The following is a 72,089-nucleotide window of genomic DNA, read 5'->3' as shown; positions in this document are numbered from 1 at the left end:
CTCAGGGAGTGGCCACATGTTCTCCTGTAAACAATGCCAACCTACTTCGTCGGTTCAATTCTTTGGCTACATCATGGATGAAGTCTTCCTCCACCGTGGCGGTCAAAACAGACTCCAAATCCTTCTAAATCACAGCTCATTCCTTCATCGATTCTGCTTCCCCCATCGGACACGATCTCAACCGTTAGATTTGGGGCCTCCAGATCTGACGCCATATGCACGTTTCACGCGGTTGACTTGCTCGACCTTTAGTGTGTGAGCAACGATAGTTTTCTCTCTCCTCCGCTTGCCACACGTCAATCTTTGAGTGGAATCGCTCCGCTTTCGTCAAAAACCACTTACCGTTTGAGGAGCCCCCAATCAATACTGCTAGTTTCTCGGAGCACGGGTACTGCCTTGTCCTTTAGCCTTTTCGCCTTTTGGCCTATGGTTCTCTGGCTCCCCACATGACCGAGTGCTTGGGCTACTCCATTTCGTCCCTTTTCGCCCAGCGATGCGTGATAATCGCGCATCAAAATCCACCTTCATTTCCTGATCCGGGGCTCCCAGGGGCTAATTCGGCCTCCTGCGCAGTCTCCATGGGCCTTAGTCAGCGCACTTTGACCGAGGTCCTCGTCATTCCACGCTGGCTGCCATTGCCACTGGTTTAGGGGTGTTTTTTGATCGTTGTTTTGGATACCTCCATACGTGCATCTCACAATGAATCCTTCTACACATAAACCTTCTCCCAAAACCATATTTACCCCTATTTTATCCTCATACTCCTCCTCCATAGTCCAATATGTGTCATTATCCTCCCCCCAAACCACCCCACCCCACCCTACCCCCCTCGCCCACAACCTCGGCGCGCCCCCCCCCCCCCCCCCCCCCCCCCCCCCCCCCCCCCCCCCAACACCACTATTTTTGAGAGTAATAGTGTTGGTAACTTTCCATTGCCACATTAATGTAAGGGGAATAACCTTCTTACTTTCACCTTGCATGTATTCCTAGATGGTCTTAATGACACCTAGATTTCCCTTTGGAACAAACCTCAGTGATCCTAGACCCAAATCAATAATGGAAAAATCTTCTTGGTTTCCCATTACATAGTGACATTAGAACCTAAATGAGTAAGGGAGTAATCCTCTTTCTTTCCCATTGTACAACATCTCATGCACTTTTATTTTAATATATTCACCAATAACATTGTAAATATTGATTTAGTTTTTCTTCTAATTATAAACATTTTTTTGTAATTTATTAAAAACCCTAATTTTTAGATATGCATTACTATGATACAAGATAATTTTTTCATAATTTAACATATCGTATATATATGTATGTATATATATATATATATATATATATATATATATATATATATATATATATATATATATATATATATATATATATATATATATATATATATATATATATATATATATAGATATTGAAACTAAATATAAAGGATAATATTTCAAAACTTTTATGGGGTGATAGGTGTAACGGGGATCCTTTTTGGTGCTAGAGGAACACCTATATTTAAGTATGCATGGAGCTTGAGTTTGGCATCCAATGAATAGGTGAAAGCATATTCCCTTCTCCAAGTAGTCACTTTAGCTTGCACTTCATGTGTTCAAAAGCATTTGGTAATTGGAGATTCCAAATTAACAATTCAACATCTCCAAGAGTGCTTCTCATCTAAAGAATATTAGGTTTGTTATCTTTTGCATATGACCTAATTGGGTCTAAGTAAATTCCCCAAACTGGAATTCTACTATGCTCTTCACTAAAATAACTACAAGTAGACACCAGTGCAAGTGAATCTATAAAATGGTTTGAAGGTGACATTATAATTAATGCACAACTATACAATCAAGAAATCATATGATATGCTCAACATTAAATCACCCTCCATCACATCTCGTGCAGATGGCTAGATTCAAGGCCAAGAGTGCATATTATGTGACACATGTTAGTATTCAATTTAAGGTGAGATCACATTACACTAAGGATATTGGTGGGATTCTACACAATGTGAAACACCATTTCATGTTATAGGGAAATTATGTAGCAATGAAGGAACTAAATCTAGTCACCATGAGGTTGGAACATCATGAAAATTAGCCATCTTGAAGAAATCAAATATAATCTAGGACTCATTCATTATTTTGGTGTGTCTTACCAAGTTGGAGATTGTATTTGTGATGGTAGAGGGCCTTCTATAGTAACTAGGCATCCATCTTATCTCTATAATGATACCTTTCTCTCAATTTAGCATTCAAGAAACTATCCAGAACCATGTTGAAAAAATTGAAGAATTGCAAAAATTGTTAACATGCCTATAATTGTGAATAGACTCAATGGTGGTTCAGATGACAATGAATCTAGATATATGGATCCAATAATCTCTCTTTTTTATTTTTTATTTTTATTTATTTTTTTATTTTTTTTTAGATCCAATGATCTTTTCTTTCTTCAGAAAATAGAAGTTGATATTGAATCTCTTTGTAGTCAATTGGAATCTACTTTGCTAAATGGTTTGTCTCCCTCTTACTCTCTTTCTGTGTTGAGTGGATATATAGTTGGGTACTCTGATCATTTTTCAATTGTGTTACCAAATCTAGATATGCAAAGCTCAAATGGAGGACCTAACATCTTCTCCTAAAGCTAGTCAAGACAACCCTTTAGTTTAATTAGGATGTTCTTTAAAGTATGCAATATTTTGAGCTTTCTTTATTAGTTGTATATGGATATGTGTTTTTAAGAAAATATTTCCCTCTTTTTAGTTAATTTACAATGAAAATAGTTATGCATCCTCAATTAATATGGAAAAATCTTATAGTTTCTTTTCCCAATATAATTTTGATGTGAGTTCTAACCATATATTTTGATACCTGCCAAATGCAAGTATAGTGTAATTAGTTTGGGTCAAAATGATTTGACTCTTAATTAATTTTCATTTTTTTAGAAACTATTTCAAATTTTATTAAAGTTTTGGTAAATTTAAATAGTAATATTATTTTTTTAGAAATTGAAAATTATTTTTTTGAATTTTTAAAATTTGAATTTCTAATTTTTAATCGGTGGATGACTAATTTTATGCGGTTTAAAATAATTTTTCAGAATTAAAAATTATTTTAAAAATAAAAAATAATAAAAAAAACATCTAATCGCCAAATGCCCTAAAAAATAAATTATCAAAAAATTCAAATTGGAATTTAATATTTTCTTTAAAAAAAAGTCGTTGTCATTATGTTTTGGGCTTTTACTAACCATGGAAACTGGCTGATTTAAAAACAAAAAGCAACAACGCTCCGTTTACATTGATTTTTCCCTTGTTAATTTTCATTATTGAGTGAACTTGGTTCAATAATTTTACTTGATAAAACTTACCTGCATTATATATTTTCATTGTTCAATTTTAAATCATGATGCAATATAAAAAATAAAATTTAAGTCAATGCTAGAATAAACAAGATTTTCTCTTTTGTCTTCACAATTTTAATTATAACTTCAAAATAAAAAATAAAAAAATAATTTTTAGGAATGTTTTGCAGTCACACTTAAGCATTTGTGTAGCTTAATTTTTTATTTTAATATACTAGACATTGTAATTTTTTACATTAGCTATTTTATTACATATGAATTCTTTGTCATACAATTAAGATGACACGAGGATACTTCATATCAATTTGATTTTTTCGACATAAAAATTCTACAATATAGTATTTAAATTTGATGTTGAATAAGGATGGCTATAAATTTAAAGTTAAATAAATAGTTTGTTAAAATAATTAGTTTTCTAAAAAAGATATTTATTTTATTTATATCATATATGTACATTATTTAATATAAAGATATTATACATTGTAATGTGTTCTCCTTATTTGGCCCCATAAGCTAAAGATGAAATAAAATGTGCACAAGCATATTTCAATAAACTCTTAAATTTTGTAGCAAGTAATAATGTTGGGGCTAATGTTTCGTCCAAAATTATTTATGCACCTATCTCTATTTTGCTACAAGGTTATCTAGTTCATGAAATGTGTTTCATTACTAGATTTATGAATTTGTTAAAACATTCAAGAATTGTTATTGATTACTTTTTGCATAAGAGGCAGGTATAAAGCAACAACGCTGCATATTACACTCGTTACCTAAAGAAATTTTCCAACTTTTATATATTTATACATAGATATAGATATATTCCATATTATATATAAAATTAATAAAATTAATATTATACATGTTGCACGTGGTATTATGTATTTTGCTTTGACTGTGTATTAGTTTGTTTTTTACCAAAAATTTCCACTGCTTACCCATATTTATATTTTAACATTGAGGATTCATTTTTTTGTTACTTTTAACTATTATTTAAATTTATTTATTTGTAGGGTGATTGATTGAGGTCTTATTATGGATTGTCTAGTAACTTTCATTTCTATTAGTTACTATTTTTTTTGTTTTTAGTTCATATTTATTTATTTTTTCCTTTTTCTATTATTTTCATTGAATCATGAATCATAATTTTTTCTCCATATTTTCAACTTAAAATGACTTATTATTATATTGAAAACGTATTTTTAATAAATTTAATTATAAAAAATATTACATATTAATAAAATATAAAACACATAAATATATATAATTATAATTATAAACATATATATTAAAGTCTATATGTTAATATAAACAATATTAGTTAATAATATTTCTTAATTTTTGGTGTAGTTGTGTTATTTTTGTAATGAAATTTTTGTTTTTGTTATTTTTTAGTTTAATTAAACTATATTTAGACTAAACAACAAATACCAGCTATTATCTAACCTTTATTTAATAAAAAATCTACCTAATAACTATAAATTTAAAATATATATTATATCTTTATATTGATAACCATAAATGAGCATAAATATATTTCAATGTATTAACCATTAAAAAAAAGGATGGCTAAATTTTGACAAGCAAACTTCAAAATTTTTGTTATCTAGGTATTTTATTAACTACCATATTCTCTTAGGATGTGACACATGGGCAAAGTTGGCTCCTCATAGTTGTCATGGGGATTCACATGACGTTACTTGACCAACCTTATGAAGTGTATATGTTCAACAAGGAAAAAATGACTGCAACGTCATTAGTAGCAAGAGTTAGTTAGCAAACTCTACATATTTTCAAACTGTGAACACGAGAAAAGTGGTCAAAGGCAGTTAAGCGTTGTTCACTTAAACCTTAAAGTTGGCAGATGGACCAACTCTAAATGTTGGAAAAATGACTTTAATGGACCAACCTTATAAATTCTAAATGTTGAATAGACACGAACACGAGCGAAGTGGTCAAAGGCACACATTGCAAGTTTTGTTCTCCTAAACTTTGATGTTGCAAGGAAAGTGATTCAACGTTAGGTAAATTGGAACATCTTAATTTTCCCCAACTATAGCATCCAACCTTTGACAAAACAACTATCAACGAGTCTATTAGACTCAACGATATGCAATTACTTTTTACTATCACTATATATTTTATTACAGAGACTTGGGGAATATATCTTAATTTTCCCAACTATAGCATCCAACATTTGACAAAACAATTATCAACGAGCCTATTAGATTCAATGATATGCAATTACTTTTTACTATCACTATATCTTTTATTTGGGGAATATATTTTTTATGATTAAAAAATGTAGACAAAGACTAGGGAGTATATTTTATAGGATTAAAAAATGTTGACAAGTTGGACCATGGTTGTGTGTTGAAGATCCAAACGGTAGTGGTAACCCATTAATCTTATTCTATTGATACACTCGAATCACAGTCAAGTGCGCTTTATGTGAAAAAATGTGGCAACATCTTTTTTATTAGAGCAAAATTATAAAGTGAATTGAATTGTATTGAATCAATACTAGAGGTAGGCATGGATGTCTTCTCAAATCTCTAAAACTAGAGGTATGTATAGATGCCTTTTTCAAATCTAGGTTATAATTAATTAAATTTGAAATAATTATTTCAATAGACTATACATAATTTTGAATTTAGGAGAAATTAGATTAAGGGTTAAAGTGAGGGTGTTGGTACCAAGTTAGCTTAGAGATATATTCATTTAAAAATTTACAAGATTCGAAGTCAATATAACAATATTTATAAGCACAAAGCCATTACAACATGCATTATAGCTCATCATGTCACTTGCAAAGATTTAAATCTGAATATAGAAGATACTAATTATTCCACCCAAGATAACTCCAATTAACTAACAATTTAGAAGTATTATATTACAATATTTATTAAATTAAATTTTATTACTAAAATTATTTAATAATTTATTCATAAAAAAAAAACTTAAAATCTGAGAATGCTAAAAAAAATTTTAACTAAAAAATCAAAATAATTTATTTTATAAAAATTATAATTATATATATATAGATATTAATTAAAAATAGCTCGTTTTTTTTTTCCTAAATAATTTATATGATAACTCAATTAGAGTACTATTTTTTTTTATTCGAAATAAACATGGTATTGGTATTCCAAAAACTTGCTATCATATAAATTAATTAAAAAAATACATTACTTGATTTTTATATTAAAATATTTGGGTCACTTAGTATCAAATTTATTTATTAAATTAAATTTTATTATTAAAATTATTTAGTAATTTATTCATAAAAAATTTATAGTGCCAAAAAAAATTATTATTAACTTTTTTTGAAAATTAAAAGTCAAAATATCAAAATAATTTATTTTATAAAAATTATGTAATATCTTTTATATATAATATTTTAATTAAAAATCGTTGGCTTTTTTTTTCTAAATAATTTATATGATAATTCAATTAAAGTACTATTTTTTTATATTTCACAGTGGAAAATTTAGAAGGGTGAGTATTATCAACAAGAAGATTTATTTAGTTAATTGTCGTTACTTTATAAAATTAAATTATTAATAGTTTACAATGGAATTTTTGACAGAGGGCGGAGTTCCAAGGAAGTGCTCGAACCATGAATGTGGATCCCCCTTGCTCTTCTTAGTGATGTCATGGGGTAGCACCCCTCCCCGCCCCACAATTCATGAGAAGCATGGATCTTGTCAATTAAAGCATCTGCCATTAGATTGAGCGGGCGAAACTTCGTGCTGGAACTGGGAGTGCGGACCCCCCTGCTTGTTGATGTCATGAGAAAGGTGGCGGGTGGAATCATTGTGAGATGTTATAGGCCCACTTTTTAACCCTTGTTCCAAAGTTTAATTTTGGTCATTATATATGAATAGTTAGTAAAAAGTAACGTGCCCTATGTAACCACAAGTTTTATCTATTATTTCGGTAGTTGTATGGGACAAGTGTTTATCATGCACTTTTTAGCACCCACATTACGAAGGCATATTCGCTTACTTCTTGAGGAGGCTCATTATGAAATATTGTTTCCAAAGAGCTCTCTTCGGTTGTTGTTCTTCTCCAAGTTGTGTGATCATCATTTTGCTAGTTGCAATGCATTAATTATTTCCTTTCTGTGATGCAGGAAAGTGTTCCCTCTGCGGATAGAGGCAACCCCTCTAGCCCTAGAGTGGGTCTAGTCACAACAAGGACAAAACAAAAATTAATTCCCTTAAACAGTCATCGTTGGAGGCCTACCTCAAACTGGTGGTTGATGAGGTTCCGTTGCACTGCTCCAGCTTCTACTTCCTTCTTCTTAATGAGCAATCAACCTGAAACACCACAAAGAAACAACAGAGCACGTAACCGAGAGACAACAATGATCTATTTACTCATAAAGTCAAGAAGTCATGAGCTATCAAGTAAATTACATACAAGACATAGGAAATCATCATTGATTGTATTAATAATGAAACAAGAGTAAGCTTACAACCGAGTCTTGATGTCGCAAGCCTTCTCAGAGGGTCCAACTAGTGTGTTTCTTCAAGCATTCACTCTCAAAGATGGGTCTCCCAAATAGCAATATATCTCTCTCTCTCTCATTCACAAGCTATACACAAGATTAAGGGCATTCCACGCCTTCTTGCAAACTATAAAGCAATCCCACACTTGTCACACTCACACCAACTATCTATCAAACTCAAAACTCAAAACTATCTATCCAACATAGGTAAAACTCGGAGTCTTTTTCATGTTTAGAGAGTTTGAAAAAGACACGGAAAAGAAAGCTCCAGGGGAGTCCTTTTTCGTAGATTTGTGTCTCTCGAGCCTGAAAAAGTATAAAACAATACCCGAGAAAACTGCTTGACCATTATGATCAAGGATTAATTTTCATGATTAGTGACCTCGATCCGGAAAAGTAGAAAAGTGATCGAAACCACGTCGTTTCGTAGCCCATAATGAACCCGAAACGACAAAAACCTGGCAATCTTTTTGTGTTTACATGGTTGGGAAAGAGCTTAAAGCATACTGCCTCTTATTTCGTTTAATGAGTCAAAAGGAATAACTTGGCTATCTTTTCATCTTTTAAGTGAGAAAAGAGCATTAAAGAAGACTTTATGGACCAAGTGCGCACAAAGTAGGACATAAAATCACCACTTGTAGTTCTGCACAAAACACATCAAACATAAAATCCATTCGACATAAATGATTAAAATATGTGGAAATATAGTTAAAAACCCAAAAACCCTAATTAACAATGCAAGAAAATGAAAAAACCCACATTTTAAAGTCCAATTTTTTAATTTTTCAAAAAAAAATACTATAAAAAAGGGGGGTAATTCATTTGTTTTTACCATTTGCATTGTTCATTTTACCTTTGAGTGTTTGGAGCACCAACCTAAGCAAACTTCGCAAGCTGATTCCGGCCTCATCCGTCCATGGTTCATTCTGAAACCTTCACCAAGTAAGTACATTGCGCCTCGCGTTGCATTTTAGTAGTTTTTTCATGTAATTTAGTGTTAGGTAGGTGGGATTAGTTGGATTTTCAAATCCGAGTCCGCTTCTCGGTTGTCGCGGAAAATCCGCTCGAGTCTGCGATGACCGAGCATGATTACATGGACCACCTTCAGGATCGTCATGAGAAACTGATGTATTCTGGCGATGATCATGAGAAAAATGAACTATTGACTCAGCGCCGTAGCCGCTGTTTTGAAAATAGCCACGACGGCGATGTGAAATTAAATTTTTGTGTAAATTATGAATTTGAATTTATAAAAGGAGCTCTAATTCATTTTTCTTATCATGCAGGGCAACATGGCCTTTATTTGGTAGGAACAAACTCACGATATCAATGATGAGGAAGCATTGAATGATGCTGGGTGCCGAAATGCTCTACGAGCTTGTGGGCTACTAAAGTTTTTCCTCACTCCGCACCTTTGAGCTCAACCTGATTTTCTAGAGTTGCTAATTCATGCTTGGAACCCAACAACTGGAAAATTCATTATCCATGGTAGAGACGTTGAGTTCGATGCTACGAACATATATTTCTTGACCAGATTGTCCCGTTGCGGCGAGGGGATGATTCTAGAGGGTCAACAGATTGTGTGCAAATCACTAGACATGCTAATAGCACGAGTGTGCCCATGAGCATGCAAATCAAAAAGCGGGAAGGTGGCAATTCCCACAGTGGAAGACTTAGTTTTTCGTGCAGTCCTATTCATGGTGACGAGGGCAGCGGGCTCCCAAGCCTAACACGAGGCAACAAAGACCCAACTCTAGTTGGCTCTTGACTGCCTCAATCTGACCATGTTCAACTGGGCGGAAACAGTGACAACTAACATGAAACAACATCTCACCAACTGTCATTGTGGGGAGGCGAAGTAGTTTGGCTACGAGTCTATCTTGATCCCACTCATGCTGGAGTGGGTGCCGATATTACAGTTGTAGTAGATGGACTTGGACAAGCCTAGACCGCGGGAGACCAGGATCACCCGGTGGGTGCATGTTATGCCACGAGGGGGTGGCGGACGATCAGTGTCAAGGGGGACACTATTTCGTGAGTGGTTGGATCGCCAGATGATCTTCGTCGAGGACTGGCCATATTCTAGTATGGACTTTCGTGGAGACCCCGACATGCAGCTGCCCACTGGCAAGCAGTGGGACGATGGTGGTAAAACACTTGATCACACTATTTTTTGTATTTTGTCTTTTATGATGTTTTTTAGATTTTTCCATGCATATGTCCTAATGACGTATTCTATGGTACTCGTAGACGTGGGACCAGAGAGGCCTATGGGGCTAGCTCCAGAGGCACGAAGGGATCCACATGGCATTAGAGAGCTGGCCTTGGCTCCCCCAGCTGGTAGTTCAGTGGAGACAGTGGCCCAAAATCTTGAGGGCTTGACGGAGGGGATCCTTTATTACAGAGGGATCAAGTTAGGTCCCCATAGAGTACTAGATACATACAGTAGGGGTGATACCCAGGGTACACCGACTTTTGAGGCGAGTCGCACGAGTGGTGGTGTGCTACAGGGAGCATAACCCACTGCAGTAGACGCCTAGGTTTTATTTCCTGCTGATATTTTGAGAGACATGTGTCTCGAATGTACGGAGAGCACAGACTCTATTTGGACATATACACTTATTTTTTGAGCGCCTTGGTGCGCCACATGATATATATATATATATATATATATATATATATATATATATATATATATATATATATATATATATATATATATATATATATACATATTCCTATGGTTTATTATTGTGTTTTGGATGCTTCTATATGTTGTTTTAATTACATGTTGTGCAAATGTCTGTCTAATACATGATTTTCTAATGCATCAGTTAATGTTTTTAATCTTCTTGGAATGTGTTGATATGTAATAAAATCAAAATCTCTTTCTAACAATTTAAAACGTAAATACAACATTAATATCTGATGATCTCTGACGGAATAATGCCCATTAAGCTAGTGGACAACAAGTTGAGAATCCAGATTCACAACCAATGTACGAATACCGAGGTTGATAGCCTTGGTCAGTAATTCAATAACAACACTATATTCAGCGACATCGTTTGTGGTGCAACCTAGACAAACACCTTGAAGGTCTACTAACTCACCGTGAGGATCGTAGATAACCCACGCCGCAGAAGAAAGATTCCGGGTACTGCAGCAGGCACCATCAGCAAAACCAACGTAGGGTGTATCAGACATCTGCACATGAAGAAAAAATACACAATAAGTGGCAATTACACCTACACACCAAGCCAGACATGAAAACATGCACACAACACACTTGTTGGAAACACACGTATGTACAAATAAAAAATGCATGGGGTTCATGCATAATATTTTTTCAGATAAAGCCCATTTCGGGGCTTATCGAGATGGTTTCCTTCATAATCAATCAGCTCATAGGCCCCTTTTTGCAAAACTCGTTTTACAATATACGACCCATGCCCCATAGGCTCGAATTTGCCTACCCCCAGCTTATCATTTGCTTGATCATAAAGCAGGACTAAATCTCCTTCAACGAAAGAACGGGGATGGACAGTATGATCGAAGTGAGTTTTCACTCTCTTCTTCTGTGCTTCAATAGCTAGAGAGGCTAGTCGACGAGTCTTGTCCAGTCGCTCTAGGTAGAGAAGACGTTCTTCTACCGGAGTAGTGTTGGGGAGTAATTCGATGGCTAATTTCAGAGAAGGGATCTCACATTCAATGGGAAGGGTAGCCTCCAGACTGTAAACCAATTGGAATGGAGTGAACCCGGTGGAATCCTTTACTGAAGTTCAGTAGGCCCATAAGGCAGAGAACAACATCAAGTGCCAGTTGGACTTGTGCATGTCGATGGTGCATTGAAGCATTGTAACTAGAACTTTGTTGACGGCTTCCACTTGGCCATTAGCCTGAGGATAGTACAGTGTCGAGCTATCATGCCGCAAGCCTAGCTGGGTTGTTAACTTAGTCATGATATGATTACGGAAATGTTTGCCGTGATCAGTGACGATAGCCTGAGGGACTTCGAACCGTGAGATGGCACAATTAAATAAAAATTGTGCCGCTGTGTGACCATCTTTAGATAGTGTAGGCATCTCCTCGGCCCATTTTGTGAAATAATCAATGGCAACGATGATATACCCGTGCCCCTCGGCCAAGCGAGGGTTATAGGTCATATAATCAATGCCCCATTTGGCAAAAGGGCCGACGGTAACAACAGGGTGCAATGGAGCGGGGGGCGCTTGCATTTTCCGTTGTTAGATTTGGCACTCATGACAAGAGCGGACGGCAATAATGTAATCCTTGAATATGGAGGGCCAAAAATAACCAGCACGGAGGATCTTCTGAGTAGTAGCATACTCGGACATATGACCACCACAGGCGCCAGAATGGCAATCATTTAGAACTCGTTCGGCTTCCTCAAATGTTAAGCATTAGCGGAGAACAAAGTCGGCGTCGAGATGGTACAGGATGTCCCCAATAATGCGATAAGGTTGAGAATGATGGCGAATCCATCACTGAGCATCCTTGGACAAATTGGGATGAAAGGAGGACATCTGGAGATAGACAATAATATCCACGTACCAAGGATTGAGGGTGTTGATCAAGAACAGAGTTTCATCTGGAATATGGTCCTCTAACCAAGAGGGCATAGTAATAGATGGCAGAGAGCAAAGAAACTCAGCAAAGATGAGGGACTTCTTAGACTTGGCAGTGGTGAACTCCAAGTCAAACTCTTGGAGGATGATAAGCCAATTCGAGTATTTGCCCCCCAGTAGCTGACGTGACAAGATGTACATCATCGGGTTGCAATTAGAAATCATCGTCATGGTACGCAATAAAATATAGTGGCGGAAACGCTGGACGGTGCAAACGGTGGCCAAAGCCAACTTCTCGACATAAGTGTATCGAGTTTCCGTATCTAGTAAATTGCGGCTAAGATAGTAAACGACATGCTCAGTGTCATCATCATCATCTTGAACTAGAACCATGCCAATAGTGGTATCGGCAGCGGCTAAATAAAGAGTGTAGTCACGGTGATAGTCAGGGGGACACAACAACGGAGCAGAAACAAGGAGGGCCTTGAGGTGCTTGAATGACTCTTGTGCAGTGGCATCCCAAAGAAAAGGGGTGTCCCACTTTAATAACCGCGTATAGCCTTTGGCCACTTCAGCATAATTCGGAATAAATCGTCGTAAAAAATTTGCTTTACCCTGCAAACTCTATAATTGTTGTAAAGAAGCAGGGGGAGGGAGATTCAGGATGGCTTCGACTTTAAGGGGATCAAGACGGATACCCTCTCGGGAGACGATGAACTCGAGAATTCTTCCTGACTCAATGCAGAAGACACATTTATGCGGTTTCAGCCAGATACGATAGTGTCGACAGCGGAGAAAAATTTCGCGAAGGTGGGTTGGATGGTCCTGGCGCTTTGCTGAATGAGCCGGAAGATCATCCAGTAAGGCTGCACAATGTGTTGAATATCATGAAACGCATAAGACATTATGCGTTGGAAGGTGGCACTGACATTTTTTAAACCAAAGGGGGGATTTTTATAAGCGAAAGTGCCCCATGGACAGATAAAGGCGGTCTTGTGTTGATCTGCAGGTGAAATATTAATCTGGTTATAACCAGAAAAGCCATCCATAAATGAATATATCTCACTTCTGGCACACTCATCAATGAGATGGTCAATGAAGGGTGTAGGGTAGTTATCTTTGGGACAGGCACGATTAATATCACGGTAATCAACACATACCCTAATGGTGCCCTATTTTTTAGTCATAGGAACAATATTAGAAACCCAATCTGTAATTGGAATGGGGTAAATGAAGCCAACCTTAAGAAGCTTTTCAACTTTTGCTTTAATAGCTGCAGCCTTTCGGGGTGCACGGGGCATAGACACTGTCGAACAGGTTTGGCACCTGGATATGTAGGGATCTCATGCACCACGATGCTAGGATCAATGTTGAGCATCTCTTCATAAGACCAAGCAAAAACATCACGAAATTCGTGAAAAAGATCAGTATAAAGCTAAATCGCTTCTGGAGTACAAGTTACTCCAACATGGATGTGCTCGACAATCCTTGGTTTAACAGAGATGTCGATTGGTTGAGTTTGCATAATGTTTCCCATATTCCCTTCAGAAGACACTTGATGAACTTGGATGGGTGTCTGGAGGGGTTGACATTGGAGACAAGGAGCAAACTACTCGAGACAAGTAAGCATTTCTCGATGGGCAGGGAGAAACGAGGAACGGTGGTGATGATTAGACCAAGGGGGTTCCTCGAAAGACATGGTCTCAATAATCGCTTCATCAGAAGGAAAAATTTCCTTTAAAGGGTCTGAAGAAGCACCATCTCCAAGCCAAGGGGATTGAACGTATGAGTCGAGAGCTCTGCTCGAAGGAGCAGATTCAGAAGATGGAGCCGATGCAGAAACAATTTCGACGTAATTGAGCTCGGTAGGACTCAACGACATCTCATCGCCCTAGGATTCTATCTGATCAGCAGGGGGAAGAACCCAAGGATCAGAGTGAATAGAAATCATATTAATGGGGGCGATGTTGGGAGGTGGGAGTGAAAAAACACCCATAAGGGCAGGATCTTTAAAGAGTCCAGCACCCACACTCTCACACGGGACGGAGGTATGCTCCATGAAAGGCACATTGCCATTGGAGGAGGAGGAGGCGAAGAAGGACAATTGGTCTACTATGATGATCTTCCCCTGATGAGGAAAACGAATAACACGAAATAGAGATGAAGCCATGGCTTGCATGGAATATGTCCAGCTTCATCCTAAACGGAGGTTGTAAGTTAGATTGGCGTCAACAACTTCGACCTCCACTTTCACCGTCTTCCCTTTGAGAGTAATAGGCAAGAGTTGGAGTATACCATAAGGACAAGACTCTCTCCCATCAAAGGCTTCCAAGGTCATAGGAGACTGGCTCATAGTCAGAGAACAATAGCCTTCCAACAAGCAATAGACATGATGCGAGTAGAAGCGCCTTCATCAATGACTGTATGATGAATCATTTTAGAATTGATGATGATTTGGATAAGGAAGGCAATTTGGTGAGGCAGTCTTGGTATATGACTGTCTAGGTCAAAAGTGATCAGGTCCGAGTAGACTGGGTCAATGCCACCGATAGCAAATAGCAAGGACTTCCTCGAGGGCTTCTAATGCATACATAGCTGACGGAGCCTGGGCTAAGTCCTCAACGATGCTGTAGTGCTGAGCAACACGAGCATTGGGGTTGTAAGAAGACTTCTGGAGCACACCCTTAGGAGGAGGCTGGATGACCGCTTAGGCTGCTCGATATGGAGGGGACTAGAATTGGATGGAGGAGCACTAGAGGAAACCTCAGTCTCATTCCAGGCAGGCGACAGATACTCTTTTGCCCAAGTACTAATGTGGACGGGGATCGTCCCAGCCATAAATACCTAAGAACCAAAGGGAGAAGAGGATTGAGATGCATCGGCCACCATTTGCATTTGCTGCGAGGGAAAAGGCTCTTTAAGCACGGTGGGAGTCCTAGGGGTGCCTTTCAACAGACAACTAACTTCAGATTGCCTAGGGCAGTCCTTAGTATAACAATCTTCATCATAAATAAGGCAAGGATACTTAGGCTTGCGTTTGGCACCTTCCTCGGGTGGAGGTTTATGGGAATCCTGCTTTGGTTGATCAGCCTTATTCTTTCCTTTTCCCTTCTTTTTCCCTTTTGAGGCTTTATCCGCCGTGGTGGACTGAATGACGTTAACCTCAGAAGTGTTACCAGAATTGGATACAGCCTGGGAAGTGTTTTCATTCAAAGAATTCAACTTTTTCTTCCTAGGGTTCATGGAAGATTTCTTAGAGGACGTATTAATAGAACCAATGATGCCATCAACAGATGGTGTTGGTAGGGCTTTGGAAGTTTCGGGCCTCGGAGCATCAGGCAAATAATCATATAGTGTACCGAACTGGGAGTAAACCAAGTCGAGATACTGAGCACGCACAATAGCTTGCTCTTCAGTTACACATGCCCCCATAGCAATGTCCCAGGCTATTGGACTGACAAATGAGGTTGTGAACCAGTCAGTCAGAAGCTGATCGGGAATCCAAAACTTAATCAAACGGCGATGTCATCCCCATTCATGGATATGATCAGAGATATGCGTGGTCGTGGTCTGTTTTAAGGATGTTAGGAGATGCGTGCCCGTTTCATATCGAATCGGCAACTGAAAAAGAGTTAAAAATGCCATAGCCAACGAGTTAAAATCCTGAAAAGATTCGCGAGCTAACTCAATATATCATTTAGCAGCAGAACCAGTGAGGGTCCGTTGAAAAAGGCGGAGCCAGATTGAATCATCAAGCTATGAGTTTGAAGAACACCATAGATGATAAGTCATGACATGGGCTTGGGGATCTTCTCTAGCTTTACCGTCAAACTTGGGAAAATCACCGGGAATTTTAGTTGGAACCGGTGGCCAATATAGATTATGAAGAATAGTATCAGTTTGGACACATCCGGTAACTCCAACGTTGCTAAAAACGGTAATTGAGGGTTAAAGGACATCTGAGGCTGTGGGTAGGAGGTAGCACCAGAGTTCCACCCAGCTGTTTATTGCCCCCATTGATTTTGTCCAGACGGATTTGGCTCGTAGGGATTTTGTCCATAGGGGTTATAGCTGTAACTGGACGGTTGACCCTGGATTTTCCCCCCAGCATTCCATTGATTACCAACTTGGCCTGCAGGAGCAACATACGGTTGCTGAAAATTCTTGTAAGGATTGACCTGCAGTTTTTGCTAATTTTGGTGTGGGGCAAATTGAGTTTGCCCTTGGGATTGCTGAAAACCAAAAGGCGGCTAGGCTCCAAACTGAGCCTGGGAGCTAGGCTACATTTGATAAGTAGGTTGGGATTGGGATCCAACCTGAATTTGAAGACCAGATTGGGTTTGGAGCCTATATTGGAGCTGAAAACCGGGTGGAGCTTGAGAAGCAATGATCATTTGAGTTCTTGGTTGAGCAAGCCTAGATGGATGTCCTTGAGAAGACATAGGTTGAGCCATCTGTCCAAAAGGTTGGCCCGATTGAGGTTGGGGTTGGCCCATTTTCCCAGAAGCTTGGACTTGCTAGGAATTGGGTTGACCTTGTGGGACTGAAGGCTATCCAGACTGACCAGATGGTTGAGTAGGCTAGGCAATTGGCTGGCCTTGTTGAATTTGAGACTGACCAACTTGTCCAGAAGGGTAGCCTTGCTGGGTACCAGGTTGGCCTTGTTGAATGTAAGGTTGTTTTGGGTTACTAGAAGGTTGCCCAAAGTACGTGAAAGAAGACCCACTGAAAGTCAAAGGTTGTCCCGGAATGGGTTGTCCTTGTGGGCCCACAGTTTTCCCTAAATAAGGTTGCCCATAGTACGGTTGTCCATAAGACTGATGTCCGTAAGATGGTTGGCCTTGATAGGGTGGTCCTTGAACATTTGAAAACTGCACTTGGCCACCATGGCAAGCTATGGTACCCCAAGCAACAGACAACGGAACCGAAACCTCAACAAAAGGTTGAGATGCTATGGGTCCAGGATGATAAATATGGGCTCCTCGAGAATCATAATAATTAAATGGATTCTGAGGATCCAGATTCTGAGGAATTTGAGGATATTGATCATATGCCCCCCCTGCTGGAATGGGACTAGAAGAAGGTGGGTGTTATGAAACCAGCTCAAGAAAAGATAGAAAAGATAGATCAACGCCTTAGAATTCAGCCTCTTCGAGGGGGAAACCTCCTTTACATTACATAAATGAACAATTCTTGGATGATTCAAATGACAAAACCTCCTTTCTATATATAGGAGTCTAAGGAATCAAAATATAACCCAGCCGACCTAACAATAATAATATAAAGCCACAAAAATAACAATAGAGGGATTCTATGGGGCACAGTAATAACAATATGGGGGTAATAGGGGCACAACAATATTAATAAGGGATGCAACTACAATAGTAATCGGGTAATTACTAGTATTATAGGGACCCAACATGCCCCTCTCCTTCAAAAAAAGTGTTGTCCTCAACACTTGAGTAGTTCTGAATGCTTTTGTATAAAATTCTCATCCTCCCATGTGGAATCTTCAACGGATAAGTTTTTCCACTTGATAAGATACTCTGAAATTGATCGATTTCATAGCTATCGAGTTCTTGTTTCTGTGACTGCTTCCGGTTCTAATATAATTTTTCCTTCCTCGTCAAGTTCTGGTAATATTGTTTGAACTTGGAGCTTGTCGCCTATAACCTTCTTTAAACATGAAACATGGAAAATTGGGTGCAATTGAGAATCTGCAGGAAGCTCCAATTTGTATGCCATAGTACCAATCTTTTGCAACACCTTGTACGGACCATAATACTTTGGTGATAATTTATTATCCTTCTTAGCTTGCTTGAGGGACATTTTCTTATATGGCTGTAGCCGTAGGAATACCCAATCACCTACATCAAAACTTCTTTTGCTGCGATTTTGATCTGCCTGTTGTTTCATTCTATTCTGTGCCAACACGAGGTTATCCTTTAAGAGTTGGAGGACTTGTTGTTGATGTTCGATGTGATGTTCCACTGCTTGAACCTTAGAATTTTCTCTTAAATATGATGTGATGGATGGTGGCTGATATCCATAAAGCGCCATAAATGGGGTCATTTTTGTTGTTGTATGGAAGGAAGTGTTATACCACCATTCAGCCAGAGGAAACCATTTGACCCATTGTGTTTGTTTATCAGATACAAAGCAACGAAGATATCCTTCCAAACATTTGTTTACTATCTCAGTTTGCCCATCAGATTGAGCATGATAAGATGAGCTATGAGCTAACTAAGTACCAAGACAAGAAAATAATTCTGTCCAAAAATTTCCAGTGAAAATGGGATCTCTGTCACTTACAATAATCTTTGGGTTTCCATGTAGCTTTTGAATTGTTTCCATAAATGCAGTAGAAACCGTACTAGCTTTAAATGGATGTGATAATGCACAAAAGTGTGCATACTTGGTAAGTCTGTCAACTACCACCATGATGACACTCTTTCCCTCAAACTTGGGTAAACCTGTGATAAAATCCATTGAAACCTCCTCCCAACATTGGCTTGGAATGGATAAAGGTTGTAATAGACCCGGTGTCTTAATTGTTTCAACTTTATTTTGTTGGCAAACCAAACATTTCACCACAAATTTTTGAATGTCCGATTTAAGGTCATCCCAAAAAAATTCATTCTTAACCCTATGGTAATTTTTTAAAAATCTTGAGTGCCCTCCTAAAGGAGAAGTGTGCAATTCCATAAGAATCTTTTGTTTTAGTTGGGAATTCTTACATAGGTATAAGCGATCTTTGTACCATAAAGAATCATTTTGCCAGCTAAATGTATCAGATGTACTGGAATCTTGTTGTAACTTTCGAATAAGTGCCCATACTTCTTCATCATTCTTCCATTCCTCCCTTGCTTCGTTTATCCAATCTGGTTGGATAATAGAAATGGTGCACAACAATGCTTCCACATCCTCATCCTTTCTTGAGAGTGCATCTGCCACCACATTTTGCTTCCATTTTTTGTAGATGATTTCAAAGTCATAACCCAACATCTTTGTGACCCACTTTTGTTGCTCTTCAGAGGATAATCTTTGTTCCAAAAAGTATTTAAGGCTAGCATGATCTGTTTTTACCTTGAAGTGTCTTCCCATTAGGTAGGGTCGCCATTTCTTAAGTGCATGGAGTATTGCCAACATTTCCTTCTCATAAATAGCTTTGTGTAAAAACTTTCCCTTGATTGGACGACTTTCAAAAGCAATGGGTCTTTCATATTTCATTAAAACAGCACCAATTCCATTTCCTGAAGCATCGCATTCCACAATAAAGGTTTTTGTGAATTCCGGTGTAGCTAAGACCGGTGCTTGGCACATTGCCTCTTTAAGATGTTCGAAGGCTTTTGTTGCTTCTGGAGTCCATGAAAATGCATCTTTCTTCAAGAATGTTGTTAGAGGTGCTGCTATTCTCCCATAATTCTTAACAAACTTGCGATAATACCCTGTCAACCCGAGAAATCCTCGCAGATGCTTTATGGATGTGGGGATTTTCCATTCCTTAATGGCTTTAATTTTGCTAGGGTCTACCTTAACTCCTTCATGAGATACAATATGACCCAGATATTCCACCTCTTGCACTCCAAAGAAACATTTGGATCTTTTTTCATATAATTGTTTCTCCTCCAATAGTTGTAGCACCCTGTCAACATGTTCAACATGATCCTTCCAAGACTTGCTGTAGATTAGTATATCATCAAAAAATACTAACACAAATTTTCTAAGGAATGGTTTGAAAATGGAATTCATCAAACCTCGAAATGTTGAAGGTGCATTGGTAAGGCCAAAAGGCATGACCAAAAATTCATAATGACCCTCATGAGTTCTAAATGCTGTTTTCGGAATGTCTTCAGTCTTCATTCTGATTTGATGATATCCTGAACGAAGATCCAACTTGGTGAAGTAAATTGATCCATGCAATTGATCCAGTAATTCATCAATGACGGGAATGGGAAACTTATCTTTAATAGTGAGCTTGTTGAGCTCCCTATAATCTGGAAACATGCACCATGATCCATCCTTCTTGTGCACTAATACTACTAGAGCAGAGAAAGAAATTTGACTCGGTTGAATTATACCAGCCTCTAGCATTTCTGCAACCATACATTCAATTTCACTCTTTTGGGCATAAGGATATCTGTACGGCCTGATGTTTGGAGGAACACTTCCTGGAATCAAATGAATAGCATGATCATGATCACGAATAGGTGGGAGACCTTTGGGAGTCTCAAATACCTTGGAATGATTGTCCAAGACTTTTTGGAGATATGGGGAAATAGATGATTGCAATGTGGAAACATCTAGCGAACATAATTGTGCAATTACACCCCTTTGTTCCTTTTTTAGAAGCTTTGTCATACCATTAGAGCTAATTATCTTTCTTGGTTTCCCTAAAATACACCTTAATTCAACTTCCTTTCCTTCCACGGAAAATTTCATGAAAAGTTCTTGAAAATTGAAAGCTATTGTACCCAAGGATTGTAGCCATTGTACTCCTAGTACAACGTCAACACCTCCATTGGAATGGAAAGCATTGGGCTAGTCAATACATATTCTCCCATCGATAGCTTGATATTATGGCACTTTCCAGAGCAATTTATTGTTCCTCCATTTGCAACCATCACTTGACACTTTGGTGCTGGATATAAGAAGCAATTCAATTCTTTTGCTACCTTAAAATGAATAAAATTGTGGGTCCTTCCTGAATCAATCAACACTAGTACCTTTTTCTTCTTGATTTGTCCTTCTATCTTGATGGTTTGAGGAGTGGTAATTCCCACCAATGCATTACAAGATATGGTCGGATTCATTTCTTCTTTATCTAGGCTTTGTTCATGGAGTATATCCTCTTCTTTTGACCTTTCTTGCTCCTTTTCTTCTTCCTCTTCAAAATCTATGTAGAATAATTTCTTCTCAGCACACTTATGACCTTTAGTGTATTTGCTATCACAACTGTAACAAAGCCCTTTTGCTCTTTTTTCTTCCAATTGTTGTGGTTTCAACCTTATAGGTTGTGGAAGACTAGGAGCAACCACACTTCCATCTTTATAGTTGTGAGTGGTATGCTTCCTGGTTGCCATAATTTTGCTTCCATTTTTCTTGCTAACCTAAATGCCTTCTCTAATGAATCAGGTTCCCAAAGGCGAACATCATGTTGGATATTATCCTTTAAAGTCCCTATGAACACATCAATCCTATGCTCCTCTGGAATATCTTTTACCCTTATGTTCAATTTTTGGAACTCCTCAGTGTGCTCCATTATTGAACCCTTTTGTTTGAGACTTATCAATTGGCTAAAAAAAGTGTTGCTTTTTGTATCCTCATAATGTTCTATCAATTCTTCCGTAAAAATTGCCCAAGTGATAATTTGTTTACGAGAGCAAAGCCATTGATACCATACAAACTGATTTGGTTCCAAATATAAAGTTGCAATACGTACCTTTTGTGTGTTTTGCACATTATTGAGATCGAAAAATTGCTCCATTTGTAATATCCATGTTGCGGGATCCTTGCCATCAAACTTCCTCATATCAATTTTTTGAATATGGTGGGTTTTCAATCCCACATTAGAGTCTGAGAAATCATGATTAACATTTCTTTTGTTCGCATCATGAGTTTCCTTTACTACCTTTTCACCATTGGTAAGTATTTCTTGTAGAAAATTTGTCAAATCTGTCTTCAAATCTGCCATGCCTGTCTTCAAATTTGTATTCAAATCTATCTTCAAGTTGTCCATATTAGCTTCCATGCCATTCATCTTAGCTTCCACACCATTTATCTTAGCTTCTGTTAGCTTTTGTGACAGTGACATTTTTTGCACTTGTTCTTGTAATTTTGATATATCATGTAGCATTTCTTCCTCTTCTTCATGAGTCATGCTAGAGCTTTCAGGTTCCTTACTAGGTGTTTGCATTTTATTTCCTCGGGGCATTAGTTACCGATGCTCTACTATTCCCTTTGAATTCCTTCAAAATAATTTTTTATACCAAGCTTAAGCAAAAATTTAAGAAAATCTACACACCTTTTTCACTTTGTAGGAGCTCGATATTGCCTCTGATGTATCTCTGTACTTTCCAATCATCTAGCTCTAAATTTGTGACCTGCAGTAGCCCTCTGTGTCCTCTTTCCAATGCCACAAGTCTGACCCAAATTGGATTCTCCAAGGAAGAGTTATGTGAAATCTCCCACAGTGACTTGATTATATACTAGTTCAGTAGAGTGAACTTGTACGACGTGCCACGAGTAACTATTTCAACCTTTGGATCTAAAAAATACATACAAGAAACTAAAGTCCATCCACTTTCTGTACCTTCTTACAAAAATTCAATCCGATCCCCAGAGAGAAAGTTATGACGATTTTCCCCAGGTCACCTGTTTGGAATGTAATTCAGGAGTCTGCAAAAAGACCAACTTCCTCAAATCATATCTCTGAAAATATAGCACGAAAAGCTCTGAATTTGGATCCAATGTTCATCATGATTTCTTCTCAAATTGGTTTTTTTTGCAACTTCTGAAACGTTGCAGAAAAAAAGTTATAGCGAAAACTCCACGATGACCTGTTTGGAGCAGCGAAACCCTAGAATCCAAAGCTCTGATACCAAATGTTATGAAACCAGCTCAAGAAAAGATAGAAAAGATAGATCAACGCCTTAGAATTCAGGCTCTTCGAGGGGGAAACCTCCTTTACATTACATAAATGAACAATTCTTGGATGATTCAAATGACAAAACCTCCTTTCTATATATAGGAGTCTAAGGAGTCACAATATAACCCAGCCGACCTAACAATAATAATATAAAGCCACAAAAATAACAATAGAGGGATTCTATGGGGCACAGTAATAACAATATGGGGGTAATAGGGGCACAAAAATATTAATAAGGGATGCAACTACAATAGTAATGGGGTAATTACTAGTATTATAGGGACCCAACAGTGGGGCACTTAGGCTAGGGCCAACAACCCCGATATGGGTGCTGCAGGGCCACTGTGTGAAGGACTTGCCGAAGGCCTAGCAACAGTGGTCACCACTAAAGATGCAGTGGCGGCACTAACAGTGGGGGTTGTGGAAGCCACACAAATGGTTGGGATAGTCGGGACAGACGTCACATTGTGAATCTGGGGAGTAAAATATCCCAAAGTCGGAGTGACAATACGAGACCACATGGAACTTGTAAGGGGAGATGTAGAACTCATGATATTATCTAGAGCATTATAACGTAACGGAAACGTGATACCAAGGGAGGTGACATGGAAGGGTGAAGTTTCTGTCGGGATAGGAATTTCACCGCTCGTCATCAAGGACTCTTCACTCATGACGGGGGATGTGTCATCCATGTCAGAAGAAGACATTGGGACCGAACCACCAAGAGGAGTAAGGGGAAAATCTTCTTCAGAAGGTTCCCAAATAGGGTTCCAACAAATATCATAAGACTCGTCTTCTAGAGCACAAGAGTTAAGCGGTTGGATACTCAGAATAACAGGAAGAGTATCACTAACAACCGATACCTCAGGGCGACAGAAGATGGGGATCCTTGGTCGCTTGGAACAGGAGATGGGATCGGTGATTCCGCCAGGATGATTCAAATCCAAAGTCCTAGGGAGAACTAATCGAGTAAGGAGAAACAACCCTACGCAAACTAAAACGCAACAAGATCTAACAGGGAAAATGTGAATGTAGCCGAATAAATTTTAAGGCACAGGAACAAAACCTGACCTTTTCATCTTTAAAGAGTCGAGAAAAGGATGAAAAGATGACTCTAGTCATCATCGAGTATTTAATGAGCCTGAAGTGACAAGTGCTCAGATGGAACTTTTCTTTTAAGGAGACGAAAAGGAACGAAAGTGACTGCTTTGGAGAAACTAGGCAAAAGGTTTACCAAACATCCCGTAAAATTGCATATACACCTTGGCGATCATATGAAAACCAAGGACTTTCCGTACGACAGTCAATCTTCCCAAATGCTGTGTTTGGTGCATTACGGTTTGCAAGGCGGCAGACATAGCTTCCTAGGGATATAGGATGATAACCTAGTGGGGTCTCCCAACATATACTCGATGGTACTAGGAGCACAATTCCGTGCTAAACCACTACTGAGTCACAGAAGGAGGAATTACCCAACCTTGAGTGAAAACAATAGTGACTAGGTTTAATGATGCTGGAGAACGTCTCTAGCCTAGACCTCTAAATAGTGTGCGTTATGTTATAATGTGTTGTTAAGTTCATTCAGTTCATTTTAGAGTTGATCTTGAATTATGTTTCAGTTTTCAGGCCTTACCATATGTATACAACAACTTAGGATGTAGCTAGAATGAGTAAAACATCTTTCACTTCAATGAACACCTACCTACAGGAGGGTAGAGAGATCATTCCCAAACCAAGAAAACCAAGACAAGAAAATGCAAACACTAAGAAACACAATGCATAAATACATCAACCCTACAATGCACAAATACTACTAATGATAGATTTTATCATTTGCTTTCCAATATGAAAACTTTAAATGCAAATTTACTTTCACTTTCGTATACTAAACGAATGCAGTCTTTTGATTTTGATTGCTTTAAGTTTAAGAGAAACAAACAAGAAAACAAGAAAGTGTGGAAAAACCGGTTGATCCAAACAGTTGTGATCTATGTTCGGTAGTGAAAAGAAATCAAATCAATGCTAAAGATTGGTTCAATAATTATCACTAAAAAATCAACCAGAAACAAGCAATGGAGAAGGCTCAAACAAACCAACAAGAAAGTTGCAAACGAACCTTGGGCAAACCAGCAACCAAGCCAATTGATTCAAAAACTTGAAAAAATGAACTAGGTCACACAGGCAAAAATGAAAGATTCATTCAATAAAGCCAAAGAAAGAGTGCCTTAACCATAAACAGTCGAAAACAAGCTACTGAGCAAGAGAAAGAAGGCAAGGGATCAACAGAACTCGCGGGTACTACACGAGCAACTAGTGGTGATAAGCCAATGTCTGTAGCAACAGAGCGACATCGTCATGAGAGTACACGTCTCTTCCATGATGGGCCGATTTCAGGAGCTGTCCCAACTATACGACGTTATTTAACGATGCACAGGACTTTACAAATGAGTAAAGGAAACGTCGATGCGACTGTTAAGCTATTTTCCGTGATGATATTAAAAAACAATGACAAACGAACAAAAACTCCCAAACAAAAACCAGTCAATCCTTCAATCAATGTAGGGATCTCCCAAATCAACCCAGGTAACCCAAAAGACTTATAGTGTATCCCCAAAATTCAAAAGACACCAAATCAAAATCAAATCAAGAGCAAACAAGAGAAGCAACATACAAAGGACTCCCCAGTATGGTCGCAAACTTGTGATGCAGGAAAGTGTTCCCTCTGTGAACAGAGGCAACCCCTCTAGCCCTAGAGTGGGTCTAGTCACAGCAAGGACAAAACAACAATTAATTCCCTTAAACATTCATCGTTGGAGGCCTACCTCAAACTGGTCGTTGATGAGGTTCCGTTGCGCTGCTCTAGCTTCCATTTCCTTCTCATTAATGAGCAATCAACCTGAAACACCACAAAGAAACAACAAAGCATGTAACTGAGAGACAACAATGATCTATTTACTAATAAAGTCAAGAAGTCATGAGCTATCAAGTAAATTACATACAAGACATAGGAAATCATCATTGATTGTATTAATAATGAAACAAGAGTAAGCTTACAACTGAGTCTTGACATCGAAAGCCTTCTTAGAGGGTCCAACCAGTGTGTTTATTCAAGCATTCACTCTCAAAGATGGGTCTCCCAAATAGCAATATATCTCTCTCTCTCTCTCTCATTCACAAGCTTTACACAAGATTAAGGGCACTCCAAACCTTCTTGCAAACTATAAAGCAATCCCACACTTGTCACACTCACACCAACTATCTATCAAACTCAAAAGTAGCAACAGCACTGTACAATCAAAAGAACTAGCAGATGATAGCAATGGTGAGTGATTTTATAGGAGAAGGAGTCTCCATGAAATGAGGGAGAGGGAGCTTATCCTCAAGGCAAGTAGCACAAAAGACATAACTACCATCCCAGAGGGAGGAGGGCGACTCAAACTAACCCAATGACCAGGTCCAGAGACATCCAGAAGGCCGACTGTTGGAACGAATTCACCCAATCTAGATTGTCGCGAGTTTATAACTAAGCTTTAGCGCTGACATCGCTAGTAGGCAATGTAATCAGTCAAAACGTCGCTAAAGATAGCAAATATACTTGCGTCGGAGCATGAACTCCGACCGTCGCAGGAATCAGATGTACTCCTGCGATGGAAGCGCGACTAGACTGTTTATGACCGCTGTTCGTCGTGTATATTTAACTAATTATCGTGAGAAGGAAGAAAACTTGGGAAAAGTGGGTCAATTGGCAACATAAGAGAGCACTTGTTCAATATGAGCATGTCTTACTGGACACATGACACAGTAGAAGGACTGGGGTGAAGGTAGTGACAAATTATTGTGTAACACTTTCCAAATTGTGTGGTGGCATCTAGTGTCCAAGACATTATTAGCACAATGAGAAGTCCTTGCAACCCGGTTGTTAACGTAAGGGATACACAAATAATCTCTTCTCTAAGGCACTAGAAAAGCATGCAGTATATGTTTTAGGCAAGTGGTGGTTCCTTCCTTCACTCTTAAACTCTGTTGTGGAATTAGGAGTTCAGACCCCCCTCTCCTTGCTTGTTGATGTCACGAGGAAGGGGGGTAGGGGGTGTCTGTGGGAACAATCATTGTGATATGTTGATTTTAATGAAAATCACAACCATTAGGTTGGGGGCTATAGGGGATGAAAATTATGTTGTTTATTATGTTTAACCATGGACATTGGATTTCATTGCAATGACAAGTTTGTTTTAGCAATGGTATTAGTTGGGGGAATATGTTGTTGGGTTAATTAAACAAATCCTTCCTATTGACTGTCATTAGACTGTAAGTCCATTTTAAATCCTCGTGGTAGTGGGAGATCAAAGTACATCGGGGTCATCTAATCAAAGAGATTTGGGGCATTGGATCTGGAATGAAACTCGTTGTAATAAAAGATGTACAACGTTGTAAAAAAATTTGTAAAGTGAACATGACTTGCAGTTGTGCCTACACAAGATGAAAATGACAGGAAACAAATAAGATTTTCAAGGATTTAATCTCATACATTAATAATAACTAGTATAGTTCATGGGTTTAGAATGGTTATTGAACACCATAATGAGACTTAAATTAATATGTTGGCCAAAATTTGTGCTATGCACATACATAATATCAATATGCATGTCCTTGGGGCTAAATTTGAAATGAATTTCTAAATTTAGTTGATGAAGAAGCTATTAAATTCTTTGATTTTCTTATCATGGTATATTGTATTCTATTAGTTATATTAGTTAAAGAAAGGAAGAAATCTATGGATGAAATGAATGTTGTAGTCCTTGAAGCTAATAGAATTGTCACATAATTCAAAGTAGAATGGGGATATATTCAAAGATTTGGATGCCATCCTTTGAGACTAACTCATCTTAGCTTATATCAAATAAACAATTTCAAGTTTTGGTCAAAAAGGCTAAAGGACATCAAATTCGCACTTTAACGAGTAGTGAAGTAGCAATTTATAGGAAATTATTGGTAAATTATCTTTAAATGGGTTTCAATGTATTAGATCTTTTAGATAGCATGATTCAACAATTGTGACCTGCACTGATATGCAGGGTACAAAATCAAGTAAACCTTTATAGTCAGTGATAGAGGACCCTATAGAGGAAGAATAAGAAGAGGCATTCACAATTCTAAGAAGAAAAACATCTAGGTTACAAAAGGTTGGACAACTAACACTTTTGCAAGAGGAAAACTTGAAGTTGATAAACAATAGTTAAAGCATAAAAATACATCTAAGGGATTTGTATTTGAAAATTCATCACATGCATGTTGTGTTACCTTGTTCATAATGATAATGTAAATTTTTATATGCAATTATGATCAATGGTGTTTCTTTTGGTGTTTCATGTTTTGTTAATTTTGTGTTGGTATATGCTGGTACATGTGATTAATTAATAATGCGCCACAACCAAATTGATAATTCATTCAAGACAAGTCACTTGATTTATTTCTTCTTAGACGCACATTAGTTGAGGATTTAAGATAGGATTTTTGAATGATCTAGAATTATATTGATATACGATAATGTATGATTTCATTGCATGTTTGATTTGAAGTACAGATACATGTCAGTGACATATGTTTTTTTTTTGCTCAACAACATTTGGAAGATGCCCACATTTTAACACTTGTACCAAATTCTAATTATGGTCGTTATATGTGAATAGTTAGTAAAAAGTAATGTGTCAATTGTAACCACAAGTTTTATCTATTATGTCGGAAATTGCATTGGATAGGTATTTATCATGCACTTTTTAGCATCCATGTTGTGAACACCTATTTGATTACTTCTCAAGGATGCTCGTTACGAAATATTGTTTCCAAAGAGCTCTCCTAGGTTGTTGTTCTTCTCCAATTTGTGTGATCATTGTTTTCCTAGTTGCAATGCATCCGTGATTTTCTTTCCAAACTGTGTGGTGGAATATAGTGTCTAAGAGCTTATTAGCATAGTGAGAAGTCCCTACACCCTAGTTGTTAGCGTAAGGAATACACAAAGAAGCTATTCTCAAAGGCAAGATAAAATCATGCAATATCTATTTTAGGCAAGTGGTGGTTCCTTCCTTTGCGCTTACACAATATATGTTATAGCTCTATAGTACTCAAGTTTACCAATTTGTAATTATGTGAGCACATTTACTTTTATTTTTCCTCTTATTTTGTTTTATTTTTAGTTAGATTTTAAGTTGAGGCTAGTATTAATTTTGAATTCCCTAACAACAAGATGTTGTTACGGGTTTATCTGAGACTGAAATTCCTAGCAATAGGATGTTTCTACGAGTTAATTTATTTTTCCATATGTGATTCCCAACCTCAATTCCTTCCCATAAAATTTTCAACTTGAACATGAGAAAATTGGAAACATAGCCTTTTTGAACAAATGAGGATACATTTTATATAATTCATATGGCATTGAAAGTCCAAGTGCTATCATGGCCATGTTGAGACATCCCTTTTTATTAACTCTCTTGTAAATATTATTATCAATGTAAATGCATGTAAATGATGCTTAATTAAAAATGATGATTGGTTGAGATGGGACATGGATTCAGAGGTCTACAGGAGGAGGAGTTGCTTGTAACCATGCCTTGCATTTAAGTTACCACCTAAATATGTATTAGGAGGTATGGCTCTTCTATGTAGGAATTTAATGGAGGAAATGGGCTCTTGAGTAGAGCACAAGTTTGCATGCCCTCGCGGACCATGTTGACATAGTCAAAATGCAAGAGGAGTCAGGGGTAGGCAATAAAGAAGGAAGAAAGATATGAGAAAAATATTATGCCAAAGGGAGGGAGGAAAGAGTATGGACGAAGCAATAAGAGAATGAAGAACTATTTTCGTCTCTTGTCTTCGTATCTCCTGCATTTATTCAGCCTTGTATGATTGCATGTGCAATCCATGTGATAAGGGATGCCTATACAGGTGCAAAAGTATTCCCCATGATCAATAGGCTAGTAGTTGTTCCTATCTATTTCTTGTTAAGGCCTAGGGATGCATATGTGTTTAAATTCCATCAGATATTTCAATGGAGTAGGGATGCTTTGTGATAAACAAGCTAAGAAACCCATGGGTCTTATTGGTTGAGAATCATCAAGGTTGTGGTTGTGTTCTCAAGTCTAACAAAACCATTGGAGACAATGTTAGTTGAGTACTCACTGAGAGGTTGAGGCACCCTCGAGCTAGTGGGTTGATAGCACCCGGTGTAGTATTGGGGGTTGAGAACAACTAAGAAGTTGTTGGCAAGTGCACTCTTATTCCTATTGAAGAAAGACAACTAACAAACCTCCTCTTTATTTATACATATATTTCTCCAAGACTGAACTAAGATTCTTTGTTCCCTGCTTGACCTTTGTGTTGTTCTTTTTATAGATTAAATTCATTGTGGTGTAATAGTTGGGAGTTGTTCAGAACTCCCGAGAAAATGATTTTTTCATCATATGCAAGTGAATTGTTGAGAGCCCTTGATAAAAGTACCTCCACATACTCTAGAAAATACTGAAATTAAATTTCCCTACATTAGGGGAATTGCAATATTTGTCAGACATTAGAAATTAATTTCACTCTAGCTTGAGGGATAGAGTGAGGGTGTTGGTATTAGGATAGCCCATAGGTGTACTCACTTAAAAATTTAGAAGGCTTGAAAATTTCTAATTATTTCTAATTTTCTATTAGCTGAGAAAGCATCGATGTGACATAATTCCCTTGGTGTAGGGATATTTAATTTAGTATTTGTCAGATATAAGAAAATAATTTTAAAATAGGAAAAAAGGAATTACGTGATTGTTTATTGTAAAGGATCTAACACTAACTATTGTGATTTTCATGATTGATTGCAGTGATATTGTAATCTATGCTAATGCTCTAATGAAAAGGATCAATGGTGGATGTTTCACGGCATAGATCGATAGTTGACGGGGAGAAAATTCGAATACGTAAGTAGAGGAGGTAGGGTGTCAGGGGTGAATTTGTATACTTAGGTAGGGGGAGGGGCTTTGTAATCCAATAGAATGCACTGTACCTGAAAGTTATAGCAAGTGGCCATATGTCTAAATCAATAGTGGAAAATGTATATCAGATGTGAAATATCGAGGACATTAACTGTGTGGAGTGACTTGATGGGCGGGCTAGTCCCCATGACTATATGACTCAGTGTTGTATTATTTGAAATTGGGTTCCAAAGGAGCTATGCCAAAACCACCTTGTGGATGGCTTGGTGCACTGTTTTAAAAACCAGGGTGGAAAGCTATATTAGATTTTTTGAGACTAAGGGATTTGGAACTTGTCAGGACAGGAACCTTGACTATGATGGAAATTTGTTATCATTGATGGAAAAAGAGAAGCAACAAAAAGGGGTCATCAACAAGGAAAGGTAAAGGAACAAAAAGGAAAAGAAAACAACAAGGGATGCATGAGAATTTAAGGTATGCAATAGCAACAAAGAAAAGGAGCAACAACAGGTGATATGGCATGGTGATATCTTGGCATGTTTGCATATGCTTAATATCACGACATAGTTGGTGTAGGAAAACAACTTGAGTTATGCTTGCATATGGTGTGATGGTGGCTTGATGCTTGTATTGATGGCTTTGATAAGTCATGGTGAGTGATGTAAGTAAAAGCATAAAGGAGTTGTATATGCTTGGATAATGTTGCGGAGATTGTTTAATGAAGAATTTATGGTGACACTAATTTGTTGTTGAGCTAAATTGTTGTGATGCAAGGCAAGACTCCATAACAACAAAGGCAAGACTCCATGACAGCAAAGGAAAAACTCCATGAAAGAAAAAAAAATACAAGGCTCAAGGTTATCAAGGAAATGGCATGAAGAAAAGATGGCTTTGATCATATTGATGGCTTTGGAGAGTGAATGTTGCATACATGTGCTTGCATTGATTTCATTTGTTCTGTGGATATTGTTTGCATTAGAGAGTGCTTGCACTATGTGCATGAGTTGTAATCTTATAATGTTACTTTTGGCATTATGTTGATATTGGTCTACCTAATCATTATAGATGGCTGAAGTAATATGTGGTGGAGCACTAATTTATGTTATAATATTCAATATATGAAGAGCTTGGAAACGAATGATTGGAAAGGAAATATTCAAGCTTGTTCACTTCATATTTTTATGAGGAATACAAACAACCAGTGAAATATCTTTCTACAAGATGTGATTTTGGAAGGCAAGTAGAGTTTTGAGTGTTGGAGAATGTGTCAGAGGTGATTTAGGTGTTATGTATTAGTTAACTGGCACATATGAAGCTGAGGTGAAGCAGATTTAAAGGGAAGAAGAGGCAAAATTGAAGTTGAAGATATGAAAAATTTATGACCAGGCAAACCAACATATTGTTTTCATTTAGTATGAGGAGATTGTAGTCTCCTTAGAAGTAGTGGCTTGATAAATATCATGTTGGAGCCTCTTGTGGGTTGTAGCCTATGGAAAACATATGGGAGTCGGAGCTTCCTTGCAAGTTGAAGCTTGCAGAAAATTGAGGTAGCATCCTGCTATAGGTTAGAGCCTACATAAAATCAGATGTAATAAGGGAGTAGGAGCTTGCCTTTGCATCACAACAATAAAAAAATCGTGTTTTTCTCCCTTTATAGGTTTCCACTTATATTTGATTTTCATATATGTTGCTAGTATGTGTTGATGTTATGTTTCCAGTTTTCTTAATACTTGTTCACATATTCAATTTGTTATTCATTAGTTGTTAAGTTTCTCTTGTAATGTTTCAATTAATGAGGATTAAAGAAAATAAATTAATGTTCATGAATGTACTAAAATGATTCACCCCCCCCCAGTTTAGTCAAGTTTTCATCAATTGGCATCAGAGTCAAGTTCCTTTTTTGTAAGTCTAACAGCTTGAAGGTAGATCTGGTGAATTCATGGATTCTAAAAGTGCACCCATGATAAAGGAAATAAACTTTTATGAATGGAGAGATAAGGTAAAATTCGAACTGATAGCTTATGGACCTGGTATATAGAAATTAGTATGTGATGGTTACTATAAAAATTCTCCCTTTGTCGAAGAGCAACTGTGGAATGCTAAGGAAAAATGTGTAATGTATAACAATATTCATAATAAGGATCTTGATACTATAATAGATTTAAAATTATGCAAAAGATATTTGGGATAGGTTGCAGCTCATGCATAAAGGATAGATTGATAACAACAGTGTAGAAAAAGAAACGAGAAAGAAGAAAAAGAAAAAGCCCTATCAAAAGGGAAGTGATTAGTTAAATGAAACCTCTACATGTGTGAATGTACCTGAATCTCATGAAGAAAATAAAGATGAATATCAAGTTAAGATTAACTTATCATTGACTTGCATAGATAGATTTAACAATGAAAGAAAATATTTGACGGAAATTGTGCAGATATGTGATGAGCGGGAGCATCAATAAAAGGAAGAAATTGTTAATCTAAAGACACAACTTGAAGAGGAAAGGAAAATAGAAGAGATGGTAAATAGTCAGTTGAGGGTTAAAGAGGCACAATGTGAAAGATTAGAGGATGAGATTGTTTCAATTATAAGTGATCTAGAGGAAAAGATCATATTGTAGAGAAGGCTAGAAGAAGAGAATATCTCCATGAAGAAATCAGAAAAATTAGTTATTCAAGAGGACACCATAATATTGAAAACACATGCAGAAGAAGGGACAAGAAGTGTGATTAATAAGGATACTAACAAAGGCAAACAAAAAATTCAAAATGAAATGAAAAAGTCAAAGAAAAGGTTATTTGCAAAAATGCCATTTTCTTCTCGAGATGAACTGAGAAAATTTGGAAGATCTCGAAGGAGATTCTTTGCTCTTGTGAAAATTATCACATGTTTTTCTTATCATGAACCTGGACATATTGCAGTAGAATGTAAGAGAAAGCATATAAGAACCAATCAACAAAAGATGCAGAAAACAATAAGACTTCCTCAAGTAAGAAAACAAAGAAGACATTCATTCACCAGGTACACAAATCATTTTTATGGTTACTATTATCTGTGTTATGGATTTGGACATAAATCTCTTGAATGTAAAATTTACACAAAGAAGAACATGAAATCAAGAACAAACAAACCATTTCCTCCATTTCATGATCAAACAAGGTGGTATTTATGCAACAACTTTGGTCACAAAGAAAAATATTGCAAGCTGTCAAATACTCTAGAGAAATTCAACAAATGATGGAAGTAAACCAAAGAAGACAAAACAATGAGTCAAAAAGGAATGCAGACAAAATAAGAAAACCAACTATGGTATGGAAAAATAAGAAAAATGAGCATCCTATGACTTCTATGACACAATGAAGTTGTCATGGCATGAGGGGGAGCTACTCAAGGAAGCAATGAAGAAGCTAATCAGTAATAGAGCAACAATTATAAAATGTGAATAGGGAAAATTTTAGGGGGCTAATATTCGTAGGTGGGCTAATTCTATATACTTTTTCCGAAAAAGATATTCTGTAATTTCCATTTTTTCTTAAAGTAATTCGCCCAAGTTTTATAGTATGAAATTATTTTACCTTAAAAATCACCAAGATCTTATATAGACTAATATAATATAATCATAATTTTAGATATTTTTACAAGAAAATAATCAAACATTTTACATTTTTTCTATTATAGATTACCAAGATTCACCAAGGTTTCTAAACTTTCAAATAGATATCCATCCTTAAAATTTTGCCTAAATGTGAAGCATCTTAGGGGGAGAGAATCCTCGTTAGTATTCTTTGAAGACTGAGTTTCAAATTGAAGTTTTGAGTATGGAAATGAAACTATCATGACAGCTTTTAATTAAAAAAAAAGGGAAGGGGGACAAGAAGAAAAGAAAGAAAGAGATAACACATGTTCCAACTTATATCCACGATGATAATAGTGATGAAAAAAACAAAGGAAAATAGGTATGTTTTTAATCACTATAGCATTGACTATTAGCTTCTAAGAAAATCTTAATAAAGCCCATTATGGTTTAAATATTGGCGCTTTAGATGGAAACAATATGCTTACAAATTCAGGTTTACAGTAAAATGCAGTGATTGTTGTTCTGCTATTTAAAAGAATAATAACACTTTGTTAGTATCAGGAATATACCCAGATTAGGTAGTCCAAAATGGCTATGTAGGGTTATAAGGAGTATTAAATAAAAATGGTTGAAATGTCACAATCTTTCAATCGTCTGCCAAATATTTTGGCTGATAACTTCTTGGGTAAAGGCTACAAAATAAATGTTTGAAGATCCATTCACGTATACATAATTCGCGGAGTTACAAAATGGGGTTGTGTGCACTTGTTGCAGGGGCAATATGGTCTAACCCTAGTTAGAACAATCCTATTTTTCTATGTGGATACTAGCACCAAAGCAGTGGAGAATGGATAATGAAAATATATGCCAATGTAACTGAAGCTTTAACATAAAAGTTACATACTCAGCGGATCAAAAAACAATTACAAATATTATTACAAAATTATTACAGAGACACAGATGGTATTTTGAGTGAACTGATATGGCAATGCTATAATATTATCAACGTTATGACAATATTGTGGGTCAAAATGATTGCTATGGTGTGTTATTGTTGCGATTATTTCAATGCATTAATACATATGGTGCATATTGTAATGATATACCAATAATGAATCAATGAGGAACGTTGTTATGTAAATTTTATCACAACCTTACAAGAACATTAATTCATTACTGAAGCAATATAATATTGCAACATTAATATTTCAGCACTCACTCATTCATTCATTTCCTTAATATTGCAATATTAATTCATTGTATCTAGAGTTTAGACATTGACATAATATGGGTGGTGTTGGTGTTATATGGTTATATAATTGGCATTGGCATTGATATACAGAGGAATGCACAAAATTGATATATTGGGGCAACATTTTATGGATTACGACAATGTTATCATATTATGCATTATAGATATCACAGTGCAATCAATGGAGCAACACTAATAATGTAAATATATGGCGATGTTTATTTGGTTCAACGTTACATAGATAACAAATCAACCAAGATGAACTGTTACATATTTAATGAACCCATAACAGTTGCACAGATAGGAGTGGTATGTGTTATTCACAAATGTGAACATGTGGAACATGGACTAGTAAAGTGATCATTGATTGATAGACAATTGGGAAATGTAATTTGGAATAAGTTTGTGTGATGGTAGCTATCCCATACAAGTGGGGTATAAGCAGCTATTGCATATAAATCTGCAAGAAACATTTGTGCATTGGCACACAATCTATCCACTATATCATTTATGAATCATGCAGCATATATTGAAGACCCAGGTGGCATTGTCATTAAAAAATAATACATTATACAATGGTGGTAATATGATGTGCATCAATATATATTATATTCATGAATTAGAGTTTTAAGCCCTGCATTTTATTAATTATGGGTAATCCATTTGTCAAAATTCATTGCTGCATGGAATAAAAGGAGTCATTGATCTTCGTGTATATTGAAAATAGAGTGGAGACCATAATTTTTATTGGTGTTACATTAGATAATATTGGCGTTATATCATATTGCCAGTTATATAATGATGTCATTATATTGGTGGAGCAATAATATGTTATGGTTAATTCAGTGTGTTGGTTGGAATTGATTGTGTTCATAGCCCAATAGTGAAGATGTTTAATCATTCTCATATTGATTTATACAGTTGTTAACGACAAACATTACCAAAGTTGCATGTTTTTAATAAATTCTCTCCCTTCAACCCAACTGAATTACTATTGTTAATTTATCAACTTTTAAGGAAGCATTATTATCACACTACATCCTCACAGAGTTCTCTATGCTAGAAGAAAAATACCTCAAGTTGGAAAGGTAACAATGGCTTAACTCAAATAGTACAAAGGAGTTTGTATGATACTGGGATTTTCGCTGGCTCTTGTGTAAGATGGCCACCCTTGACTGTTTGTCTCGGAAGATTGTTATTTTCTTGGAAGTAGGTTATTGTGAAAAAAAATATAGAATTATGTGGATTGTATATGAGTTAAATATCAATGTCCATAGCATAGACAAGTTATATATTGGCATGGACTTATATATACCAGCAGTGATAAATTATATTGTGCATTATTTACTAGTGCTGGTGCGTTTCAAATCAATAAAGCGATAATGCTCTATGGTCGTATGGCTCTAACTAGGAATTCATGTGACTTGGTATATTTTGCAATGGCTCGAGTATATATGAAGGTAGGGTCTTATGAAATAGCATTGAATGTTCTAAAGAGCATGCTGGAAAACAATATTATGTTCTCAAAATCTGCATTGAGTGCTTTGCTTCACTATCATGTTATGCGACAAAGTATGGAGTCCATTGAAATGACATTTTCAGACTATGTTAACATCTATATTTTTAGACAAAGTTGCATATAGTAACATGTTGAATTTATATACGGATGAGGGCTTGATAGAGAAGGTCAAAGAATTAATTATCAAGCTGAAAGAATCCTCCATGGAGTTTAATAATGATCTTTTATGAATGGAATACAAATATTTACTACAAAGTTCGTATGATTAGGGATGTTGAGCTATTAGTTAAAGGGATGGAAGTCAATGATATGCTTATACACCAGATTCTTAAGACAAACTTGATGCAAGTGTATGGAGAAGTTGGAAGACTTCAAGATGTGAAACAAGTGCTTAAAAGTTTAAAGCATCTAGAGTCAATGGCTCTTAGTTTGATGCATTACTTTAATAGGAGGTATGGGTATGAAGATAATGCATAGGTATTTGACAAAAAGCTTATAGAGACCATAAAAAAATAGCTACGCAATTGATGGTGGTTAGATCCCTTAGCGGTACTGGAATAGTCATTATCTCGAGTGAATTAAGGAATAATTTTTGGATCAAAACCTCTAGATCTGAAAGACGTTTTAGGTTGGTCTCCAAAAGAAGGAAGATATGCCACACTCCTTGTCCACTAATGGATGCTCGTGATTCCAAATTGTTTGTTCAAAACCCCAAATTTAAGATGTGCTCCAATTCAATTTGGAAAAGGATATCGCAGAATGAGTACTTGACTGAAATTGGCAATGATAGTATTGTTCATATTACAAATTTATGATGTTTAGCAATGAAGACTTGAATGTCAATCATGAAGACATCATCGAGAGATTTTTTCTCCTAAATTTAAATCAACTAATATATCCCAAAGTGCTTGAATCTTTACTCAAAGACCGAGGAAACGAAGCCAGATCAATTTCCTTTCACATTACGAATTGCAACCTTCTACATTGATATATGGTGGCACAATGGTGGTCTCATACTGCTGCAAGTACTTCATTAATGGCATATTTGTCGATTTTTTCTTGTATGCCATTGTAGAGAGAGATTAAGCAGAGAGTAGAAAGGAATCCAAGTTTGAGCCTATCCAAATGTTATCATACCATGTTGTTGCATAATTAGAAATAGGAATGGAGAAAAGAAGTATGTTCGCAGGACCCTAAAATGTGTGTTTGAAAGGATTTGGTTTTCAATACTCATTGATGAGTTATGATTGGTCATATTACATGTACTCATTCTTGTATATACATGCACTTGTACTACATCTAATCCAGTTATTTCAACCTTCTCAAAAGGCTTCACTAGCTTTTTATCCTAGTTGAATTCCAACATGTGAAATCTACTTAAGTTTTGGTGATATCTGCTTATTTGATTATTGAGAATATTTTTGAACCACACTTGCATAGTGAGATACAAAAAGGAAATAAGGTTCCATTAGGGGGTATTCATTGACTAACATTCAATAATCCATGGAAAGCGTTCAAGTTTTATATCGTATGGCATCAGTGTCATTTTCTTTTGTTAGTATGGCATGGAATTGTTTTATATATTTATTGGAGTAGTGTATTGGAAATTGATATTGCAATGAATATATGGCAGCCTTTAGTGATTTACAATAGTAATTGGAAAATGTTGATGTATGCAGAGCATGAGAAATATTAATATTTTTTTTATTGATATGGAGAGCCCGACAATTATATGGAGAGCAGCGCTAAATTTACAAGAACACATATTGGAGTAGCATTATGCATTTGGAGCAACATTATGCATTTGAAGCATTATGCTTATTCTTCTTATCGGCTTTCAATTATATTCTTGGCAGTGTTCTCGACTTTAGTTGTGAAATTACACACAGAGAACCAAAACCCCTTTCCATTGATGTCATAGGGGGAGGTAAGTAGAAGTTAGATGTCAAAAGAAAGGATCATTGTATTTCCATCAATGCCAAAGGGGTATATTGATGGCATTGTTTTCATTGATGGAAAAAGAGAAACAACGACAAAGGAGTAGCAGCAAGAAAAGGAAAAGGAAAAACCAGCAAACAAGATCAGTAAGGGATGTAGGACGATTGAAGGTATGCAGTATAAGAAAAGAAAAGGAGCAACAATATGTGATATTGCATGGTGATATGTTGGCATCTTTGCATATTCTTAATATCATGGCACAGTTGGTATAGGAAAAAGGTTTGGGTTATACTTGCATATGGTGTGTTGATGGCTTTGATAAGTGTTAGGCCCCTATAATACTAGTGATTCCCCCATTACTATTGTCAATGTATCCCTTATTGTTATTATTGTTCCCTTATTGTCCCCATATTGTTATTAGTATGCCCCATAGAAACCCATTATTGTTATTTTTGTGGCCTTATGTTATTACTGTTATGTCGGCTTAATTACATTGTGACCGACTCCTATATATAGAAGGAACGTTTAGTCATTTGTATCATCCAAGAATTGTTCATTTGTGTAATGTAAAGGAGGTTTCCCCCTCGAAGAGGCTGAATTTTAAGGTGTTGATCTATCTTTTCTATCTTTTTGTGAGTTGGTTTCCTAACATTTGGTATCAGAGGTTTAGATTCTAGGGTTTCGCTACTCCAAACAGGTCATCGTGGCATTTTCGCTATAAATTTTTTTCTGCAACGTTTCAGAAGCTAAAAACCAAACCCATTTGGGCCGAAATTGTTTTGAACTTTGGTTCCGAATTTCAGAGCTTTTCTCACTATATTCGTGGAGATATGATCTGAGGAAGTTGGTGTTTTTGCAGACTCCAGAATTACATTCCAAACAGGTGACCTGGGGAAAATCGTCATAACTTTTTTTTGAGCATTAGATTGCTATTTCGTAAGAAGTTTCAGAAAGAGGACGGACTGTAGTTTTCTGTGCATCAGTTTCAGGTACTAAGGTCGAAACAATGACACATGGAACATCGTACAAGTTCGCTCTACTGAACTATTCTATAAGCAAGTCATAGTGGGAGATTTGGCATAACTCTTCCTTGGAGAATCCAATCTTGATCAAACTTGCGTTGTTAGAAAGAGGACTCAAAGTGATACCGCAGGATGAGATTTCAGATATTCGAGATCCACAGTTACAAAGATACAACAGATTCAATATAGATCTCTTACAAAGAAGAAAAAAGGTGTGTAGTTTTTTTGAATTTTTCATAAGATTGGTTTGAAAAATTAGTTTAAAGAAATTCAAAAGGAATAGTGAAGAACTATTAGCACTAATTAATGCCCTAAAGAAAGAAAATGGAAACACATAGTAAGAAACTTGAAAGCTCTAGCATGACTCTTGAAGAAAAGGAAGAAATGAAACATGATATATCAAAATTACAAGACCAAGTACAAAAAATTTCACTCTCACTAAAGGTAAATGAAGCCAAGATGAATGGCGTGGAAGCTAATATGAATGGCATGCAAGTTAATATGGATGGCATGGAAGCTAAGATGGATGGTTTAAAGAAAGGCGTAGAAGCTAAGATGAATGGCATGGACGATAAGATGGAAGAATTGAGGATGAATTTGAATAAGTTGCTACAAGAAATGGTCACTAATGGTGAAAGGGTAGTAAAGGAAACTCATGATGAGAACAAATGAAATGTTAATCATGATTTCATAGACTCTAATGTTGGATTGAAGACCCACCATGTTCCAAAAATTGATATGAGGAAGTTTGATGGCAAGGATCCCGGAACATGGATACTACAGATGGAGCAATTTTTCAATCTTGATAATGTCAAAAACACACAAAAGGTACGTATTGCAACTTTATATTTGGAACCAAATCAGTTTGTGTGGTATCGATGGCTTTGATCTCATAAACAAATTGTCACTTGGGCAATTTTTACGGAAGAAATGATAACACATTATGAGGATACAAAAAGCAACACCTTTTTTAGCCAATTGATAAATCTCAAACAAAAGGGTTCAATGATGGAGCACATTGACGACATACAAAAATTGAACATAAGGGTAAAAGATATTCCAGAGGAGCATAGGATTGATGTGTTGATAGGGACTTTAAAGGATAATATCCAACATGAGGTTCGCCTTTTGGAACCTGATTCATTGGAGAAGGCATTTAAGTTAGCAACAAAAATGGAAAGAAAAATTATGGCAACAAGGAAGCCTACCACTCACAAATATAAAGATGGAAGTGTTGTTGCCCCTAGCCTTCCACAACCTACAAGGTTGACACCACAATAATTGGAAGAAAAAAGAGAAAAAGGGCTTTGTTATAGTTGTGATAGCAAGTAAACTAAAGGTCATAAGTGTGCTGAGAAGAAATTATTCTACATAGATTGTGAAGAGGAGGAAGAGAGGGAACAAGAAATGTCAAAAGAAGAGGATATACTCCAGGAACAAACCCTAGATAAAGAAGAAATGAATCTGACCATATCTTGTAATGCATTGGATGGAGTTACCACTCCTCAAACTATCAAGATAGAAGAACATATAAAGAAGAAAAAGGTAATAGTGTTGATTGATTCGGGAAGTACCCATAATTTTATTCATTGTAAGATAGGGAAGGAATTGAATTGCTTCTTATATCCAGCACTAGAGTGTCAAGTGATGGTTGCAAGTGGAGGAACCATAAATTGCTCTAGAAAGTGCCATAATATCAAGCTATCCATGGTAGAATATGTATTGAATAGCCAAATGCTTTCCATTCCAATGGGTGGTGCTAATGTTGTACTAGGAGTCCAATGGCTACAATCCTTGGGTACATTAGCTTTTAATTTTCAAGAACTTTTCATGAAATTTTGTGTGGAAGGAAAGGAAGTTGAATTAAGGGGTATTATAGGGAAACCGGGAAAGATAATCAGCTCTAATGGTATGAAAAAGCTTCTAAAGAAGGAACAACGAGGTTTAATTGCACAATTATGTTTGCTAGAGGTTCCCACATCGAAATCATCTATTTCTCCAGATATCCAAAAAGTCTTGGACAATCATTCCAAGGTATTTGAGACTCCCCAAGGTCTCCCACCTATTCATGATCACGATCATGCTATTCATTTGATTCCAGGAAGTGTTCCTCCAAACATTAGGCTGTATAGATATCCCTATGCCCAAAACAGTGAAATTGAACGTATGGTTGCAGAAATTCTAGAGGCTGGCATAATTCAACCTAGTAAAATTTCTTTCTCTGCTCTAGTAGTATTGGTGCACAAGAAGGATGGATCATGGCACATGTGTCCGAATTATAGGGAGCTCAACAAGCTCACTATTAAAGATAAATTTTCCATTCCTGTCGTTGATGAATTATTGGATGAATTGCATGGATCAATTTACTTCACCAAGTTGGAGCTTTGTTCAGGATATCATCAAATCAGAATGAAGATTGAAGAGATTCCGAAAACAACATTTAGAACTCATGAGGGTCATTATGAATTTTTGGTCATGCCTTTTGGACTTACCAATGCACCTTCTACATTTCAAGGTTTGATGAATTCCATTTTCAAACCCTTCCTTAGAAAATTTGTGTTAGTATTCTTTGATGATATACCAATCTACAGCAAGTCTTTGAAGGATCATGTTGAACATGTTGACATGGTGCTCAAACTATTGAAGGAGAAACAATTATATGCAAAAAGCTCCAAATGTTTCTTTGGAGTACAAGAGGTGGAATATCTGGGTCATATTGTATCTCATGAAGGTGTTGAGGTAGACCCTAGAAAAATTAAAGCCATTAAGGAATGGAAAATACCCACATCCATAAAACATCGGCAAGGATTTCTCAGGTTGATAGGGTATTATTGAAAGTTAAGAATTATGGGAGAATAGCAGCACCTCTAACAACATTATTGAAGAAACATGTATTTTCATGGACTCCAGAAGCAACAAATGCCTTCAAACATCTTAAAGAGGCAATGTGCCAAGCACCGGTCTTAGCTACGCCTGACTTCACAAAAACCTTTATTGTTGAATGTGATGCTTCAGGAAATGGAATTGGTGTTGTTTTAATGCAAGATGAAAGACCCGTTGCTTTCGAAAGTCATCAAATCAAGGGAAAGTATTTACACAAAGCTATTTATGAGAAGGAAATGTTGCAAATACTGCATGCACTTAAGAAATGGTGACCCTACCTAATGGGAAGACACTTCAAGGTAAAAACGGATCATGATGGTCTTAAATAATTTTTAGAACAAAGATTATCCTCTGAAGAGAAACAAAAATGGGTCACAAAGATGTTGGGTTATGACTTTGAAATCATCTACAAAAAAGGGAAGCAAAATGTTGTGGCAGATGCACTCTTAAGAAAGGATGAGGATGTGGAAGCATTGTTGTGCGACATTTCTATTATCCAACTAGATTGGATAAACGAAGCAAGGGATGAATGGAAGAATGACGAAGAAGTGTGGGCACTCATTCAAAAGTTACAACAAGATCCCAGTACATATGATACATTTAGCTGGAAAAATGATTCATTATGGTACAAAGATCGCTTATACCTATGTAAGAATTCTCAACTCAAACAAAATATTCTTATGGAATTGCACACTTCTCCCTTAGGAGGGCACTCAGGATTTTTAAAAACTTACCACAGGGTTAAGAAGGAATTTTTTTTGGGATGGCCTTAAAGCGAATATTCAAAAGTTTGTGGCAGAATGTTTGGTTTTCCAGCAAAATAAAATTGAAACAATTAAGACCCCAGGTCTATTACAACATTTATCCATTCCAAGCCAACGTTGGGAGGAAGTTTCAATGGATTTTATCACAGGTTTACCCAAGTCCGAAGGAAAGAATGTCATCATGGTGGTAGTTGACAGACTTACCAAGTATGCACACTTTTGTGCATCATCACATCCATTTAAAGCCAATATAGTTTCTACTGCATTTATGGAAACAATTCAAAAGCTACATGGAAACCCAAAGATTATTGTAAGAGACAAAGATCCCATTTTCATTGGAAATTTTTGGACAGAATTATTTTCTTGTCTCGGTACTCAGTTAGCTCACAGCTTATCTTATCATCCTCAATCTGATGGGCAAACTAAGATAGTAAACAAATGTTTGGAAGGATATCTTCGTTGCTTTGTGTATGATAAATAGACACAATGGATCAAATGGTTGCCTCTAGCTGAATGGTGGTATAACACTTCCTTCCATACTGCAACAAAAATGACCCCATTTATGGCACTTTATGGATATCATCCACCATCCATCACATCATATTTAAGAGAAAATTCCAAGGTTCAAGCAGTGGAACATCACATCGAGCATCAACAACAAGTTCTGCAACTCTTAAAGGATAACCTCACGTTGGCACAAAATAGAATGAAACAACAGGTAGATCAACATCGCAGTGAAAGAAGTTTTGATGTAGGTGATTGGGTATTCCTACGGCTACAACCATATAAACAGATGTCCCTCAAGAAAGATAAGAAGGATAATAAATTATCACCAAAGTATTATGGTCGGTACAAGGTGTTACAAAAGATTGGTACTATGGCATACAAATTGGAGCTTCCTACAGCTTCTCGAGTGCACCCAATTTTCCATGTTTCATGTTTAAAGAAGGTTATAGGTGACAATATCTTAGTTCAAACAATATTTCCAGAACTTGACGAGGAAGGAAAAATCATATTGGAACTGGAAGCAGTCACAGAAACAAGAACTCAACAGCTACGAAATCGATCAATATCGGAGTATCTCATCAAGTGGAAGAACTTATCCGCTGAAGATTCAACATGGGAGGATGAGAAATTTATACAGAAGTATCTAGAACTACTCAAGCGTTGAGGACAATGCTTTTTGAAAGGAGAGGGGCATGTTAGTCAACTATAATACTAGTGATTCCCCCATTGCTATTGTCATTGTATCCCTTATTGTTATTATTGTGCCCCTATTGTCCCCATATTGTTATTAGTATGCCCCATAGAAACCCACTATTGTTATTTTTATGGCCTTATGTTATTACTGTTATGTCAGCTTGATTACATTGTGACCCTTAGAATCCTATATATAGAAGGGAGGTTTAGTCACTTGTATCATCCAATAATTGTTCATTTGTGTAATATAAAGGAGGTTGCCCCCTCGAAGAGGCTGAATTCTAAGGCGTTGATCTATCTTTTCTATCTTTTTGTGAGCTAGTTTCCTAACAATAAGTCATGGTGAGTTTATGTAAGTAAAAGCATAAAGGAGTTGTGATATGCCTTGATAATATTGCAGAGATTTTTTAATGCAGAATTTGTGGTGACACTAATTTTTTGTTGAGATAAATTTTTATGATGCAAGGCAAGACTCCATAACAGCAAAGGCAAGACTCCATGACAGCAAAGGAAAAAATCCATGACAACAAAACAAGAAAATGCTCAAGTTATCGAGGCAATGGCATGAATAAAATATGGCTTTGATCATATTGATGACTTTGGAGAATGAATCTTGAATACATGTGCTTGCATTTCTTTCATATGTTGTGTTCATATTGTTCACATTAGAGAGTGCTTACACTATGTGTATCAGATGTAATCTTATAATGCTACTTTTGGCATTATGTTGATATTGGTGTACCTAATCATTATAGATGGCTAAAATAATATGTGGTGGAGCACTTATTTTTGTTATAATATTCAAAATATGAAGAGCTTGGAAATGAATGATTGGAAGGCAAATAGTCAAGCATGTTCACTTCATATTCTTACGAGGAATACAAACAACCAGAAAAATATCTTTATAAAAGATGTGATTTTGGAAGGAAAGTAGAGTTTTTCATGTTGCAGAATGTCTGAGAGGTGATTGAGGTGTTATGCATTAGTTAACTAGAAAATATGAAGCTGAGGTGAAGTAGATTTGAAGGGAAGAAGAGGCAGAAATGAAGTTGAATATATGCAAAATTTATGACCAAGTAAACCAATATATTGTTTTCATTTAGTATGAGGAGATTTTAGTCTCCTTTCCAGTAGTGGCTTGATAAATATCAGGTTGGAGCATGTTGAGGTAGGAGCCTCTTGTAGTTTGTAGCCTACAAACAACATATCAGAGTTGGATCTTCCTTGCATGTTGCATCTTTCAGAAAATTAAGGTAGTAGCATCTTGTAGGTTGGAGCCTACATAAAATTAGATGTAATAAGGGAGTAGGAGCTTTCCTTTTCATCACAACAATAAAAAAATCATGGTTTTCTCCCTTTAAGGGTTTCCACTTATATCTAGTATCCATATGTGTTGTTAGTATGTGCTGATGTGATGTTTTTGGTTTGCACCCCTGTAATAAAAGATGTACACTTTTGTAATAAAAGATGTAAAGTGAACACGACTCACAGTTGTGCCTATATAAGATGGCAGTGACAAGACACAAGAAATCTTTCCATGGATTCTTTAGTTGTACATTAATAGTAACCAGTATATTTGATGGGTTTAGAATGGATATTGAATACCATAATGAGGTTTTCTTTAATACAATGGCCCAAATTCATGATACACACATACAAAACATCGATATTCATGGCCTCATGCTTGAATTTGAGGTGAATCACTAATTTTGGTTCAAGAAGAATCTATTAAATTATTCAATTTGCTTCACAGTTTAGATTGCAATCTATTAGTCCTATTAGTTAAAGAAAGGAAAAAACCCATGGAAAAAATAAATTTTGTAGTCCTTAAAGCTAACTGAGAATTATCACAGAATTCAAAGTAGAATAGGGATATATTTGAATATTTGGATGCCATCCTTTGGGACTAACTTATCTTGGATTATATCAGATGAATAATTTCAAGTTGTGGTCAAAAGGGCTGAAGGAGATCAAGTTTGTGCTTAACTAGCAGTGAAGTAGCAGTTTTTGGGAAATTATTGGTAAATTATCTTTGCAAGGATTTCAATGTATTAGATATTTTACATAGGATGATTCAATAATTGTGACCTGCTCTATTATGCTTGGTACCGAATCGGTTCAACCTTTGTAGTTAGTGATCGAGGAGGTTATAGAAGTATAAGAAGAAAAGGCATTCACAGTTTTCCAAAGTTCTAAGAAGAGAAACATCCAAGCTAAGGAAGGTTGGACAACTGATAATTGTGTGAGGGGAAAACTCGAAGTTGCTAAACAATAATCAAATAATAAAAATATATCTAATGGATTTGTATTTTAAAAGGCGTAATGCACATGTTGTGTTACCTTGTTCATGATGACAATGTAATTTTATTATATGTAATTATGATTAATGGTGTTTCTTTCAGTGTTTCGTGTTTTGTTAATTTTGTGTTGGTATATGATGGTATTGCACCACAATAGAATTGACAATTCATTTCAGACAAGTTACTTGACTTATTTCTTCCTATTCACCCATTAGTTGAGGATTTAAGCTAGGATTTTTGAATGGTGTGGAATTATATTGATAGATGATATTCTATGATTTTCTTGCATGTTTGATTTTAAATTCAAATACGTGTTAGTGACATATGTTTTATTTTGGGCTCAACAACATTTGGAGAATGCCCACATTTTAAAAATTGTACCAAAGTCTAATTATGGTCATTATTAATGAATATTTAGTAAAAAGTAATGTGTCAATTGTAACCACAAGTTTTGTCTATTATTTTCACACCTGCATTAGACAAGTGTTTATCATGCACTTTTTAGCACCCATATTGTGAATGCACATTCGATTACTTCTTCAAGGTTCTCATTACGAAAGAGTTTGTCCAAAGAGATCTCCTGGGTTGTCTTTCTTCTCTAAGCTACGCAGTCATCGTTTTTCTAGTTGCAATGCATCCATGAGTTCCTTTCAAAATTGTGCAGTGGCATCTAGCCTCCAAGTGCTTATTAGCATAGTGAGTGGTCCCTGCACCCTATTTGTTAGTGTAAGGAATACACAAAGAAGCTCTTCTCAAAGGTAGGGGAAAATCATGAAATATCTTTATAAGGTAAATGGTGTCTCCTTACTTAACGCTTACATAATGTATGTTACAACTCCATAGTACTCATGTTTACCAACTTTTAATTATGTGAGAACATTTTATGTTTATTTCCCCTGATTTTGTTTTATTTTTAGTTAGAGTTTAAGTTGAGGCTAGTATTATTAATGTTGAATTTCCTAGCAACAATATGTTAGGAATTTATGTGAGACTAAATTTCATAGCAATAGGATACTCTTACAATTTTATTTATTTTTCCATATGTGATCCCCAACCTTAATTCATCGCCATAAAATTTTCAACTAAAGCATGAGAAAACTAGAAGCATTATTTTTTTTAACAAATTTAGAAACATTTTATAGAATACATATGGCATTGAGAGTCCAAGTTCTATAATGACCATGTTGTGACAACCCTTTTTTCAGCCCTCTTGTAAATATTATTATGAATTGTAAATTCATGTAAATGATGCTTAATTAAAAATAATGACTAGTTGAGATGGGATACAGATTTAGAGGTCTACACGAGGAGAATTTTTTGTTACCATGCCTTACATTTAAGTTATCAACTAAATCATTGTTGGGAAGGATGGCCCTGTTGTGTAGGAAGTTAGTGGAGGAAATGGGCTCTTGAGAAGAGGACAAGTCTACAGGCTACCTCATGGACTGTGTTGAAAAAGTAAAAATGCAAGAGGAGTTTGGGAAGGGTGAGAAAAGAAGGAAGAATGATGTGAGAAAGAGATTATTCACAAGGGAAGGAAGGGGGAGTATGGATGAAGCAACAAGAGAACGAGGAAGCGATTTTCTCTCTTGTTTTTGTATCTCCTTTGTTTGTGTAGCCTTGTATGATCACCTGTGAAATACATGTGATAATGTGGGCCTATAGAGGTGCACAAGTATTTTGTATGATCAATAGGCTAGTAGTTGTTCCTATGTATTTTGTGTTAAGGCAGAAGCACACCTATGTGTTTAAATGCCAGAAGAGAGTTGAATGGAGTAGGGATTCTCTATGATAACCAAGCTGAGAAACATGTGGGGCTTGCTAGATGAAAATCATCAGGGTCATGGTTGTGTTCCCAAGGCTGACAAAATCACTAGATTCTATGTTGGTTGAGTACTTACTAAGAGGTTGAGGCACCCTAGAGCTAGTGGACTGATAACACCTGGTGTAGTATTGGGGGTTGAGAACATAGGTGTGAGTACTACCGAGAAGTTTTTGGCAAGTGCACTCTTATTCCTACAAAAGAAACACAACTAACATACCTCATTTTTATTTATACATATCTCTCTCCAAGATTGAATTGAGATTCAATGTGCCCTGCTTGACCCTTGTGTTGTTTTGTTGTTGGATTAAAATCCATTGTGGTGTAATAACTAGGAGTCGTTGAGAACACCTAATAAATGGCTATGTTCATCGTATGTAAGTGTATTGTTGAGAACTCTTTAGAAAACAACCTCCTTAGACTTTGAATATGTCTTGCAGGTGGTTGATTGTGAGAGATATCTGCAATGTAGTCATCCTACAGTTGGGTGGATAGTTAGACTCCCAATCTCAGTTGTCATTGTTTCATATAATACAAGATAAGTGGTTTAACTTATGCTTTCTTTGCTTGTTAATTCATTGTAATGGGTGATATTATGCATTATAGCATGAACCATCAATAAGGACTCACATGTATGTGTTTTCTTGAGCTATTGTGAATGAATGACACACACACACACACACACACACATATAGTGAGAGAGATATATAGATAGATAGAGATAGAGAGAGGGAGAGAGGGGGAGAGAGAGAGGGAGGGAGGGAGGGAGAGAGGGAGAGAGAGGGAGAGAGAGAGACATATACATGTACATGTGATTGGGAGTTGTTTGAGTCTCTCTGTAACTTTATTGGTTTACAATAATTAGTATGGCAATTTGTAGGTTTCATGAAAAATTACAATTGATGGAGTTTAGGTACGAACTCTATGAAGATTTCATTGTGTATAATCAACATGAAGAGCTAATGGTTCTAACAAAAAGGTCTGAGCTTCCATGGCTAAGATGGTTCGAGAAGTGGTTTTGTTGGGCCTAGAATTTGGCCAATGTGACTATAAGAGTAGGGCTGAGACTTAGATCGGTGCACTTAAGCGTGAAAAATGTTGGTAGGGTAGGCTTAATAAAAACATAAAGAAAAATGTTGCAACATAAAAATATTGAAAAATAACAAAAAATTAGGGTGGGGAAAGGCTTCTTTATCAGGATTCAGGAGTAGTCCATACATGTATAGGGCCCATCAAGGTCTGACAAGTGAAGTTAGGCTATGGGGCCTAAAAACCCCAAATTTTCTTATAAGGTGAATTCATTCCTAAAGAGGCCAAGGGATCAGTTAGGAGGGACCCATGACCCGTAGCCTGATGATATGGAAAGAAGCTAATGTGGAGCACAGAGGGAATGACACATAGGTGTAGGTGGCCCTATTAGAGAGCTAAAGGGCCTAAATTCACATTATATGTGGAATCCATGGAGGAGGGCATATGGTTGACATAATGTCATCATGATTTCATATCAGGAATTCAATATTTGATGGCCTGAGTAGTGATTTTGGGACCGAAAACTCGAATAGCCAGTTCATAACCAAAATCTCAAATAATCAACTCAAAGCTGACATCCTGAATAGTCAATTTAGGGACAAATAGATTAATGGTTAGGTATCATGTTCAGGGACCGAATATTGGCCCTGACCCTGATGACTTCAGATGTTTGATATTTAGGGAGTTTGGGTGGTCATTACATATTTTTTTCCATATGCCAAAGGTCCTAATAAATCTATTATAATGTGAAATTATTATAAAAACATGTTGTGGGGCTAACCAGTGGAGCCTTTATAGAGAGGTAACATGGTAGGTGCCACGTGGGCTTAGTAGAAACATGCGGGTATACACATGGGCTTAATACGGTGACATAGATCACCCTAATGAGGTGGGATTACCTTGTATGCACCACGTGGGAGGCCACATTGATGCCACGTGGCATTGTCTCACTACAGTTGCAAGCATTTATGGGGTTAAACTTTAAAAGGCCATAACTTTTTATATGTAAGTCAGATTGGGACAAATTTTATATCACTGGAAAGCTCTTAACAATCTAGACACAATGTTGACATTGATTTTTAGATTCAATTTGGAAATTGAGCAATTTTATGACCCCATTTCCATGATAGGACTATAAAAGGTCAGGCTAAATGAAATTAACACCTTATTGTGCCCAAGAATGATCCAAGGGGGTGGTTGGGGGTGTTACACATGCGTAGATTGTAATGAGAAGTTTATAGAAATATTAATTTAATGAAAATATGTAAGTTTTCTAGTTATCATATGTGCCTACAACACTAAGGCATGGAAAAGAAGCCACCATTGTGACTCTTTATTGTCTTCTCTGTCCATTAAAGAAAAATCATGAGTAGTCATAGCTGAGCTTGTTCGATCTATAGATGGTAACCTTTAATTCAAATAAATTAATTTTATTTAGATCAATGTTTCCCATTGTACCTTGTTGAAGAACATTATCAACATTCACTTTATATTCATCTATTTTACTTTGATAACTTCCCTACTTTTCTTAGAATTATTTATTCCTCTTAGCAAATTGTTTCTTTGAGTCTTTAAGTTGTGCTTCTTTTATATTGAGCATTATTTCCAATTCTTGCACTTTCTTTCTTGATCTTCTTTACATTGATATGTTCCAATTAAATCTGAGGGCTCACACTCATAAGACTTTAAAGCTACTTTTAGGTCTCTAATGTCACAAAATTATTTCCAATAAGCCGCGATTAATGTTAATTAGTGTATTAATAGATAATACACATGAATTAAAGATTAAACATATGATTTATGAAAAACACCTTTGTGAGTAAATATCAATCTTTTCAACATTTAATTCAACGAATCCATTTGTGATCGAGTCATCTACTTGCATGTCATTCACATTGTGTGAGTGTTAAATTGCATTTACTCTTAAATACTATGAAATGATGGTTGGTATTTGAAATTATCAAGAAGACTTGTAGCTATAAACTAGTTTCGTAATTATGTTATTTTCCTCTCTATGTACTAAAGCTTCAGGATCTACAAACTTTTCAAGGGCTCAATTCATGGGGAAATAGGTCAAGAAAGTATAGAAACATCAGCAGTTGACAACGAAGGATATGGATGATAAAAATATGAATGCCATTCTATTATTTAATATCATTATTACAAGGAAAGATGCATGAATTTTCTCCTAGTATGGCATATATAATTTTTTGAGGAAGAAGTAGAGGCAAGTTGATAAGAAATAGAGTTAAGTCAGCCAATCCCTAGGATGCCCTTGGGTGTTTTGGCAAGGTCAAGTTTGCATAATATTATTTCACATCTTAGAATTCTTCCATATAGAGATATGATTCTTTGGGATGATGATCATGTGTACATCCATACCCATTCCAGATGCATTGTTGGAGGTTTGATTGTTGATTCCTTTCGACTAGATAACCTTCAGGTTATTCATAAACTTTTTGAACCCTAGTTTCAGTACAATGCTCAATTGGCTTAGGATTTTACTAAAATGGAATGTGTTGAATTTGGGAAATGGATAGAAGAATTAATTAAACCATGGAGAACTAGTGACCATAAATTTAAATAAGAAGGTTCTGAACAATATGCCATTGTTCCTCTATTTGTTTGTCAATCTTTTACCACTTCGATAAGGATAAGGGGCATTGATTAGGTTGGAAATACATCACGTATTTATAAGGAATAATGGAATATGGTTGATAAAGGAAGGAGATAACTAATTTGAAATGACTGGTGATCAGTGCATGCATCACTAAGGTTTTTTATTTCAAGGAAATTTTCATGTTTGTTTCTTTGTGCATCAACACCTCTAGAACATTATCTCTATACAGATACTACTATGCGCAATATTTTCCCACAGTTGTCCTTCTACGCTTTTAAAATCAGTGTTATTATTAACTGCTTGTACGCCAACTATCATGATCACAAAGAATTCATATTTATTTTGTTTTGTAAATTTCTGTCACTTAGGGTACCTATATTGATGATATTAAAATAGGAGCAAGTTGTGAAGTAAATGGACCAGATGGTTTTGGAATTGCAAGATTTATTTCCACTATTTCACGTAAATGTTGACTTTTATCTTAGATTTCTACTTATTAACGGTTTCTCAGTGTAACCTACCTCACATATGAAATAGTAATAGTTGGTAGCTATATAGGGAAATGAGAAATCTACAATAAAATGGCATTGACAACACCACTGATAAATAGGTATTTTTAAGTACATAGAGGAAATGGCTAGCAAAGCAATGAATGAAGTTATTTGAATTTATACAAATAACTCAATTTCTCATATTGATAGGAATTTTAACTAGTTGATTGTGTATCAACAATATTTTAAGCTACCAACAGAACAGTAGAATAGCAAGAAAAATTGGAGGAGCAGATTGTTGAATGCTTTCAAAGCATGGTGAACAACAAGAAGAATGACAATTCATAGGAAATAGATCAAAAATATCTACTACGTCAATGCCTGTTCTAAAGAATGAAAATAAATCATTATGTGAAAGCATCGAACCTCAAGCACAAGGTATTCTTCAAAAACAAAATCATTTCCTAAATACATCAAACCTTCTACATAAGGTGGTAGTATAAGGTAATCTTCAGAAGGTGTTAGAAAGTCCATAGTCCAAGTATTATTTCCCATTAACTTGCTCTAGTTACTCTCTGATGCATGTAGAAGAAAATTTCAAGATTTTTGATCCTTGATTATATGCCCACGTTCAAATACTAGGGAAATATTCCTACGAAGACTGGTAATTTGTTTGGGTGAGATGTATTTATTTGCACAATAATAGTGAAAAAAATGTGTAGTAATGATAACAAGATGATTGTCTTTTGATTATGTTACTATATACAGGAGTCGCTAAGTAAACGTGAGACAAAAATTTCTATAATTTTAGGATATTGATTCAACCACTCACACAATTTATCACCTTGCCTAGCATCCAGATTTATAATTGCTTTCTGAGTAGATTCAGGCATGTAGTGAAACTTGACGACACTTCCAATATCTCCAGACCATTTTGAAATCTACATTAGATGAGAATATAACTAAAGATAAATTATGGTGTGAACTATAGAATTTGACACACTAGCCAAATCTATATTGTTGGAGGAACTTACATACTTCAACCAAGGTACATATTGGACGTAACTTAAAAGTCCCTTAAAATTTTCAAAAATAAATAAAACCAGTTCAAAATACAAATCTTCAAGGACACCTTCCAACCAATGACATGACTGAATACATGGATAATACCAATTATAAGACACGTGAACTATGCCCAAGAAATTTAAGTTATTATAAAATTCTTGCATATCAAGGAAAGGATGGAAAACATGTACGTTATGATGGAAAATTTCAATTCATTGACCATGTTCACTTGCTCTCTACAGAATGTCTTTAAAACTTGGGAGTACTATCTGATCTTATTTTGTCTTACATAAACTTTTACCCCCAAAGCTCACGTCAAATAAAATCACATCCTTGGATTTTAATTGGGCTTGAATGCCATATCTAGCTATCACATATAAGGTACCCAAAAACCCAAATTTTTTAAGATAGAGGTGAATTAGCACTTAGCAGAGTATGAAATGATGAACATAAAACTACAAGGATAAACTATTAATTCACTATTGATGGAAATTCATTATGTAGGTATGAGGAGGTAGAGACAAATTAGGGTTCAAGGGGTGGTAGGAGATAGAAAGTGTGTGAATTTATGTCACAAAAATGTAATAAATAGATGGCTATCTCAACAATGTAATACTAATAAATGAAATATTATGTATTTATGTGAATATTTCCAAAAAAACATGTTATCAAATTATTTATAGAGAATATTGTGTCATCTCCTATGGGTAGATGGGCTCAAGTCTCCATGGCATGTTCCATTTTCTTTCCATTAACAAAGGGAATCATTTTCAATAACAAATGGAATCAAGGAATCCTTAAATGTATCACAATAGATTTTTGTTCATCATTTCATACTTCGATGAGTGCTAATTCACATCTATCTTAAAAAATTTAGGTTTTTAGATACCTTTCATATGATGTTCCTTGTTATTCATGGCTAACACAAGTGAGAGATGCCATTCAGGCCCAAATCAAAGCTTAGGATGTACCCTCCAAGAAATCATGAATATAAAATGCAGTGGACACTTCAACAATTGCGGTCCATGCTTTAACATGTCGTGAGCATTGTTAAATATTGAAGCATTTGCTTTTTTTACTTTCTAGCGTTTGATGATTCAAGTTTGTTGATTCTGTTATCATGACTTAAGTTGATTCCTAGCTATAGCTTCTTGTTTTTTCTTGTAGGTACCTTCCTAACATTATGGTTCATGGAAGACCAATCTCAGTTTCAGTTGGGACGAATGCATTTACTTTCTATATTAAGTATTAGGATGTTATTGAGTGCTTTAGGAACTAAACATTATTGTCAATATCAAAAAATTAGACAAAATTTAATATCTAAATGTAAAGTTAGTTACATTATGGCTTCCATCCGCATATGCCTTCCCTTTCTCACATGCCTTTTCTTCGAAAATAAACAATCATTTATTTTCCACTTACATGAAATTTTATTATTTAATTTGATCTTAGGCACAATGGAATATTAAAAACTATGTCTTATGGCTTTTGGTTTGTAGCTATTTTCTAGAATGGAGAGGTAGAAAGTTAAGGAGGGAAAATGCGAGAATGACATAGCAAGTGAGTTGGTGGGCTAAGGTGGAAAATGATTCTCATTGTCGATCTAAGAAACCTCTGATACAAAAATGTTGATCACCATAAATCAAGGGCCTTGAAGTCTATCTTCAATTCTAGTTCTAATTGTTTGGTGGAAATGTTTTTATGTTATTTTATTGTCTAATTACATTGTTCTAATTCTGATTCTTTTGACCAATGTTATGAAGAATTCTAAGATAACGTTTTGCATAAAATCTTGTATATGTCTAAATTATATAGTGTTGGCGAGAACCATTAATTGAGCATGATTTTTCGAGTTTCTTCTTTCAGTTTTTATATTATATCTAATGTTCTATTATTGATCAATATGAAAATAAACATTTTATAGGAGTTTTGGGTCTCAAATATGTGTTTCGTGTATATTATTGATTTTAATCATGGTTATGATGATTGGGATTTAAATATGCTTTCATTTCTTTCTATTGTAACTCTGTTAGTTGTCTAAGACTTTTAAGGGGGAAAGACTTATAACAATGATCTATAGACATTAGCAAATGGTGGAGACTATGATTGTTGAATTTATTCTTACCTTTTATGCAAAATTTAGTAAATTCCTCCAATTAAATAATTAATTTGAATTTAGTCCAAATTTATTACTTTCAGTTCTATGTTTGTGTTGCATGCATCAATTAGGTGTAATACCAAACTTCTTTATACTTGTGAAATATTGCGGAAGGAGTCAAATGATAGTCACCCCTTTACCTCTGCAGATGCTTTACTTCCACATGGACTTTAGCTTGCCACATACCTTGCTTCCACAAAATATTTAGCTCCATACATTCTTCTATGGGACAACACTACCCCTTCATCACATATCATCACTTTTGTATGTCTGCATGAATTCCCTCTTCCACATGTTTCTCCAGTGGAGATACATCTCGTGCAACACTTGTTTTGCATATCCACTAGTCTAAACAAGTTCTTTCTTGCATTTTTCGTCTTTCGCATGATTTCCTACTCAACATTATTAAATAGTTCTATGTCATCTATTGTGATTAACATATTTTGCGCTCTATTATTTATCATTGTTTGATGTTTTTTTACATTAATAAAATTTTGTATAGTATTCCATGCCTTTCATCCATATGTTATGTTACTTTTTGCATGTTTTTATGTGCATGAGTTCTATAAATAAATTTCTAACTAGCTCATTGTGTTATGTTGTATTTACTTGTGCAATATTATTTTTTGCATTTTGTTTTCCTTCTATCAAATTTCCAAATTTCCAAATCCTATTAAAATCTATAATATTTTTATTTCCTCATATTGAGCTTCAAAACAAAATACAATATCAATATAAAGGTTTGAGAGAAATTTTGGATGTTAGATGTATGTTCCATGTGTACTATAGATTTTAATGATGGTTATCATGATTAGGATTTAAATTTTGATTAAGTTCTTGCTATTATGGTTATATTTCTTTTTGTGTATCATTATATTAATGTATAAATAATGGAGACAAGTTTTCCTTTTTCCTGTTAGATTTATTTTTTCTATGAACATGCTATTTTAGGAGAAATTACAAGTTGCGAATTATTTGATTTAACTCATAAGGAGTTCATAATATACAATAATGATGAATAAAAGTGGCAAAATTGTGTTTACAAGCTTAGAATTGGTGGAACGACATGCGAGATTTGGTAACAGAGGTGCTCATAAATTAGAACTAATCATGTATAACGATCACAATTATACTTTTGTGCCAGTCTTAAAAGGCCTACATCTTCTAGATGCTACCAAGTCTAAAATAAAGCATATTTCATTGTCATGTATATGTATTTCAAACAGAACATACAATGAAATCATAAAACATCGTGTATCAATATAATTTCAGTTGGTAATATCTCATTCAAAAATCCTGGTTCAAATTTATATACAAGGATTCATTTGGCTAATTCCGTTCAATTGACAAAGTTGATTTTTCCAATAGTTCATGGTGGAATTTCCACCAAAGCGGAGAGTTTCAAGGAGAGAATGAGATGAAAAACTATTTGAAATACACGTTGGGGAGGGTTTTTGTTCAAATCCCTATGTTCATGAGTGATAATGCTAGGAGAGATGCAACCCATACAAGGTCACATCTTAGCTAACCTTGTGGTTTCGTTGTCTAATCATACAATTTAGATAGGGGAATTGTTTAGATATTTAGATCATTTCTTCTTTGTCTCGTTAGCTTTAAGGACTACAACTTTCATTTTTTTTGTGGCTTTGTTTCTTTATTTAACTGATAGAACTAATAGAATACAATATACTCTAGTAGGAAAATGGAAGAATTTAATAGCTCCTTCAACAACTGAATTTAGATATTCATCTCAAATTGAGCTGTAGGGACATGCATATCGATGTTTTGTACATGGGTGTCATGGATTTAGGCCAACATATTAATGAAGACCTCATTCTAGTGTTCAGTAGCCATTGTAAATATTAAACTATAATGGTTACTATTAATGTTTTCTGCCATTGTCTTGCTAAGGATACAAGACTGCTAGTTGATTCCACTTTCCATCTTTTATCACGGTTGTGTTCCTTTCAGATCCAATGGTTGAAACCTCTTTGATTATATGGTCTAGATTAGTTTCACGATCCCACTACCATAGGTGTTTAAAATAGACTTGCACTCTGATGGCATCCGACGACTAGGATCTCTTTGACACAACTACCCAATGTCATATCTAGAGTCGAAGCTAGAACAAACCTATGCCTCTATTGAAATAAATGCCCCTCAACAATTATTTATATATATATATATAGATATATATATATACATATATAGATATATATATATATATATATATATATATATATATATATATATATATATATATATATATATATATATATATATATATATATATATATATATATATATATATATATATATATATATATATGATATATATATATATATATATATATATATATATATATATACATATACATATATATATATATATATATATATATACATATATATATATATATATATATATATACATATATATATATATATATATATATATATATATATATATATATATATATATATATATTGGTGGTTATACCTCACCTTTGTGTGGGTCTGCACTAATTTAAAGGTTGTGATTTCTCGTTAAAATAAACTACTCACAATGATTACTTCCCCCCCCCCCACATGACATCAACAAGGAGGAAGTGGCGAGGTTCATATTCTAGGTTCCACCATCGAGTTCATTTTCCTCAATCTTAGGATATATGCTTTGCTTACCAAGATCCACACTTCTCGTCAATTATAGGGGGCTACCCTAATGACAATACCAATATGGAGAATGCGGATCTATAATTGGGTTTCCACCCCCTCCCCAAAACTCTTCCCTCTGATGGAAATTCGACTGTGAACTATAAACAATTCTATTTTTCGAACTGGCAGGAATTAGTTGAATGTATTCTCCTATTATGAAATTTCTCTTATCATTCCACTAACTCTAAGTTTGTAAACACAATTTCATCCTTTTCATTCATCATCCGTATATATTTTCATATCCTTACGAGTTACATTAAACATTTCATCAATAATAAGTAATTTTCCCTGAAATAATTTTTTTAGTGCACAATCACATCAACACCTATTTTCATTTGGCCTCAACTTGTGTGTTTTGACCCTCAAAATTGTGTTCTTAAGTATTTTTATACTTAGCCAAGTTTCATGTGTAAACGGATTTTCCTGTACATACTCTCTCTTGCACATATTCTTTATTCTAGAGACATCTTTGACTCCACATACCACTTGTTCCGCACAACTAATTTTTTCGCATATTTCGCTTCTCACACATTCTCCCACTCATTCTATTGAATTCATGCATTCTTTTTGTCACTATCACAAAATTTGGAGGTGCAATATTTATCTCACTTCATTAACTTTCATTGTCATTCCATGGTGTTGGTATCAAGAATGTTGAAAATGTATCAATCTTCGAATTAAATGAACAATATTGTTTTAAAACTTTGAGGTTTATTGCCACTATCTACCATTGGAGTGCTTAATCTATTGATTTTTTATTTGTTCGCTTGTCGCAATAAAGGAAAGTTGCACATGAGATAGTAATAGATGGTAAGTATATAGGAAAGCGGCGAATTTAAGGGTAAGTGGTGTTGATTTGATCAGTAATACATCACGTATTTCTATGAATGAATGGAATATGGTTGTCAGAGGAAGGAGATAAGAAATTTGCAATGGTTGGAAAATGGTTCATGTGTGTCTGAGGATTTTGATTTCAAGGAAATTATCATGTTCATTTCTTTGTGAATCAACGCCTCTGCACATAACTCCTTCACTAACTCTCCATTACACAAAACACCATTTCACCACAACATTACCTCCACACGCACAATACTCCATAAATTATTTCCCCACACTTTTCCTAGCACGCTTTTCGACTTAGTGTTGTTATAAATTTCATGTACACCAACTATCATCATCATAAATATTCCATATTTATTTCATTCCATATAGTTCTGTCACTTAGGGTACTTATATCAATGATATTAAAATAGGACAAAGTTGAGAAGTAAATGGAGAAGATGGTTTTGGAATTTTGAGATTTATTTCAATTATTTCCCTTAAACGACAACTTTACTATCTTAAATTTATATTTATTAAGGGTGTCTCGTATAAAAAAAATTCACACATGAAATAGTAATATTTGGTGATTATATAGGAAAACAAGAAATATAGAATTACAGGACATTGAGAATGATGTTGATTAATAATGTATTTTCAAGTGAAAAGTGGAAATGGCTAGTAGAAGAAGTAAATAATCTATTTGCAGTGATATATTTAACTCACTTGCTTGTATTGATGAGAACTTTAACTAGTCAACTATGTATCAATGGTATGTGAACTTGCCGACTGAAAAAAAATAACAAGAATAAAATTTGGATAAGCAGATTGGCGAATGTTGCATGTGTTCCAAAGGTTTTTAATTTCAGAGAAATTGTTTACTTATGTGCCAAGAAATTTGGTTCAAAAACAAGAACAATCACACTAGGATCAAGGAAGACCATAAATCCCCTCACTCTGAAGGAATTTAGAAGGATAATAAAGCAATCAGAGTTGAATAAGTTCCTAAAATTATGGGAAGCATATAGTTTCCTGCAGTCACAAGCGGGTGGGATGAACATTATTCAAGAATTCAATTCACCGACTTTCCAGGTTCCTTCTGATATTTGCTTCCTAGATATTTCTTTGTTTATACATTTGTTTAGATACTTCTCTTGGCCTTTCGCCCACATGATGGAGCAAGAAACTACAACAAATGTCCCAAAATTCATACTCTATTTCCTCTACCACTCTTACAAAAAACATTATTTATTTGATTTTTCTGACTTCATTTCCAGTGAGTTAGATTTCCATTTAGTCAATTTGTTCAAGATCAATAGATTGTTTATGATGATGTATCTTATAATAGCCCTTATTTCCAACCGTTTCTTTCAGGACCTACCCCATAAACCCAATTTCAACCTAATTGAAGAACTAACATAGTTCTATTACCCCATATCGTGGAAGCATGAATCTTCTTTTAATTTTTTTTGAAATCCAAGATTCCTTTGTAATAAAATTCAATTAATTGATAATTGGACAACAAACCACCCAAATATCAGAATAGGCCCAAGTTTTCTTGTGGGGAAAAGGGGTGCATGAATAGAGAAAAAGTATTACCGTTGTTTGAATATATATATTTCAAGGTAAGCCACTATTCCTACTAATTTTTTTTTATAAATAGGTATTTGTTGTTGAATTATGCAAGCAATACCAAGTGCGCCTACTTTTATTTGAATGCAAAAAGAAGAAAGAAAAAATATTTCTTTACCATTTTCTATTCGAGAAGTCATTATGAAGAACACATATCACCTTATAGATCTTGCAGAGTCTTAAATTATTTTAACTTAAGTGAAGTTGAAGCCATTCAAGTTTTTGGTCCAGATGGCATATTTTCCAAATACCTAGCTACTATTAGGTTTTGTATCTTTGTAGACAATGCTTGGCCAAAGAACTATGCCAAAGCATCAATTGTGAGGGGTATTGATTGAAGTGGATGACTTAAAGATGCAAATGTTTCTACCTAGATAATTATTAATCCTCTAGATTAATCAAAGTGTTGGTTTTCCATTATGACAACACAAAATCTTTATAAGTTCTTTGAAGGAGGAATGAACAAGAACTTACAAGACTAAATATCCTTCCTAAACATCTAATCATCTGAGATGGGAGGAAATGTATAGATGTATCTCTATAGTAAACAAAATATGTTTAACTATAGCATAAAAGCAAAAATCTATTAGTTTATGAGTATCGAATTAAATAGATTATTTAATTATAACATAATATCAAAAATAATCTTGCATAGGGATGCCAGGGAGACTCATAATCAGTCATGCCCTTCCCAGTGTCCTACACTATCTCAGAAATATGTAGAAATAGATAATAAAAATCACTAGAAAACACTCAGAAGTACACAAATGATGCATAAATGAAAACTAGAATTTGATTATCTTGAAGATAAAAATATTACAACATTATCACTCCAAAAATATGCTTTGGGTATAAACCCTTCTTACTTCAAATTACAAAGTACATATAGAGTTTTTCATAAATATCTAACCTATTATAGTTTTTTCATTAAAAAATAAATGTTTATCCAATACAATTTGGATAATCCTAATTAAAATAACTCAAAATAGGCATCGTCGAACTGATTTGGTGACTCTACACACTATTCGAGATTTCAGTTTCCAACTTCTTTCTCCAAATCAACATCTTGATTATTATGCTCCTGAAGTATTTGATGGAAATAATACTGAGAGGGGGGGGGGGTGAATCAGTATTAGCAAGTCAATAATATTTCATTTCCATATTCTGATTCATATACGTTACTTCAGTTATTGAAACTTGCACGCAACTATATATAAGTCAACTAGCGTACATCCTGTAAACTTATAATTTAGTTAATTCTTCATAAGTTGATCTTTAATCTGTGCATCAGAGCCATATAAATAGTAACCAGGATTAATAAAAACAGAACAGACAGTCACACACATGAACACAAGATATAAGGTGGAAACCCAATGTGGGTGAAAACCACCTGCTACAATCGTCTCTATCTTTCTTTTAATAATAAACTTCTTTTTACAATATTTTGTAGTGGTACAGTCTTATACTCGTACGTAGGCTTCTACCTGCAGAAGGCTACAACCTTCTCTTGTTCTCCAGCTTCCCCTGGAAGGGAGCTACAACCCCCTAGCTCTTGTACTAGTTGATGTACTAGTATGTAGGTGTTGACCTACAGAAGGCTACAACCATCTCTTTTCTTCCAGGGACCACGTTTCATAAATTTTCAGACTGGATCCATCAATAACATCAATCAAACGTCAAATATATCTGCATCAACCCATCTCCTTTGCACCAACCAAAAAACTGAATCAAACAATCACTTCTTTGAATGCTGTAACCAGAATACAGTAACAGTAACTAGAACCCAAGCCAAAACCTAGAACACTGCAAGAGCAATTAGAAGTAGCTGAAGCATATTTTATGAGGTGTATGCTACTTCAATGTGACGAACCTGCGTGCATACGCACTTGTATCAAGGCAAACCTGCATATACGCACTTTCAAAATGTCGAACCAGCGTGTATACGTGCCTTTGCTATAATTAACCTACGTACAGATCTGTAAATGATGATTTTGACCTTTACAATTATTCAGACATCAGTTATACCCAGATCATCATATTTATAGATTACGACATGCGCCAATTATTCAGATAAAGATCAAAACCACACAAAGATACTTCTCTTCAAGCCTTAAGATCTTGACACATCAATAGAACTTATCCTTCATCAAGAACTCAGGTTCATCCTTGATTCATATCCAGCTGTGCACCATAACCCAATCACCTATATACTAGATCTTGCTCTTCATTATATATTCAATTCATGAGTGACTTTGCCTAATGATCTTCTCCTCCTTTTATAGTCTTAGGCTTTGCTCAATACCATGGCCCAAAACCACTTAGAATCAATACCCTGGACCAAATACCTGGGGTCAACACTTCGGACAAGATACCTTGGACCAATACCATGGATCACAATACCATGGTCCAAATACCATGGACCAAAACCAAGTTTTCCAACATGTACGCACCTTTCCTTTCGTGAAAATGCGTATGTACATTCATACGTGCATTTTGGTCTATGAACTCACGTGTACACGTGGCTTGGTCAATGGGGACTTGCGTATACCTTTCTTTCTTCATTCTGTGAGCCTGAACTGTGATCTGTCATTTGTGAGAGTTGCCATCAAGGACAACACCTATGTCATAGCACCAAATCTGTGTCATAATGCCAATAATCTCCCCCTTTGGACTTGATGGCAACCCCAAGTCACTCTCCCCCTTTGTCATCAAGGGCAAAGGGTTATGCTCTCTGATATGCTGAAGTGTGCTGTCCATGCTCCCCCTGACTGTAAGCAAGGTCTCCAAAAGGATGTTCTACAAGAAGAACATGACTCTATACATCATAAATGACCTTCCTATGACCAAAGACTCATACATACATCCATCTCCCAACCAAGTGGGGATATACCAAGATTGACTCATCCACCCAACCAAGTAGGGATATACCAAATGTTTATACATGGCAGAATAAGAACATTACATCATCCATACCATGCATAGTGGGGAAACAAAATAGGTCATTACATGACCTTGATAATAAAATATACACAAGACATAGAGACCAAATATCTAAAACAAGACCATGATAGTCATCAACAACTATCATCAGCAGCACCTGTCAATCACCATCCAGACCAGCAACCATGATCTCCCCCTGAACCTCTTCCACTTGAAACAAAACAATTGTTAATTTGTACTAAGATCTTCTAAGATAATGCCAACAATGCATTATTATAAGTATATGCTCCCCCTGAACCTATGCCAGATGATCACTATCAAACCCATATCAGACCCTTTTCATCCTGATACTGGCCAACTATTTTTCTTTAAACCATCATATACATGACTGTATCCACAACAATAGGCGTATGTATGTGGATATGCTTTGTGAAACTCGCGTAAAAATACTTTTCTCTGAAACATATAAGTTTCAACAACAAGATGATGCATCAACTACTCCCAGCTTCTGTCTGAGATATTCAAATGTCTCTCTGGGCAGTGGTTTGGTGAATATATTAGCAACCTATTCTTTGGAGGGAACATACTCCAATTTGACCTTTTGTTCAAGCACTTGTTCATGGAGAAAATGATATTTGATAGGTATGTGCTTGGTCTTGGAATGCATGATTGGATTCTTTGAAATACTGATTGCACTTGTATTATCACATAGAATGGAGATGGGTGGAGTACATGTGATCTGAATGTCTTGCAATGTTTGCATCATCCAAAGGAGTTGTGTGCAGCAAGATGCAGCAGCCACATATTCTGCTTCAGCTATAGATAATGCAATTGAACTTTGTTTCTTCCTTAACCAAGATACTAATCTGGAACCCATATAAAATGCACCACCACTAGTGCTTTTTCTGTCATCCACACTTCCTTCCCAATCTATATTTGTATATGCATGAAGTGTAAGATCTATATCCCTAGGATACCATTAACCAAAGTTCTATGTTCCTTGAAGATATTTGAAAATCCTTTTGACTGCCTGAAGGTGTGATTCCTTTGGATTTGCTTGGAATCTTCCAACTATTCCCACTGCATGCATGATGTCTGGTCGGGTACCTATTAGATAAGTAGACTGCCAATCATGGATCTGTAGGTTGGTTGATGTACTACTGTTGATTCATCATTTGAACTGAGACTGCATCCTATTACCATAGGTGTAAATACTGGTTTAGAATCTTCCATGCCATATTTTTTCAAGGTGTGCTTGAGATACTTGGTTTGTGATAGAAAAATACCATCTTTATTTTGTTGAACTTGTAAACCAAGAAAATATGTGAGTTCACCAAGCAGGGACATTTCAAATTCTTTCTACATTACCAAAGCAAAGTTTTGACTCATGACTTCTTCATTGCAACCAAAAATGATATCATCAACATACACAACAAGTATTAGCAATTTATCATTGTCAATCTTTGTATATAGATTGCTATCAGCTGATCCTTTTGAAAAACCTTGTTTATGGAGGTATTTGTCAAGATGATAGTACCAGGCCCTTGGAGCTTGTTTTAGACCATAGAGAGCCTTTCTGAGCCTGCATACAAGTTTTGGATCATTTCCAAGGATGAATTCATCTAGTTGCTCAATATATACTTCTTCTTCTAAGTCTCCATTAAGAAAAGTAGATTTTACATCCACTTGGTATACTTTGAAGTTCTGAAAACTAGAAAGAGCAAGGAACATTCTTATGGCTTCAAGTCTAGCAACAGGTGCAAAAGTTTCTTCAAAATCTATTCCTTCTTGTTGAGCATATCCTTTACAAAAAAGTCTAGCCTTGTTTCTAATAACTTCTCCATTTTCATTCATCTTGATTTTTAATATCCATTTGGTTCCTATGATATTCTTATCATGAGTTCTAGGAACTAATTCCTAAGTATTGTTATTTTCAATTTTCTCAAGCTCTTCATTCATGGCCTTGACCCAACATTCATCTTTGCATGCTTCATGTACATTTTGAGGTTCGATGGTGGAAAGAAATGCTAGATAGCTTGAATCTTCTATAATAGTTATTCTTGTCTGCACACCTGCCTCTTTTTGTCCCAAAATTTGAGTCTCTGGATTATTTTTCTACACATACCTGGATGGAGTCTTTTCTTCTATCGTTATCTGTTCTTCTGGTGCTTCATTGGTTTCTTCTTCAGAATTAGTTTGATTTGATGTGGAAGGATAATCCTCAACTTCTTCATAATCTTTGGTTTTTACTTGCTTTGGATTTTTGCCTGCTTCATCAATCACAACATCAATACTTTCAACAATTTTTCCAAGTCTTTTATTATAACACTTATATCCTTTACTTCAGGAAGAGTAACCAAGGAGAATGCCTTCATCTGCTCTAGGTTCAAACTTTCCAGGGTTTTCATTAGTCCTTTTGATATAACATTTTCTTCCAAAAACTTTTAAGTATTTTACAGTAGGAGTCTTACCATACCAAAATTCATGTGGAGTTTGAGTGCTATTTACCCAAACGTTTGTTTTGTTGAGAATAGTGACGACAACAAATGCAGCTTCACCCCAGAATGTTGCAGGAGTTGCAAACTCATCTAGCATGGCACGAGCCATTTGGTGAATAGTTCTATTCATTCTTTCTACCACTCCATTTTGTTGAGGAGTCCTTGCAGTAGAGAATTCCCTTTTTATTCCATGTTCTTCACAAAATTCGAAGAATTCATCTGAGGTAAATTCCCCTCCTCGATCAAACCTGAGGCATTTGATTTTGCGGTCTGATTCATTTTCAACCAATGCTTTGAAGGCTTTGAACTTTTCAAATGCTTCATCTTTATGCTTTAGAAGTCCTATCCAACACATTCTGGAAAAGTCGTCATTGAGCAATATAAAGTATTCTTCTCCACGGGGTGACCTTTTCCTTGATGGACCACATAAATCAGTATGAACAAGTTCAAGAGGCTTACTAGCTGATCCTTCCTTCTCAGGGAAATGAGCTCTAGTTTTCTTAGCAAATTGACATGATTTGCATATTGTATTTCCTGGAATGCTGATATCTGGAAGATTAGGAACAACCTTGTATCTGCATGCTTTTCTTATTTGAGAGAAGCTTAGATGCCCCAATCTTTTGTTCCGTAGCTAGTGTTCATCATTTCTACTTAGGTAGCACTATTTCTATCCTCCCTTGAGTATGTATAGGTTATTTGGAGTTCTTATACCTTTGATCATTGTTTCTCCTGTATCAAGCTCACGAACAACACATCCATTTGATCGAAATACTACCTCATTTCCTTGATCACACATTTGACTGACACTTAATAGATTATGCTTTAGACCATCAACATACATAACATTCCCAGCTTTAACCTTTTCTTTTAAGAGAATAGCTAGCCTTTACCTTTTATGATTGCAGGAGTGTCATTTCCAAATGAGACCTTCTTTTCCTTTTCTAAGCATTATATGACTGAAGTTTTTCTTTATCGCTTGTCATGTGTTTTGAGCATCCCCTGTTGATGTACCACTGATTTTCTTGTCCTTCTGCATACAAGGCTATACCACATCTTTCTATTTGCGGTTCTTTCTTTGTCCATGTTTTGGGACCTAATGAAGTTTGCTACTTCTAAGATGTTTGCCGAAATTTACTCCTGCATTCAGAATCTTCATGATCGAAGTTATTACAAATAGAGCATTCTATTTCATTTTCAAGAGCAGAAAAGTTATTGTAGGTCCTTTTCATGATCCCAGGATTTCATGCTTCTCTTGTCATGATGGTCTTGTAAGAAACACATTGAGCAGCTTTGTGTCCAAATTTATGACATGAAAAACATTGGCCATTAAAGAAATTCCTACAATTATCAAACCTACTGACCTGGTGCTTGTAGTTTCATTTGACATTCATTCTTGAAGCAAATTGAGTATGATTTACATGAGGTTGGTTATAGCTTCTGTTCATCCTTGAAGTAGATTGAACCAGATTTACCTGGTGATCTGCTTTATGCCTTTGCTGACGATTGTCAAATTGTTCACTTCTCATTGCTGCATCAAGATAGCTTTTGGAGGTTGATGGCTTTTGTGCTTGAGATGATTCTTCAATATATCCAAGAGCAGTCTTTATCAAAGGAGAATGCTGCACTTTGATAATTTCATATAAATTTTTTGATCCTTTAGCAAATCTGAGATTGAGAGCTTTTGTTTTCTCAATATCTTTTCTAAGACCCACAATTTCACATTCTAATTTTTCATTGTGTTTGTCCCTTTCAGCAAGTTGGAATGTCAGAGTATCTATAATCATATTATTTTCTTCTAAACAAAATTTAAGTTTAGAAATTTCTTCATCAAGACCATCTTCATATAAAGCATCCAAGAAATCATGATCTTCAAAATCCATCAGAATTCTATAGTCATTACCATGTTCATCTTCATTACTATTAGATAAACCATCGCTATCTTCATGCATATAATAGCTCTTCTTACTTACATTCTGTTTTCTATTCCATTTTGTTGATTCCTTACCTTTATCAAGCTTATCTTTATGAGGACATTTGGCCACATAATGACCGACTCTTCCACAAGTGAAGCATTTGAAATGTAGCTTACCTCTGAATCTTCTAGAACCCCGTTGAAGGTTCTTGACAAAGCTTTCTTCTTCCTCTCCTTCTGAAATATGTCCTGATTCATTGAGTTCTTCTCTTCTTGAAGCTTTGAATGCAGCTTCTCTCATATCTGATGGACCCCCTTTTCTCATTTCGAAAGCAGTTAGGATTCCGTGCAGTTGTGTCATAGTAATACTCTGAAGATTCTTCTTTTCCTCTATGGCAGAAACTTTTGATTCAAACTTAGAAGACAAGGATCTTAAAGCCTTTTCAACTACAGTAACTTCTTTTATCCCTTCACCCAAGTTTTTCCTGTGATTAACAATCTCATCTATACGTAAGAAGTAATTAGCTATACTTTCATCATTGTGCATTTTGAGAGTTTCATATTGAATTCTGAGAGATTTTAGTTTTGCACGTTTTACCTGATCGTCTCCTTCATAGCTTAGAACGATCTTGTCCCATATCTCTTTGGTGGTTTTGAGCTGCATAACCTTGACAAATTCTGATTGTGACAGACTCCCCAATAATGTATTGATAGCCTTGGCATTTGTTTCATACTGATTTTTGCTTGTCGTATCTGTAGGAATTGCTGATGGAAATGTGTATCTTCCTTCCAAAATTTCCCAAACATATGTTCTAAGAGATTGAAGATATGTTGTTGTTCTTACCTTCCAATAGGCGAAGTTTCTCCCATCAAAGATTGGTGGTCTAATGGATCCCTCTCTTTCGTAGGTACTCATGATGATAGATCTTCCTTCAAGCGATCAAGCTTCTTCTCAAGGACCGACTCCGATACCAATTGTTGGAAATAATAATGAGAGGGGGGGGGGTGAATCAGTATTAACAAGTCAATAATATTTCATTTCCATATTCTGATTCATATACACTACTTCAGTTAATGAAACTTTCATGTATACGGAACTGTATATAAGGAAACTAGAGTACATCCTGTAAACTTATAATTTAGTTAATTCTTCATAGTTTGATATTTAATCTATGCATCAAAGCCATATAAACAGTGACCAGGAGCAATAAAAGCAGAATAGACAGTCACACACATGAACACAAGATATAAGGTGGAAACCCAATGTGGGTGAAAACCACCTGCTACAATCGTCTCTATCTTTCTTTTAATAAGAAACTTCTTTTTACAATATTTTGTAGTGGTACAGTCTTATACCAGTACGCAGGCTTCTACCTACAGAAGGCTACAACCTTCTCTCATTCTCTAGCTTCCCCTGGAAGGGAGCTACAACCCCCTAGCTCTTGTACTAGCTAATGTACTAGTACGTAGGTGTTGACCTACAGAAGGCTACAACCATCTCTTTTCTTCCAGGTACCACCTTCATAAATTTTCAGACTAGATCCATCAATAACATCAATAAAATGTCAAATATATCTGCATCAACCAATCTCCTTTGCACTAACCAAAAAACTGAATCAAACAATCACTTCTCTGAATGCTGTAACCAGAATACAGTAACAGTAACCAGAACCCAAGCTAGAACCCATAACACTACAATAGCAATTAGAAGTAGCTAAAGCATATTTTATGAGGTGTACACTACTTCAATGTGATGAACCTACATGCATATGCACTTGTATCAAGGAAAACCTATGTATATGTACTTTTGAAATGTCTAACCAACATGTATATGCGCCTTTGCTATAATGAACCTGCATATAGATCTGTAAATGATGATTTTAACCTTTACAATTATTTAGACATCAGTTATGCCTAGATCATCATATTTATAGATTATGACATGCACCAATTATTCAGATAAAAGATCAAAACCACACAAAGATACTTCTCTTCAAGCCTTAAGATCTTGACACATCAATAGAACTTATCCTTCATCAAGCACTCAGGTTCATCCTTGATTCAGATCCAACTGTGCATCATAACCCAATCACCTATATACTAGATCTTTCTCTTCATTAGATATTCAATTCATGAGTGACTTTGCCTAATGACCTTCTCCTCCTTTTATAGTCTTAGGCCTTGCTCAATACCATGGTCCAAAACCACTTAGAATCAATACCTTGGACCAAATACCTAGGGTCAACACTTTGGACAAGATACCTTGGACCAATACCATGGATCACAATACCATGGTCCAAATACCATGGACCAAAACCATGTTTTCCAACATCTACGTACCTTTCGTTTCGTGAAAGTGCGTGTGTATGTTCATATGCGCATTTTGGTTTGTAAACCCGCGTGTACACGCGGCTTGGTCAATGGGAACCTGCGTATACCTTTCTTTCTTCATTCTGTGAGCCTGAACTGTGATCTATCATCTGTGAGAGTTGTCATCAAGGACAACACCTGTGTCATAGAGCAAAATCTATGTCATAATGCCAACAGTATTTGTCTTCTACTAAAATCTTTCTTGAAAAATTGCTTTTTGTTCAATTGATACTTTCAATGAACTTATCCCAGCAATCATCATTTGGGCACGAAACATTTATCACCTTTATGTATGCCTCATCTAATTTGATATACTTTTCAAAATTCGGCTTAATGACAAAAGGATGATGAACTTCATGAGAAATAAACAAGTCATGAGATATACCTTGAAGAAAATTTTTACCACTAATAATTCCTTTAACTTTAGCAAATTTTTCTTTTTCTATTGCTATATCATGTATTATTTTTTTATAGCCTTTATA

This window comes from Pinus tabuliformis, chromosome 4_1, assembly GCF_031772625.1.
Source record: "Pinus tabuliformis cultivar Carrire ecotype Pingquan chromosome 4_1, CPIR1, whole genome shotgun sequence".
NCBI classification, from domain to species: Eukaryota; Viridiplantae; Streptophyta; class Pinopsida; order Pinales; family Pinaceae; genus Pinus; species Pinus tabuliformis.
The sequence above is the reverse complement of the archived record's forward strand: the minus strand, read 5'-3'. Positions refer to the sequence as shown.